Source organism: Notolabrus celidotus, chromosome 10 (assembly GCF_009762535.1).
Source record: "Notolabrus celidotus isolate fNotCel1 chromosome 10, fNotCel1.pri, whole genome shotgun sequence".
NCBI classification, from domain to species: domain Eukaryota; kingdom Metazoa; phylum Chordata; class Actinopteri; order Labriformes; family Labridae; genus Notolabrus; species Notolabrus celidotus.
In genome coordinates, this window is record NC_048281.1 from 11233260 (window position 1) to 11302478 (window position 69219).

Here is a 69219-nt window from a genome sequence, read left to right on the forward strand (position 1 = left end):
CGAACCAGAATGGAGCCAGAACCGAACCAGAACCGGATCAGAACCAGACCAGAAACGAACCAGAACTGAACTCAAGGAAACAGATCCAGAACCAAACTCAATGAAAAAGAACCAGAACCAGAACCAAACTCAAGGAAACAGAACCAGAACCAACTCACACAAACAGAACCAGAACCAAAGTCAAGCAAACACATCCAGAACCAAACTCAAACAAAAAGAACCAGAACCAAGTCATGCAAACAGAACCAGAACCAAATTCAAGCAAACAGAACCAGAACCAAACTCAAGCAAACCGAACCAAAACCGAACCAGACCCAAACCAGAACCGAACAAGAACAGAACCAGACCCAAACCAGAACCGAACAAGAACCGTACCCGAACTGAACCAGAACCGAGCCAGAACCGCACCAGAACCGAACCAGAACCGAACTCAGGCAACCAGAACCAGAACCAGATCCTAACTCAAGCAAACAGAACCAGAACCAAACTTGAGCAAACAGAACCAGAACCAGAACCAGAACCAACCCAATTTTGTGCATTTATTTTGTTACAAAACCATTCTCACTATAACTCTAGGGTTAGGGTTAGGGTTAGGGTTATGATTACAGTTAGGATTAGGGTTAGGGTTATGATTAGGGTTAGGGTTAGGATTAGGATTAGGGTTATGATTAGGGTTGTGATTAGGGTTAGGGTTGTGATTAGGGTTAGGGTAAGGATTAGGATTAGGGTTAGGATGAGGGTTAGGATTAGTATTAGGGTTGGGGTTAGGGTTATGATTAGGGTTAGGGTTATGATTAGGGTTAGGGTTATGTTTAGGGTTAGGGTTATGATTAGGGTTAGGGTTATGTTTAGGGTTATGATTAGGGTTAGGGTTATGATTAGGGTTAGGGTTATGTTTAGGGTTAGGGTTATGATTAGGGTTAGGGTTATGTTTAGGGTTATGATTAGGGTTAGGGTTATGATTAGGGTTGGGGTTATGATCAGGGTTAGGATTGGGGTAAGGGTTATGATTAGGGTTTTGATTAGGGTTATGATTAGGGTTATGATTAGGGTTAGGGTGATGATTAGGGTTAGGGTTATGAGTAGGGTTCGGGTTATGATAAGGGTAAGGATTAGGGTTAGGATTGGGATTAGGATTAGGATTATTAGACTATTTAGGAACTAAATTAGGAACTAAATTTAGACTGTCAGACCAGCCTGATCATCACTGAAAATGTCCTGGAAAATGATTTCTGGAAAAGAGTGGGAACCGTGTTTAAGATTCAAATAACCTGAAGCTGTAACAAGTTTAGTTCTTCTTTTAAAATAAGAATATATTATAGACAGCAGTGTCTGCTATTTTTAAGCCCTGTTATAATGAACTACTTGTAATTAATGTACTCTATTTTAGCCTTATAGAAAGTTTAAACAGACATATTTAAATCAGAACATTACTAGATTACTATAATCTCTGAAACATGGCTGCCACAGATAATAATAAATACAAATAAATTACATTATAGGATGAAATAATCCAGCCATGTCAGATTTAAAATGAAAAATCTACATGTTTTTTTTTCAATGTTTGAACAAGAAATCAGATATACAAACACATACATGTACATCCCTAACATTCCCAGAACCACCAGACACCTGGAAAGGTCGTAAAACAATACAATCCAACAATCCACTCCTAGATTGAGTTTAAACTCTAGAGTCTCTAAACTGACCAAAGGGATCCCCACAGAGAGACTGAGACTCAGGGTAAGAGGTTAAAGAGGACAAAAGTAGAGGACAGCGCCCATGGTTTGAACCCCTGGCCCGCGGACCATTGGAGTGGGTTACCAGTGAGCGGTGTGTCATGATGTGACCACCGAGCTAAACCTCCACCGAGGACTCTGGACTCAAAGGTTCCTTATAAACCTGATCATCATGAGGAAGTGTGTTATTGTGCAACACTGAGAGCACTCAACAGCTGTTTCATTGTTATTTACATTTATTAATGACAACAGGTAGATAATAAACTTTAAGATTCAAATAACCTGAAGCTGTGAAAAGTTTAGTTCTTCTTTTAAAATAAGAATATATTATAGACAGCAGTGTCTGCTATTTTTAAGCCCTGTTATAATGAACTACTTGTAATTAATGTACTATATTTTAGCCTTATAGAAAGTTTAAACAGACATATTTAAATCAGAACATTACTAGATTACTATAATCTCTGAAACATGGCTGCCACAGATAATAATAAATGCAAATAAATTACATTATAGGATGAAATAATCCAGCAAAATCAGATTTATAATGAAAAATCTACATGTTAAAGAGGACAAAAGTAGAGGACAGCGCCCGTGGTTCAAACCCCTGGCCCGCGGACCGTTGGAGTGAGTAACCAGTGAGCGGTGTGTCATGATGTAACCACCGAGCTAAACCTTCACCGAGGACTCCAGATTCACAGGTTCCTTATAAATCTGATCATCATGTGAAGTGTGTTATTGTGCAACACTCTGAGAGCACTCAGCAGCTGTTTCACTGTTGTATATAATAATGATGAAGATGGATGCTTAACTTTAAGATTTAAAGGGCCTGAAGCTCTAATAAGTTCACACAAAATTACTATAATCTTGGAAACAGGACAGCCATAGATTTCAATAAATGCAAATAAATTATATGATATACTAAAATAATCCAGCAAAGTCAGATTTAAAATGAAAAATATACCCCTTTTTTTTAAACCTTTTTTTTTATTTTTTTCCCAACGTTTGAACAAGAAAGTACATTTAAAAACACATACTGTACATGTACACTCCCAACATCCCCCATACCACCCAACTCCTTTAAAGGTTGTTAAACAATACAGGAAAGTGACAGATAAGGTAAAAAAAAATAATTAAAAGCCTAATAATAATAATAATAATAATAATAATAATAATAATAATAATAATATTAATAATGATAATAATAAATATATGAGAAATTTGTAAATACAAATAAATAAATAAAATAAAATAAGTAAATAACAGGACTGTAATTACATGGTGAGCATTATCTGTAATAACAAGCAAGTCTATATGAAGACAGAAGGATAAAATCTACATGTTTGGATCATTTTATTCATTTGTTGACAGATTATTAAATTAAGACACATCTATCCAGACAATAAAAAACAAATTAGATTTTAAACAATTTATGTCGAGGATAATCTTTTTTAGGTACAATTATTTTATTTCTAGATTGTTTGAGGATTAAGGCCACAGGAACATGTTTGGAGAGCAGCAAGCAAATAACATGTATAATCTTTTTTAGATAAAAGAGATTAAATTCAGAATCCTAATTTAATTGAAGTCGGAGTTCGGAGATTAAATTCAATAATCTGACTTTAATATCAGATTAATCATTTTTGTCTCGAAATTCTGAGATTAAAGTCAGAATAAAAAACAAACTACAGTTACAAAAAAATTCTTGCCTGCATTACATTTATAGAGGCCTTTATCGTCCCAATTCTTTTTCTCGTACTTTTCTTTCTTATGATCAATTTTTAATTATTTTTTTTAACATCAGATAATATCGTCATCCAACATAAACTATTTTCATATCACCAAGGTTGGTTACAAAATTAAATTAAATGAGGGGTGACAGGGCCACGCATTCATATATTTGAAATATAATAAATAAATAAATAAATACATGAGTAAATAAATAAAAGGGGGGGGGGGGGATTGATAGGATAGTTCATGCGTGTAGGTTTCACATTCTGCATATATAATATTTGTATATGTATTTGTATTTATATATATATTGCATATACATATAAAATTTAAATAAAAAACACCATAGTTTTTCAAGATTTTCCTATACTTTTCGTATCTTTTCTAAATATGTTGCATCTATTCGTGTAATTTTGTTGCTAAGTTAAATTTTATTTGAAGTCATTGTGCTTTTTTAATTTATATTTTGCATTAAATCCATAGGTTAAAGCTGAGTGAAGATAGGAAAAAAACCTATTACTGTTGTAGGAACGTTGCGTTTGTTTCTGTTTCCGGACGGAGCATAATACCGGTCACACGAAATGGCGACCTCCCTGCTGCGGTTAGGGCGACTGGGTTCCCTCAAGGTAATATCGATTATAAATCCTCCTGAGTGTGTTTCTGTCTTATAATTTGAAAGACTTTACCTTCATAAAGATCATCAAACTGTTTGTTCAGAGACTAAGCGCGAGAATCAGATTAACGTTAGTTTAGAAGCTGACATTCCTGACCCTGAACGCACCACCGAAAAGGACACATTCAGTGGATGTCTCACCTTATCTTCACCTGACATACTTCAGAGCGTCCACATTCAATCTTATATGATTGTTTAACATTTTAAAGAATATTATTAAACCTTTTATTAACGTGTTGTGAGATTTATCGAGTTAAGAATTCATATTAGCGAAAGTTCGTGAACGCCTCTTCAAATAGGAACGACGTATGATGAATAAAAAAGATTATTTTGTTTTGTCATCAAAATTATCAAAGTTTGTCAAATGTAGCAGTCCTAACAGGGATATTTGACTTTGTTAAACTTTCCTTAGGCAGTGTTTATGATTTCATATTCAATTTTTAAAAAGATTAATTTGTAATCACACAGAAATAACACCTTTCATCAGCTTCTGCATAAACTGACTCGTAATAAATGCACACAATCGTCCCACCAGAGTCAGAAAGAGAGAGACGTTCAGATGAAAGCATCCTAATTGAAGAAATTAAAAGCAGATCTATAACCTGAAGTCCTGGTCCTGATAGTGAGATGTGTCTTCCTCTCTTGCAGTGTCTCCGGTTGGAGAGCTTGGGCATCCTGAGGAGTCGCTCTGCGGCGCCATTCTGCTCTCAGGCTGAAGAGCCCCCGATACCAGCCGCCAAAAAGACCAAGACAGCGGCTAAGAGTGAGGACTGTTTGGCTCTGTTTCTCTCTGAAGTTTCCCTTTAAGGGTTGAACGTTTTGAGTAATCATTGTTATGTAAACTTAACTTTCACCTGTTTTTGTCCTTATCGATACGTCCTGTAGATGTGAACGTGATCTCTTTTTAAAGGTTAACATGACGCTTTTTCTTCACAGCGCAGAAAACATGCCACAGATCTGAAACACTCCTTTTTTTCCTGCCATCCTTTCATATAATAATAATAATAATAATAATAATAATAATAATAATAGAGTGTTGAAGTTATGTTTAAGTTTTGTTGACTGAAACTAAATGTGAAGGGAAAAGCGAGGCCAGATCTCATAATGTTTTTTGCTCCTCCTCTGATTTTCATCAGGAGATCTCCTGAAGCTTCGAGAAGACGACCCTCCTTCAGTTAGAGCGCTTAGACTGTTTAGAAGGTTAACAGTAATATGACTGATGATGAGTGCCTTAAGGTTCTAATTGTTTAAAGGTGAATCCTCTGATGTTTTCAGGAGAGGAAAGATGGGTTCAGGATGATTTCCTTTTGTGGCTCATGCTTCTAGACCTGATGATTTAACCCCTTGTGTCCCGTTTACCGTCTTCCTCCTCAGCAGCAGACACTCCAGATGAGAGAGCAGCCTTACTAGCCTACAAGACCGCAGTTGCCTTCCCCGTTAGACTTTCAGATCCTGGAGCTTTCTCAACACAGCCTGAACCCGTTTCCAGCCCTGCAGCAGCTGCAGGAACCATCGCAGCTGCAGCAGCCGCAGCACCTGAAGCAGCTTCACCTGAGGCTGCTGCAGAACCTGAAGCTGCTGCTGAAACTGCAGCACCTGAAATTGCCACAGCACCTGAGGTTGCTGCAGAACCTGAAGCTGTCGCCAGTGAACCACCTGCTGCTGAGCCTGTAGCCACAGCAGAGGCTCCTGCTCCTGAACCAGAAGTCACTGAAGTTGTAGTCGACACAGCTCCACCTGCTGCGGCTGCAGCACCAACTGCAGCCGCAGCAGAGGCTCCAGTTGCGGAGCCAGATGTTGCTGAGGTTATAGTCGACACAGCGCCATCTGTAGTTGAGACAGCTGCACCCGTAGTGGAGCCTGCAGCTGTAGCAGAGGCTCAAGCTCCTGAAGCAGAGGTTGCTGAGGTCGTAGTCGATGCAGCTCCACCTGTAGTCGATACAGCTGCACCTGTAATCGACGCAGCCCCCACAATTTCTGAGCCACTTGTTGCTGCGAGCGCTGAAACCACAGCACCAGAAGACACTCCAGCTGTTGCCTCCACCTCTCAGGATGAAGTCCCAGCCGCCTCAGCCTCCTCTGAGCCCGGTGATGCTGCAGCCGATACTTCATCGTCCTCCTCATCGTCCAGCGACTCGGACTCTGACTCAGACTCAGATTCTGACTCCGAAGATGAGAAGTCAGAAGCAAAGACGGCGCCCACAGTCACGTCAGAATCCCCCGTGAAAGGAGAAGCAGAAGTCCAGGAGGTCACAGCAGTGACGGAAGAAGCTGAAGTTGTTCTCGCCTCTGCTGCTGAGGCCGTACAAGAAGCTGCTCCAGCTGCAGAGGAAGCTCAAGCCTCTGTGGAAGCCCCCAGCGCTGCCCCAGAGGAGTTGGTGGACTCTGCTCCTGAGATCTGCACCGCTGCTGAAGACACACTAGAGAGCAGCCCAGAAGCTGCAGTGGAACCAGAAGTTAAAGAAGAAGTTGTTGTCGTTGAAGCTGCAGCTCCTGAAACCACAGAACCTGCATCTGCTGAAGCCGCAGCTGAGCCTGCAGAGGCTGAAGCTGCCCCCTTAGAAGCTGCAGAAGAGCCCGCCTCTCCCGAGGTCGCTGCAGAAGCTGAAGCTGCTCCCGCTGAAATGACCGCTGAGGCTGCGGCTGAAGTTTCTCCTCCTGCAGAGAGTTCAGAGGATTTGGTGGATCCTGCTCCTGTCATAGCTGAAGCTGCTGCAGAGCCACTAGAAGTTGCTGAAGCTGCACCGGTAGAAGCTGCACCTGTAGAAGCTGAAGTTTCACCGCTAGAAGCTGAAGTTACACCAGTAGAAGCCAAAGCTGCACCTGAAGCTGCACCAATAGAAGCTGCAGCAGAGCCTGTGGAGGCCGAAGCTGTGCCTGTGGAAGCCGAAGCAGCACCTGAAGCTGAAGCTGCCCCCGTAGAAGCCGCAGCTGAGGCTGTAGCTGAAGTCTGTGCCCCAGTGGAGAGCGCAGAGGAGCTGGTGGACCCGGCTCCAGTTGTAGCTGAAGCTGCAGGAGAGGAGCTGCAGGCGGAGGCCCCAGTTGAAGCGTCTGAGGGTACACACTACACCACCCAGTTCCCTAACTCTCTCCCTCTCTCTCTCCTCTCTGTGGATCTTTTGGCCCTCCCAGACAGCTCCACTTCTATCTCTCTCATTCATCACAGCTCATTTGTAGCGTTCAGATGTTAACCTGTCATCACATCGTACCCTAACGTACCTCATACTGCTTCCACGTTGCTCTCCTGCTCCATCACTGTCATGTCTAACCCCTCACTGCCTTGATTTAAGTTTCAGCTGTGTTGCATGAGGTGGATGTAGTGCATGTGTGTTTATTTAATGCTTGCAGGACTTTTTGGTGCACTGGTTTCTTTTGGAGTTTTCATGCCTCTGCTTGCTGTAAACTGAACGTTCCTCCACACATAAGATCTGATCCTGCTTGTCCACCCCTCTGTCGCTAATCCTGCTCATGTCTCTGCCTTCACTCCTTACTCTCTGCCTCAGGATCCTCCTCTGTATCGCCTCCTTTAGCCTCCACGCTGTTTGCAAAGCCATCCTCACTCTCTGAGTGTTTGTGCATTATTTGACTTTGATTTGCTTGATTTTGCTCATCCTTTGTGTTCAAATGTTTCTGTTTGTATGAAATAAGGTTGACGAGGTAATGTTAATGTTACAGGTAATGTCTCTTTGTGCCAGATAATGCTATTGCTAACAGTAATGTTAGAGCGCACATGGTCTTCATGTTGTTACAGCGAAGACGTGTCCCTGCCGGCAGCCGGACGAGCAGTAACCGGGAGAGATCGGAGTCAGAGGGAGTGTTTCAGGAAGCAGGATTATCCAGTCATGATGATGTTAAACTGAATCATTATGTTACTGAAACAGCTGATTTTTAAACTCTCAGGCTCTTTTTTAGTTTAGGGTTTGAACGACTTAAAGGTACAAAAACTTCAGGCAGTGTTTCAGCAGAACGTTCCGGCCTGCAGCCAGAAAACAGGCGGTAAAGATACGGATGAGTCCTCATTTCACTGACTCCGAGTTCAGCTTGGAGCCTTGTGCACACTGGCAATAAAAATAAAATAAATTACAATAAAATCAGATCAATTTAAAAATAGAATAAAATAAAATAAAATAAAATAAAAGGCTTCATGGCTAATCACGAGTTAACAATTGTGGAATTAATTGCGAGTTAATCGATGGACATTAGTGCGATTAATCTCAAGTTAACTACGAACAATCTTGTTATTATTGGTGAGTTAACCATGGATGTAACTATGAACAATTGTGTGATTAATCGGGAGTTAACTTGAGACGGTTGTGCAATTAATCCCAATTTTAGTACAGATGATCGTGCGGTTAATCAAGATTTGAAAAAAGAATAATTTGACAACACTCATATTTATCTTAAAAACACAACCCTGATGATTGTAGAACTCTTTAACTTCAAATTCAGTCTACTTACTTCAGCAGTGTTAAGTCAAGATCTGCATTCAGATCTGACACTCTCTGATAATATATGGACATGATTAGAAAAGTTTAATTAATTTAATTAATAGAATTAAGTCTACAAATGTTGATTTCAGCCCCAAAACAAGCAACAACAAGAAGAGGGAGCCTTCATGCATCTTAGTTAAATGTGATGCACACAGTCTGTGATGCAGGGAGTGCATATCTGTGTGTAGCAGGACACCTCAACAAGTGTATATATAAAATAATGTCCCTCTGCTGGAGAACTTAAAAGATCGCAGAGAATATTACAACTGAAGGATGGAGCTTTATGTCTGAAACTTTGAGCCTCACCTCGTCATGTTTGGGTGAGGTCTGCAGAAAGAGAGTTTAGTCCCGGCAGTTTAGTGTGCCGGGAAAAACTTGGTTTAGCCGTCTCAACACATTTATCTCACAATTCAGTTTTACTGCTACCGCCACTTGTTACTTTTTTTATATTATTGTTTGTGTTGCATCCAGGGCGACCTTTAAAAAACAACTTAAGGCACAAATATCAATATCAAAATCAGAATCAGAAATACTTTATTTATTCCGGGGAGGGAAATTTGGTCATTACAGAGCTCATATAAACAGCATGTAAGAAAGTTAGATATTAATAAAAGAAGGAATGAAATATAATATAAATACCAATAAAATAAAATAAGATCAAATGAAATAAAGATCAAATAAGAATAGAATAAGATTTAAAAAAGCGCAAATAAAAAGTGAAAAATCTAAAATAAAGGCCAAATAAAAAATAAATAAATATCAAATAAAAAAATAAATAATATAAAAATAGTAAAAATAATACATTTTATTTATAACACTTCATTTAAAGAAGTCTCAAAGTGCTACAAGCACACAGTAAAAAGGAAGGGAAAAAAAGTATATACATGAGTGCTAGGAATGAAGGAGATATAATGATGTTAAATATCACAAACAAATGACAGATTGAGGCGGGGGAACACCAGCAAGATATAACACACTGTTTTTTTTTTTCAGTGGTGTTTGGTGGCTTTGAAGAGCCTGTTGTAAAAAGGTCCACCTCCTCCTCAAGGGGATCCTTTCTTCAGTGAAATCTGAGCCAGTTTAGAAAAATAAGGAACTTTTATTGATGTTTTTATCAGGCTGCAGGATTTTCAAATCTTATGCGATCGTGTTTTTGGCGTTCCTACGACCAAAAGATGATTGATGGCAGTTGTTGACATTTAAATGTTGCCTCCGCTCTCAGAAAAATCAGCGTGGTCGTTGATTGTAAATAATAGTTCAACAAACACATTAACCTTTTTATCTCACATATGCTCACTTTGTTTATTCTCCACCTGATATTAATGTTTTCTCAACAAGCTTCTTTAACAGTCCTCCTCCTCTCCAGCCTGCACCTCGTGCACCGTGGCTCCTCCTGCCCCGCCTCTCTGGTCTTAATGTGTCTGCTCTGCTGACTGTGATCATCAGGAGTTCATTTTTTAAAGTCATGCATTTAATGCACTTGCGATGCCATCATGACATCAGGTGATACGAGTGTTAAGAAGGCTTGTTTTAAAGATGAAGCAAAAACTGAGAGTGCAGGAAAACCTCTGCAGCAGACTCAGAGCAGGAGAGGATCAGGTGTGTGTTAGTAAAGAAGAAGGACAGAGAGAGCAGGAGAGGATCAGGTGTGTGTTAGTAAAGCAGAAGGACAGAGAGAGCAGGGAGAGGAGCTGCAGCACTAATGAGCAACCTTTACATAGATCCTAGAAAGTAAAGTTTTGAAGCTGTGTTCCACAAAATGTTAGGGCAGAGTTTTTGTTCAATCATGATCTCGATAAGTTAGGCTGTGATCCTGCAGCTTTACGTTCATGCACATCGAGCTACAGTCTATAAATCTGTGTCCCCTCTGAGTCCATCAAACCCTAAATCCTGAGCCGGTTTGAAATCACTGCTGTTCCCTTTAAAGCGTCATCTCTCAGATCAAACATCCTCATGTCTGCAGCTCTCTGTGAGGCTCCTCAGACCGACTGAGTAACCCTGCTTCCTGAAACAACCCTCCCCCCCACAGTCTGACCGGTTGTTAATTTCACCACTTGTTCATTTTTTCTCCTCTTTTTTTAACTCTGTAAATCTTCTCTTCACACGAAAACCTTTTGGGATAAGCACGGGATTGATTCATGAAAAGAATGTGTCTGTAATGTTTCTGTGATTTTCCTCATGAGTTGTGTGTAACCTCTGGAGCATGTCGACAGGATCCCACACAGATTTAAAAACAGTTTGCACCTGAACATCCACGGAGTTATCGTCTCCGAGCACGCAAAGATTCTGATTTATTCCTTTTTAAAATCCATTTCATGCGGATATAAATCCTGGCCTGTCTTTATTTTGAAGCATGTTTGCCTCCACATGCTCTCCCCTAACAAACACGACCTGTGAGGCTTTTCACACCAGTGTGTCTCCACACTCTGTTGGGGGTAAAGCGGCCTGCCACCGTAGGAAATGTCCCGCCGTAAACCACCTTTGTCAGCACGTGTGAAAATGTAAATGTGCTGTTTTAAAATCTTCTAAAATTTAAAGAGGAGGCCAGATTTTTGATCTTACTCATCAGAAAAGCACAAATCCAGATTAACCTGCAGCCACATTGACACACAGACAGGATTGAAGCTGCATTTATTGTACTTTTGATGCGTTGAACTCCAGGATGAGGTGTTTGCTCTCTCTCATGCTGTCTTTGTGTCCCCTCCTCCTCCTGCAGAGGCTGCAGCAGCAGCGCCTCCAGAGCCCGAGGAGCCGTTTGACAACAGCACTTACAGAAACCTCCAGCACCACACCTACACCCCCTACACATTCGCAGACCTGGACGTGGAAATGGCCAAGTTTCGTCTGCCTCAGCCGTCCGCCGGCAGGCAGTAGAGGAGCTCTCTGCAAACATTTATAAAGCTTAAATATGACGAAGATGATGATGATGTTGTCCCTGTATGATCACCCCCTACCTGTCAGATCAGCGTGATATCTGCTGTTATATTATTAAAACACACAAAGAGAACAAGCCTGCTGTGAGTCTGTTTCCTCTCATATGAAAAAGAAAGGCGTATAAACGGATAGGAGAGATCAAAAGCTTCTTTTATGCTGTTTTCTGCCTTAGGGGGTCATTTGAATAGAGCTGAGTGTGCAAGTGGTTTATCTGTGTTTCTATTTTAATGAGTACAGTTTTCACTCCCTTTGCCTGCCTGCTCGCTCATAACGCCCCAATTATCTGAGCTATATGCTTCCTTTAAGGGGGAAACAATCAGCATCTGTTTTTATGTTTGTGTGTACGACGAGAGAGACGCATAGAAAGGGAGAGACATGCAGGAAATCCAGGCGGTGGGAAATTAGGACAGCGAATAACCAGCAAAAACAGGGTGAAAGAGTCTATTACTATATTCAATATGCTACCAATAAACCTTTCATTTCCAAATAAGATGTAAACAACCATGAATACTTTTTATTTTACCATCACATTCGAATGTTTTGCAATATTTAAGTCAGCGTCTTACAGAAATGATCTAAATGTGTCTCAAACTGTCTTTTCTCAGGGAGTTTTAATCCACGTAACCACCTGCTAACTATACACTAACTTGCTGATCACCTGGCTACCAACTAAAGATACAAACAAGCTGAAAATGTTAGATTAAAGATGATTTATTGATTTAAAAATGATTCGTTTATGCAGCTAAATGTAGGCACTGCAACACCCTACTTCCTGGTTGAATTAACATCAAAGTTAACATTGTCTGTCACAGAAAAGTCTTCACTTGTACTGCTTTATTGTTAGAAATCTCATTAAAGTGACTATCAGCGTTTTTCTGTTATTTTTGTCCATGACAACTATGTTAAGGACACGAATGTTGGCTGCAAATTAGATTTATTTATGATTTAAAAAAGAAAAGAACGGCAGAAATAACTTCAAATATGAAGTCTGCAAGTGAGTAAAGTCAGACGGTAAATGTGAAGGTGATCAGCAAGAAGACAGGTGAGCCAGGACTTCAAGGTTGTTGTTGTTGTGTCTGTTTTCTTCAATTTGTTAGACGACTTTTTCACTCAGCTCCGTATTTCGTGTTTCAACATCCCTTGTTAGCTTCTGCATGAGTTTCCTCCTCTTGTCATCTTCTCTCTGCAGGTGAGAGGTCTGACATTAAAAGTTTGGCCGGTAGCCTGCAGTTTTGGGTGCGCCCCATGTACAGAGGCAATAGTCTTTGCAGCAGGCGGAGGTTCGGCTCCTATTGATTAAAGGCAAAAATATAACATAAAATAAATAAATGAAATATGTATACAAGTTGTGTGCTCTCCAAACAAATCGAGAGTCAATCAAAACTTAAAATATCCTCCATATTGTTTACAGATTATATTGGAAAGTGGTGATTTTGCCACAGTGTCAATAGGAAGAGGTGAAAACTGAAACTATACTTTCTGCAGAGAGATTTTATCTGACTTTATCTCTAATTTATCATCATTGTTGTAGGTTTTTTGACCAATCAGAATCAAGCATTTAACACACAGTCAGGTGATCAGTACAACAGCCAGATAATACACACATTGTCATACAATAAGCTAGCTAAAATGCAAGATTAGCAGAGTAGGGGGACACAGGTATGTTAGAGTCTTTTTTTTCAAGGTTAGTTAGTCGTCCCAGTATCTGATATGTGCTGGTAATCTATTTAAGGAATATACAGACACTATTCAACTATATTTAGCCCTAAGTCTTGGTACATATAGTTTCCTGCTCTGGTGTTAGTAGCTTTATAAGTAGCTATTAAATGATTAAATACAGTTTCTGTGTTTGGAGCAAGATTTATAATCAACCTAAAAGCCTGACCACAAGTTCTTCTTCCAGTTTTAATTAGTTTTCAAACTATAATCATAAAATTCAAAAGCTTTAAAACTGAAATTATGATTTGAATCCTTAAAGGATATTTTTAACAACATATTTTGATGCCGAATGACACGTTTTTCAAAATAAAAGCCTGATTTAACACCTGAGGGAGTAGTATCCAGCACTATTCTCTTGGGAGTAAAGGAGTGTCACACCCTGAAATCAATTACCCTGGAGTAAACAGATCACTGTATTGTTGAATAAACACTGAATGTGCTTTAATCAACGCGTTAGTTTATAATAATGATTAATGTTGGAAGCATATATCCTGGTTATTTCAAACCCCAGCAGGGTGCAGAGGGACTCTTCAGGCAGCAGGACGTCATGACTCCGCCCACCTAATGAATATTTATGAGCCGAGCGCCCCTGCGTGCCCTTACGCGATGACGCAACGCGACAACTGCGGGTCCCGATTGCTGCAGCCGCTTGTCAGTGTGACGAAGATTGGCACTCAGGTAAGCTGTCACTCAAAATCCCTCTTTTTCCGTTCCCTATCAATCAAACAATCCGGGCCGCACGCAGGAATGCCCCGGGGCGAGCAGCGCGGACCTAGGCAGGGCGGCGGAGGGTGTTTTCGGAGGGGAAGCAGAAGCGGCAGAGCTCCGGGAAGAATTAAAAAAAGCAGTGTACAGGGGAGGGGGGTAAAAAGAATATGTCGGCGTTTTGGGGGCAGAGGAGGATAGAAGGAACAGCAAAGGGCGAGAAACGAGGCCCGACAGTTGTTAGCGCGGAGGGGAGGGGAGGCAGAGGGCAGCTGTCCCCGTCTGATTGATTGACTGATGTGGGGGAGATTTGACGACCTGCCGGGCTAGCCTTGTGCGCCGCTCATGCTTCTTTAAAATATCGCAATACAATGAGTTTACCCAGCGTACAGAAATGCATATTCATTCAAATGTTAATTCAAATGCGCTACAGCGGCCGGAGCGTTGTTTGGCTTTCGCTTCGTATCACTCCGCGGGGTCTTTTTTTATACCTGGCTAGCTGCGTTAGCTCGTGTTTTTGGCACTGATTCCCCCCCCCGTGCTAAATATGGCGCTTTGCATGTAGTCTGCTCCGGACCAGCATGAGAAACACTTTTAACTTAGCCACACAATGCTAACATTAGCTGCGGCTCTTTTTACAGTTCATACTGGCGATGAGCCGATATGTAGCATTAACGAGCTAGCTTAATAATGTGGGTAAACAAGGCGGGCCGCTTTGTCTGTAAATAGATCCATGGTTAGATCAGAAAGGAGACATTTAGCTCATATTAACCCAAAGACTCTTAAAGTTTACTCCTCTGTGCCGCCACACACAGCTAACCCCGGGCTAGCTGCTCAGTGGGTCGTGGTGGGTGTGTTAACAACATTACACACTGTTTATAATCAGAGCTTAAAACAACACACTGTCTGTGGATGATACTTGTTTTGTTCCAGGACTCTTTAATATCGTTACGTTTTAATGGGAATAAATGAACCCATTACGATCTTATTCTTCTGAGGCAGTTTAAGACGACGCTGAAGTTAGCATCTTATTCGCATCTTCAGATTCAAACAAGATCCTGATCCACTTTGTACAAACACACACAAAACACAGAGTTCACTAATCAGAAAAAGAGTTTAAAATAGTCTGTACCAGATCTGAGCTGCATAGGTAGTTTGTTCTGGATCAGGACCTGGTCGGACTGCAAAAATAAACAGTGAAATTAACCTTTTTTGCATTTTCACAACGAAATAAAAGTTTCAAAAATCTAAAAATTAGGTTTGAAGAAGCCTGTAAACACTCAAATTATTTTGTCAAAATCTGAGAAGTGTAGGTATTGTGGTTCTGGCTCAGGACCTAGTCATATGTGGCCCAGACTGAAGAAAAACAGTGAAATTACCCTTTCTTTTTTCTTTGTTTTTTGCATTTTCACAAATAAAATTAAAGTTCCACAAATCTGAAACTATGTTTTAAGAAGACTATAGCCCCTCTCAAATAACTCAGTCCAGATCTGACTTATGCAGTTATTGTGGTTCTGGATCAGGACCTGGTTTAATGTGGCCTATTTGGGGGGAAATGTGAAATTGCCCCTTTATTGAATTTTCACTAATAGAATAAAGTTGTTTTTTGTTTTTTAAAAAAAAACTCTCTTTGAAAGAGTCTGCAGCTCCTCTGGAAAAATTTAGTCCGGATCTGAGTAGCTAGGGTATTGCGGTTCTGGAGCAGGGCCTGGTCTAATGTGGTCTAGATTGTTTTTTAAAAAAAGGGGAAATTACCCTTTTCTTTTAATTATTTTGAATTGCCTTTCCACAAATAGAATTAAAGTTCCACAAATCTGAAACTGTGTTTCAAGAAGCCTAAAGTCCCTCTCTAATAATCTAGTCCAGGGGGGGGAGTTAACAGCTTATTTGCTTCTTCAGATTCAGCTGTTACAGGGAAACAAGATCCTAATCCACTTGGTACAAATACACACAAAACACAGAGTTCACAAATCAGAAACAGAGTTTAAAAGAGTCTGTAGCCTCTCTGAATAAATTAGACCAGATCTGAATTGCATACGTATTCGTGTTCTGGATCAGAACCTGGTCTAATGTGGTCTAGACTGAAAAAGAAATGATGAAATTGCTCTTTTTTGCATTTTCACAAATGAAACACAATATTAGATAGTTGAAAATTTTGTTCTAAGAAGTCTGTAAAAGCTCTAGAATTATTTAGTCCAGATCTGGCATGTAAAGGTATTGTGGTTCTGCATCAGGACCTAGTCTAATGTGGTCTAAACTTCAAAAGAATCAGTGAAATTGCTCTTTTTTTGCATCTTCACAAATAGAATAAATGTTTTAAAAATCCTCAACTCTCTTTGAAAGAGTCTGCAGCTTCTCTGTTCTGAAGCAGGGCCTGGTCTAATGTGGTCTAGATTGGGTTTTTTAAAAACAGGGAAATTATCCTTTTCTTTTAATTTCTTTTTAATGCATTTCAACAAATATAATTAAAGTTTCACAAATCTGAAACTCTGTTTTAAGAAGTCTGTAAACGCTTTAAAATAATTAAATTCTGATATGAGAAGTAAAGGTATTGTGGTTCTGGATCAGGACCTGGTCTAATGTGGCTTAGACTGGGGAAAAAGACTGAAATTGCCCCTTTTTTTTTGCATTTTCACAAACGGATCAAAGGTTTTAAAACATCTGATACTGTGCTTCAAAGAGTCTGTAGCCTCTCTGAAATAATCTAGTCCAGATCTGACAAGACTAGGTGTGGTGGTTTTGGATCCAGGCCTTGTTTCCATTACTTGCTTCGAACCAGCCGAATTAGAAGCTCCAAAAAGAAGTTCAGCGTCACCAGTATAAGTACATTTATCCTGCATTCTCCAAGACTTTTATTTTTATTGACAAAGATTAAAGTTTCAGTCCTTAAATGCTTAACTCACATTATGCAACAGGAACCAGAATTAAAGTTTAATATTTGTGGAATAAAACAAGAGAGAATAAAACTGATTCTACCCTCAACACATCAAAGTTTTAAAAGCATCACCGATTCGTACGTCAGTGCATGGTAAATGTTGTTGCAGAGGTTACACTCACCTTTAAGAATGATAATAAAGGACAGAATCAGTAATTGAACACCTAAAAGCACGCCATAAATGTTCTAGTGCACGATCAGGGGAGACATTTTCAGAAGTTTGAAATCAGAATAAAATATAAATATTCAAAAAAGTCGAGGTTTTATGGTACAACGGTTTCCAAACTGCCTCCTTCGTGGTTAAAGTGTAAATCTCAAACACCCAGCTAACAAAGCGTCTGATTCGGTTTCAGTCTGACATCATGCGGGTGCATTATTAAACACTTCTGTGCATGCTACACCTCCGGCATCACTTCCAGGGAGTCTAACTGAAACTGTGTGTGTTGTGCAGGTTGGCCACCTGTCCCTCCCGCTCTCTATGATGCTCCAGTGTTTGCAGCATCTGCAGTGAACGTGATGGCAGCCAAGCCGGTCTCCATAGACAAGTACCCAAAGGGAGAGCAGCAGCAGCAGCAGGTGGGTGAGAGGGACCTGCGGGGCCCACACAAAACCTGCTCAGACTGCACCTTCATATAAAACACAACAACAGAGACGGAGAGGACAGCTCGTGTTTGAGGCGACCACTTCAAGAATTCTGCATCCGGTTATTTTTAGTGGTGCTAAGTCTGCGTGGAGAGCTGAACAAAGGGGAGCACTTTCTGCATGTAACACTGGAACGCAGCATTACATCAATTCTAGTAATCTGCTGGCAGAGCGCTCGTCTGTCTTATGCACGCCACAAATAAATCACTGTATGAGACACTCTGATGCAGCAGGACTCTGCTTATGTAAATTGCTTACCAAACATTTTTTATTCTTGTGCCAAATTCGGGGGTGTCCGGAGCACAAACGGATCTATGACTAATGAGAAATGTTCCGCCCCGAGCCATGATTATTTTTAGCTTGTTTGCGCTCAATCTAAGTCATTGTTGGGCTCAGTCACATGGTCGAGGATGGGATTTCTGCTCTGCGTTTGCTGGTAGGCAGACGCCGTGGGAAAGAAATGTGTGAAAAAGAGCAGAAAGTTTGCTCTCCATCAGGGACGGTGATGATCCTCTGTAGGAGTCACCAACGTTTTAATGCCCCCCATCGTTTGCATCAGGTGACGGATGCGTCTCATTTGCAAATTGGATGTAACAGCAGCCGGGTAGTGTTTAGGTTTGTGACTGTAACAAGACACTGTCTGGATTCAGCTCAGCTTTAATGTGCTAACAAAGTAACGTCTGGAGACAGGAGGGGGCGAGACGCAGCATCTGTCCACTGCAGACACATTCAGAGAAGTGATTGTTCCGCAGAGTCCCAAAACAACATCTTTCATAACACTTTGGACTCAGATCTGTGTGTTTTTAATTTCATCTAAATATTCTGTTTATGCAAAGCTGAAAGTGTTGGTCTGATCACGCTCATCCAGATACAGCTCCTGTTAACTTATGACTCCACATACATCTTGTATTCTGTCTTTTAGATCTCAGTATGACAGAAGCAAACTTCTCAAAGTCCCTGCAGAGTGTTTGCACATCATGACTTTGCAGAGCGTTGAAGCAACGCTCTGTTCAGCTTCCCCCTGCAGCGACTCTTCACATGATGCCTCCACGTCTCTCACTCTTTGCCTTCTTTCACCTCTCTCTGTCCTCCTTACTGATGTCTTTGTTCTCTCTCTCTCTCTGCAGATGCAAGTAGTGAAGATAGACAGCGATACGGAGCAGCAGTTCATCGAGGGGACGTTGGCGGAGGCGCCCAGTCCAACACCCACAGAGCCACAGACACCCATGGACGCCGACAAAGCCTCCATATATAGGTAGAGCATAAAAAAAGGAGCAAATTTTCAGTCTTTGCTCTCCTCTCTGACTTTCTCGGAAACTAAACCTTTGTCATAATTCAATCAATCTTTATTTATATAATCACAACAAATGTTCTCCTCAGACTCTTTTCAAACAGAGCAGGTCTAGACTGTACTCTATGTTCTATTATTGACAGAGACCCAACATCAAGACAGGATAAGATCCAGTCCCATCTTACAGACAGGACTCAGTCTGACCTCATCTTAATCCACCATGAGCAGAGCACTTTGCATCATTTAGCAAGTTACAGTGGCAAGGACAAACTTCCTTTAACAGGCAGAAACCTCCAGCAGGACCAGACTCATGTTAGACACACATCACACACATTGGAGAGAGGGATAGAGGGAGATGAAGAGAGAGAGAGAGAGAGATGATAGTGGTGAGAGAGATGATAGTGGTGAGAAGGATAGTAGTAGTTGTAGAAGCTTGAGTGTGGCACGTCCACAGCAGCAGAGATCCAGAGGAACCTACGGGACAAGGGAGCTCAGGGACTCCAGAAAGGTCTGTGGTTAGTAACTTTAATGAGACAGGAAGAGTTAAAGTAAGACACAAAGAGACAGGCAGACAGAGGAGAGAGAGGGAAAGACAGGATCCCAGTGTATCAGTCTAAGCTTATAGCAGCATAACTAAGAGCTGGTCCAAGCCTGAGCCTTCATCCCTAACGTGTCTGTAACACTCGGATATAAAGTAGATATCAGCCTTTAATGAAGCATTAGTCCTCCTTTGTTTCATGTTTTGAATCTCTGAGCAGCAGGAGGGTCTAACACCTTTTGTTTTTCCAGCTCTTCTCTGTGAAGAATATATAATCCGTCCTTTCTGAGCATCTTGTCCTGTGTTGTGTTTTTGTTTGTTGTGTTCGTGTGTGTGGGCACACCTTCCACAGGCATCCCCTGTTCCCTCTGCTGGCCCTGCTGTTTGAGAAGTGTGAACAGTCCACGCTGAGCTCGGACTGCATCACCTCGGCCAGCTTCGATGTCGACATCGAGAACTTTGTCCGCTGTCAGGAGAAGGAGGGGAAACCGTTTTTTAGTGAGGACCCTGAACTCGACAACCTGGTGAGAGATCTGACAGACCTGTTAGGGCGTCAATCAGAGCTCCTGACGCTCCGCTCCAGTTTACGTTTTGCTTTTGGGGGGTTGGTAACAAAAGTAAAATAGTTCTCATCCTGGGGTATTTCACAAAACTAAATCAGGCACATGAGGTATTTCTCAGGAAAGGTGTGGAAAATGTGCGCACACACTAACTAGGCAGTGACCTCTGACCTCAGCAGGAAGGTGGGATACAATCCTGTTAGCTGGTGTTGCTGACAACCTCAGAGAGAAGTCTCTTTTTAAAGTATTTCATGCCACAGTCAGCAGCATGAAGCCGGTGAATCTAGAGTCCTGTTCCAGTTTTAGTATGAGATCCTGATGGTCTGATGCATCTTTTATACGCTGCTGTTTGCAGAGAGGGTCCCAGGATTTTCAAAATAAGAGCATCTCTGACGGACACGTTTAGACAGACTCTCTGCAGGAAAAGGAGACCAACCCGTACACTTACAAGAAGTTAGTCAGATCATAGGTGTTCAGTAGCTTCGTAGAATATTAAATCAGTGCACTTAGTTTTATTTGCATGGTAGCAAGCAATATCTGGACATAAGGAACGTTATTTATTATAACTGTTACGATTTCAAGATGAAGGATATGTTTGAATATGCAAAGTTAGTTTAAAGTTATTTATTTTAATTATTATTTTTTATCAATAATTATTTTATTTATGTATTTATTTTTAATTTATCTTATTTTTAATCATATTTTATTATGTTTTTGTTTTTATCTTTTATTTTTTATATTTAGTTTATGTATTTATTTATTTTTATCTTATTTTTTATTCATGTATGTATTTATCTTTTATTTATTTATTTTATTTCATTTATGTATTTATTTTTTATTCTTTATTTTTATTGATTAATGATTGATTTTCATTTTTTATATCTAAGGGTTTGTGCTCATATTTCTGTGATGGTGAGACTTTGTAAGGGCGCTGACATCATACTCTAAAAGTTGGAGAGACCTTTTCTCAAACTCCTTAATAATCTGTCTCCCTCAGATGGTCAAAGCCATCCAGGTTCTGCGGATCCACCTGCTGGAGCTGGAGAAGGTGAGCGATCTGTGTAAGGACTTTTGCAGCCGCTACATCGCCTGCCTCAAGACCAAGATGAACAGCGAGACTCTGCTGAGTGGAGATCCAGGAAGCCCGTACTCCCCCGTGGGCCAGGCTCCCAGCTTCTCCCCCACCAAGATTCAGGTACGTCACCTCCTCCTCATCATCATTATCATCCTCATCATCATCATCCTCATCATGAATCTAACCTGCTCCAACAGTCACTAATCTCTGCTCTGTGTGCTGCAGACCCCCACCCTTTCGGGGACCATCAGTCCTCAGGGTCAGATTGTGGTCCCGGCGTCCGCTCTGCAGCAAGGGAACGTAACCGTGACAGCCGTTAACCCCACCCAGGTGGTCGCAGGCATGTCACCATGGCATACGTCTCCTGCTTCAGGTACTGATGAGACTGCAGCCAACCCTCGGTCTTCTTCCTGTGGGACATGTTTCTGCAAACTGCACCCTGCAGAGTATATCGAGCTGAACATGTGTGTGTTTGTGTGTGTGTTTGTGTGTTTGTGTGTTGCATCCAGGTGGCACGGTGTACCAGCCTGTTACAGTCGTCACTCCGCAGGGCCAGGTGGTAACACAGGCGCTCTCCCCGGGGACAATACGAGTCCAAAACAATCAGGTAGAACACCTCTCTGCGTGATCGCTCTGCACGTGTCTGTGATCAAAACGTCTGCAGCGTAAATATAAGATGTGTTTTTAAACTTTAAAGGTTGAAAATGAATGCAAAGGATGTTTAATTTATCACTTTATAAAACACATCATAGATAATTCATAGTAAAGGCTTCTTTTACAACATTTTGTTCTCAGTTTTGAGGAGTTTTCTTTATTCCAAGTCAGATTTTTCAACCATTTTTAGTCGATTAATCCCAGATTTAAATCTTAAACTGAAGCATTGTGCTGTAGGGTTTGAGTCTGACCTCTGTAACATGCTGTTTGTGACATAAACAAATAAAAAAAAGTGTCTAAACCCCCGTCTCCCCGCTCAGCTCCAGTTGCAGTTTCACCAGGACCTGAACCTCTTCAATCACGACGAAAACTCATCCAAGAACAAACGTGGAGTTTTACCCAAACAAGCCACCAACGTCATGCGCTCGTGGCTCTTCCAGCACATCGGGGTGAGTCAGATCTCTGACGTCTGATTCTTTAATCCTCTAAATATGTTGAAGAAAAAGCATTCATCTCCTGTTCTCTTCTGCAGCATCCGTATCCAACAGAGGACGAGAAGAAACAGATCGCCACTCAGACAAATCTGACGCTCCTGCAGGTCAACAACTGGTGAGTCTGGGTGGCTTTTTCTAACCTCCTCTGGTCTCCTGTTCCTAAAAACTACTCCATCATGGAAGTAGAAGAGCATCCTCCTTAACTTCAACTCTTTATTCACTTTAAGTACAAATAAAAATGAAACATGTTTCATTGTGAGGTATTTAAATCAAATCTGAAGCTCTTTAAAGGATTTCGCTGCAGCTGTAAAGTTCTGCAGCACCTGAAAACTTGTGCTCCTCGTTTCTCGTGTCACCAGGTTTATAAACGCACGGAGGCGGATCCTGCAGCCCATGTTGGACGCCAGCTCATCTGAGACGCCGAAAGCCAAGAAGAAGACGCCTCAGAACCGACCTCTGCAGCGCTTCTGGCCCGACTCCATCGCTGGAGGAGGAACTCACCAGCAAGTTACCATGCCTGATGGTATGATGTAGTTTTTATATGTACCGATTGTCATATATCAAACGTTTATATCTGAAGAGTGCAAAACAATCAGGCTGGACATTATAAATGCTCCGTTAGAAGTTGTTCCTTCTCTCTGATGATTTTCTGACGCAACAACTCCCTAAAATCTTTCTAACCTCAACTTAAAGGTTATTAAGTCACTAAACATATTAAAAAAAGAAAGATTTTAATGCTCGTAACCTCCAGAAAAGGGGGTAGGTGTCAGACAAGGCAATTTACAGTCTGGTGAAGAAAACTTCCCTTAATACTTTCTGCACAACAAATATTCATGAAGAACTGTTTAAAAAAAGCAAGAGGTGATTTCATTTTGTTGGATAAAATACTTTCACATTCAGGACAGGATTGAGAAAGATACAAGAGATATCTTTTTATCGATAGCGGGCACAAATAACACAAACACAGTTTCTCACAGGAGCTTTAATTAAGAAAAGAAAATGTGCATCTTATTTTCTTTCATTTTTATTTATTTAAATGTTATTTAATACAATTTTTGTTTTGTGTTTATATTTATTTTCATTTATTTAATTTATTATATTTATTTAATTTAATTTATTCATTATTATTTTAACAAAAAATTTGATATTCATATTTTTGACTAAAACTTAAAAGATATTGATCTAAAACAATTCTCGAGATAAATGCAACATAATTTAATGCTTATAATTATTAAAGGTATGAAGATAATCACATTTTTATGATTTTTCTCTTCTATAGGAATACAATGACTGCCACAAAGTGATAATTTGGATTAAACCTCTTATAGCATCCTTGAATGTAGATAATTTGTGCTCTGTCAATATTCTTCATTAAATCCTCGAGAAGTTTCTCAGAACGTCTCAGGAAGTTTGGAAAATTCTTCCTTCTCCGTCTGTCATGTTTGCAACTTCAAAACTGCAGACTTCTTTTGTTTTTTAATTCCAAAAGTTTTATTTCTCCTTACAGAAATGTTCCAAATGTCATGGTTGTCATTACACTACGTAAAGAACAGAATAGTTAATCAGGTCAAAAACTGCTCGCCTGCATCCCGGCAACATAAATTCTACAACTTTCTACTTAAAGTCAATCTAGAACATTTTAATTCTAAACTTTTTAGTGTCTTTAGACAACAGTAGAGGGCGCCATTTATCTGTAAAGTGAGTGTACCTTTCATAACTGGGGCTAGCTTGTGGCTCACAACCTCAGCAGCAGAGGGATGAAAGATGGAGAGACATGGTGATTGTCCAGAACTAAGTGTCCCAAAAGTGGGCGGGGCTATTCACCAAAAATTGGCGGAGTTAAGATGCTGATTTTTAGATATTGTTTATCAAAGCAGCAGAGATGTTAAACAGCTGACACTGAACTGAAATATGGAGTCACAAGATGTTTAGTCCAGAGACATTGTCTTATATTCTGATCATTACGGTAACGTGTCCTCTCCTGTGTCTCTCAGGTACGATGGTGACGATGAACATGGAGGGTCTGCAGAGCCTGACGTCAGACGGCGCCACACTGGCGGTGCAGCAGGTGATGCTGGGGGGCCACAGCGAGGACGAGTCGGGGGACAGCGTGGACGAAGACGACGACGACATGGCTGGGCTGGGCCTGGACAACAGCGACTCATTGCAGTAGAGGACACACTCCCTCACACTCTGATCCACACACACACACACACACACACACACACACACACACACACACACACACACAGGAGGCGTGCGTAAACAGGTCTACAGAGAAAAACACACACACACACACACACACACACACATTAGGTTTACACTGAGCACAAACCTTCAGGACGTCTCGGCGGCGCTCCTGCACTCTTCCAACCCTCCACCCTGCTGAACGGCGGTTTATGCTGCGTGTGTGTACATCACGAGTTTCATTTCAGAAACCGTTTTTTAATTATTTAGTCGATGTATGCGAGTGCACTTTTTTTGTATATTTAAGCTCAAAAAGATTAAATCAAACAAACGGAAGAAAAAAAAAAGAAGTGTTAAAAAACACAGAAGCAGCGTTTGTATGCTCCGTTATTAATGTTGACTGATTTCTGATTGGTTCCCGCTCCCCTGTTGAATTCTCATTTTGGATGCCAACACTTTAAAGTTGTATCTGTAAGGGTTTGTCTCACTTTTTGCATGCTTGTGTTTTGAGTAGATGTGCGCACTCTTACGACTGACTCCACGTGGAGAGATTCGGGGGAGGAAAAAAAAATGAGAGAAGCTTATTTTTATATACAAACATATGTAATTAGTGTTTTTTTTGTTCCATTTTTTGTGTTCTCCTGTTTTGTAAGGAATATTTATGTACAGATTCATAATTAAGGATAGCGACCCTGTTTTCCGGGGTTCTTTGAAGTTTTCTAAAAAACAGAAAAAAGGAATTGAAGCTGATAAATTGCTATTTAAATTGGTTTTAAACTTACGATACTAACAAGGCCTTACGTGTGTTCTTTTCTAAACGATTCTTGCCAAGAAGCACAAAAAGAAAGCCCGACCCTCGCCTGGTGAAATAGTCAAAACGACACTAAAGTGCAGAGCGTGTGTGCGGCTCTGCGAAGCATCGTTGGTGTTTTTCTTTGCGATGTTTTGAAACGCAGCTCCAGTTTTAGCGTCATTGTGTATATCATGCGGTGCGTCCTTTTTAATCATGTTACAGTAGTCTTGCAGGCGTCACTTCTCAAAAATGCACAATCCAGAACACTATGCTGATCACACAATCACGAGGGTCCGATGTGGAAACCCGTCATCAACAAGAAGCAGTGGACTTTTTGCACGCATTAAACTTTTATTTATGTACATGCTCCTGCGCTCACACACAGAGCAGGCCGGAGAAGTTGGACTCTTCGTGGTTCGTGGAGGACTGAAGTCTGAAGCGCTGCAGCCTCCGTCGCTCCCCCTCCACTACACGCTCGTAGTGAACCACCGGGAATCTCTTTATCAACCTGTTGATATTTCTGCACAAGCTGGGGTGCCTCTGTTTGAATATCTGTCATATTGTACTGTAAACCAGTCGTCTGTCATAGTTTGAGTAATCTGGTTTATCTCCCTCCTGTAAAGTGGAGACTTGAAGCAGCCGGAGGAGGTGTGGTGAGTCCTGGTGGGCCCTCGCTGAGCTCTCCGTTCTTTACTTGCGTCTGTCTTGCTTTTTATGAAGCGTTCTTCACTTTTCTCTCGTCTGTTTTGCCTTAGAGCTTTCTATTTTGGAATAAACGATGCCTAACTCTCCACCGTGCTCCGTCTCTTTTCTCATCTGTGTTTTCAGTTCTTGTGTCAGGAGAGGAAATGTCCCAACAGAGTCCAGAGAGAGGAGGAGACGGATCAGTTATCTGAGCTCTGAGTGGAAGAAGTGCGAGATTCTTCTCTCTGAAAGAACAAAAACACAAGACATAAGTTAACTCACTCAGTCAGGGAAACATTTAGAGGTGATGATCTACGAGTTCATGCACATCTTTAAGTCTCAAACTGGATCTTTAAAAAGTCTTTCAAAGGTCTTAAATGTTAGCTGACACTTTAACTGACACATATCTGCAGATTTAATCAAACCCAGTCTGTCTGGAGGAAATGTGGCAACGATTATGAGGCAACCTGCAAGATCTGCAAAAAAGCCTAAACTTAGGATGTCTAGTATTGTCGATTTTTGTTTTGCAAAAAATTTTCTCCCTGAACTTAAATTAAAAACGTTTATTTTGAGAAGCAACATGCACACTTAATTAAATAACAAGCATCTTTAAACTTCTCACATGTCAGAGGGATGGATTTATCTGACACAGGGTGCTCACTTTCTATGTTTAAGAACACTGTTGTCCTCCCCGTGTTTTCTGTCACTCTGTAAAAAAAATAAAACTAATAATATAATAATTTTATTTATACAGAACTATTAAATACAGGTTACAAAGTGTTTTCCATGGGCAGCAATTACAACAATATATAACTTTATTTTGTATTTTATATTTCTGATTTTTAATTGTTTTAGAACTTAAATTTTGTTGTTTTATTCTTCTAACAGTTTTATTGTATTTTTTTTCCTTCTTATTTTTAAAGTACTTTGTAACCCTGTTTTGAAAAGCGCTATATAAATAAAGATTGTTCTTTCTATTGAACAAAACAAATGGGTCATAAAGTCAAACAAGGTGAGTCAAAAAATATTTAAAAATCCTTTAAAGAACTCTAAAGGAATAAAATTCAAAATAAGATTTCAAAATAAAAGCATGAAATATCCCCCAAAATATCTTTCAAAAAAATAATCACAAACTGTTTAATAATCAGGGCTGCTGAAAGGTCAAAAGTCCAGACAAAAACACTGGATTCACTTATTTTTTGACACTTGAAGTAGACACATGATGTGTCAGGTGATGTGATAATGTGCATTGTATCTCTGGAACAAGAAGTTAAGAGCATAGATTGGGGGGAAAAGGTTATAGAAGAGACTTTGACAAACTTTAGGGACATTGTTTGGAGGATTAAGGACTATCACGGTAAATGTTTAAAAAAATTTGCAGACATGAGTTCAGTAGATTTAACCTTTAACACTTGTTTATTTTCACTCCCTCTGTCTTCAGTTTGTCTATGTGCCGTCATGCAGACATTATAACTCTGGAAAAAGCCTTGATTCTATCAAACAACCTGAATGTCAGGAGGAAGTCGACGTCTCGTGCAGCAGTTCAAAGCGGTTTCCACATAAAGACAGCCGGAGGCAGAGAAATAAGACTTTCCTGCTTCCAGCTGCTGGACTCAGATTCCATTAATGAGGAGAGCCAGCTGTCAGTCCAACATCACACAACAGTCACCGACAGCTGGGACTCCAAGCACTCATCAATTAGTCAGGGTTCAACAGAAAACAGAGGGTGGTTTGTTCAAACGCACGTTCCTTTAAATCCTCCTTCAAAATAAAGTTTCTGACTTCAGTGGAAATGAGAAACAGGTACGAAGGTTTGAGGCTGCTCCTGCAGCCGACAGCTGCAAACAGGCTGCAACGTGATCCATAGAGTAAAACCAGATCACTAAAAGTTCTTATTTAGTCCCTGACTCAGGCTCAGGAGTTACTCAAACAACGTTTCAGAAAGGATCCTACAGAGAGAGAGAGAGCTGCATGAGGAAGAGGAGGATGATTTATAAAACCAGAAACAGCTGTTACATCGCTCTACACACACTCCGTACTCTATGTTCTATTATTAACAAAGACCCAACATCAAGACTGGATAAGATCCAGTCCCATCTTACAGACAGGACTCAGTCTGATCTCATCTTAATCCACCATGAGCAGAGCACTTTGCAGCATTCAGCAAGTTACAGTGGCAAGGACAAACTTCCTTTAATAGGCAGAAACCTCCAGCAGGACCAGACTCATGTTAGACACGCACCAGCTGAGATCGTGTTGGATAGAGGGATAGAGGGAGATGAAGAGAGAGAGAGATGATAGTGGTGAGACGAATAGTAGTAGCAGTAGCAGCTGGAGTCTGGCACGTCCACATGCTGCTTGTATATTTAAGGACTATGTTCCCCAGCTTTGATTTCCTCTTTACCGTGCACTCTGCAGAGGCCAAACCTTGTCTTGATTTGAAGTGTTTTTGTTGTGCATGTGCCGGGCGTTTTTGGATTTGCATCAGTCTTGTATCTGCAGTGTGTTTGCTGTTAATAAAGTTGTTTTGGATTTTTTTTGTTTCTGAATTTGCAGCACATTTTTTCAAGTGACAACTGCTCAGGCCGTTGCAGAAACCTTAATCGTCCACCACAGTTTTACATTCAGACTCTTGTAGATCCAATCAGGTGCTGAAACAGGACTCTGCTCTTCAAAAACTGACCTCCATCTGCTGTCTGATCCAGCTGAGCGAGCGAGTGATACGAGTGTAAACTCCTGGTTTGTTTCTCATCGCGCAGCCGATTCCCCAACTGGTGGCTCCGACGAGCTTCATCACAGACGAGTCCTCGCAGGCCAGTGGACCACCGCTGTCCCCCTGAGGAGAGAGACACACAGAGACGAATACTGAAAAGCTGCTGACAATATTGTTTTTTCTAGGTGCTTCAGTTGGAGTTAAGACTTTGTATTTTTCAGGTTTAATAGCTGACGGAAAAGAGGATGATCTGATCTTTCTTTAAAGCTCCTGTGATGCTCTCCCTATTTATATCAGCTTTGGTGCCCCCTGCAGACAGAGCACTGCATCTTATTTTTGGATTCACATACAGCACATGTCCAGGTAGTGTAAGCTTTAAATGGTCAGACACCTTCGTATCTTAAAGAGCTCATAGTGCCCTATTACCCCTCTAGAACACTACGCTCCCAACATGCAGGCCTGCTCATCGTACCTAAAGTCTCTCAAAGTAGTATGGGAGGTAAAACCTTTAGTTATCAGGCCCCTCTCCTTTGGAATCATCTATCAGTCAGGGTCCAGGAGGCAGACACCCTCTCTGCTTCTAAGAGTAGGCTTCAAACTTTACTTTTTGATAAAGCTTATAGTTTGAGCTGGCTCAGGCTTGGACCAGCTTAGTTATGCGGCTATAGGCTCAGACTGGCAGGGGAATTGACACACTGGGATCCTATCTCACCCCCTTCCCCCCCAAGCCCCCCATTCACTTCCTTTAACTCCTCCTGTCCCATTAAAGGTACTAACCATAGACCTTTCTGGAGTCACTGAGCTCATTATCTCGTAGGTTCCTCCTGTTGTGGACGTTCCAGACTGCAGCTGATACGGACGTGCTGGACTCCAGCGGCAACAGCTACTACTATTTGTCTCATCACTATCACCCCTCCCTCTATCTCTTAATCTCCTCTATCCCTCTTTCCAGACCCAACTCGGTCAAGGCATGATGGCTGTCTAACATGAGTCTGGTTCTGCTCGAGGTTTCTGCCTGTTAAAGGCAGTTTTTCCTTGCGCTGTAACTAGCTAAATACTGCAAGGTGCAGTGCTCATGGTGGATTAAGGTGGGGTAAGATTGAGTCTTAGTCTTAACATGTCTTAGTGTTGGGTGTCTATTCATAATTTGCCATAGAGTGGCCGAGACCTGCTCTGTTTGTAAAAGAGTCTTGAGATAACCTTTTTTTTGTGATTTGGCGCGAAACAAATGAAGATTGATTGATTGATTGATTGATTGATTGATTGATTGATTGATTGATTGATTGATTGATTGATTGATTGATTGATTGATTGATAGTGTTTCTGACTCTCCCTTTGTCTCTTAACAGTAAAATGTCACTTGTTGGAGGCATCAGTCTGTTTTATCACCAACCCAAAAGTTCCCTACTGTGGCTTTAATGTTTCTGTGGCGTGCAGCTTTGCGAAGAATGTGTGGATGCAGTAAGACAAATATTGATGTAACATTTCCAATCATATCACCAAATTGCAGAGCTGAAACCCTCTGTACAGTATTTAGAGAAACACAGGGTTTTTTTTCCCAAGTCTGTACGTTTTATAAGAGGACACCAACAAGGGTAACTCAGCTTTCAGTGCATTGTATTAATGACCACCAAAGAAGGAATGTCTGACTTCAAACAAGCTGAAAATGTACAAACACGTTCGCAGGAGCTCAGCTTCCAGTGAAACACTGTTTTCATATGAACCTGCTTTGTTTTGGTTTGTCTCAAGTGTTGTTTCTCGGTCTGTTTAGGAGACAGAACCCAGGAGAATCTAGTTCACAAAAACACTGAAGGGGATTTAAAGAGTCTGTTTCTCATCCTGTCCTGCCGTCGCTCCAAGAACAAGGATAGAGTCAATTTGAGATCCCTGATATGCATGATAGTTCAGATATGATAGGAAACCTTTCTCCATACCTGGCAGGAGTCTGTCCCTCCCTCCAGGTATCCTGCACAGATCATCCAGGCGGAGATGAAGCCCTGGTAGACCTCGGGCTGGTTGCAGGTCTTCGTTGAGAGGAGTGGCACCATGGCTGAGCGCAGAACAACGCTGGTTTCTCCTGGAGATGACACTCAGAATCAGAACCACAGGATGCCGCAGAGGAACAGAATCATATCACACCTGATCTACAGGGACTCACCTTCATCCTCAGTCGCCCCCCATCCTGAGATCCAGCACATGGTCCCCTCCGCAAACTCCTCCCCGTGGTTGGGCAGGCAGATGGGTTCTACGAGGCCTACAGAGGAAGATGTGACTTAACTACAAGCTCGAAATGAACTACATTTCCCAGAGAATCAGGTCAGTGTCAGACACTTCAGACAACTGATACACATAATGACAGTCATCTATCAGAGCAGAGGGAACCTGAGACCATGAGGGAGGTCTGACCTAGTAAGACTGCCCCAGAGCTTCACTTCGCCGTCCAGTTCTTTGGCTGGTTTCTCATTAAAGGGTCGATCTGACCTAACGTCTCCAAAAACAGTATGGGAGGTAGAGCCTTCAGTTATCAGGCCCCTCTCCTTTGGAATCATCTACCAGTCAGGGTCCAGGAGACAGACACCCTCACTACTTTTAAGAGTAGGCTTCAAACTTTACTTTTTGATAAAGCTTATAGTTTGAGCTGGCTCAGGCTTGGACCAGCTCTTAGTTATGCTGCTATAGGCTTAGACTGACACACTGGGATCCTGTCTTTCCCTCTCTCTCCTCTGTCTGCCTGTCCCTTACTTTAACTCTTCCTGTCCCATTAAAGTTACTAACCATAGACCTTTCTGGAGTCCCTGAGCTCCCTTGTCCCATAGGTTCCTCTGGATCTCTGCTGCTGTGGACGTGCCAGACTCCAGCTGCTACTGCTACTACTATTCGTCTCACCACTATCATCTCTCTCTCTCTTCATCTCCCTCTATCCCTCTATCCAACACAGTCTCAGCTGATGCATGTCTAACATGAGTCTGGTCCTGCTGGAGGTTTCTGCCTATTAAAGGAAGTTTGTCCTTGCCACTGTAACTTGCTGAATGCTGCAAAGTGCTCTGCTCATGGTGGATTAAGATGAGATCAGACTGAGTCCTGTCTGTAAGATGGGACTGGATTTTATCCTGTCTTAATGTTGGGTTTTTGTTAATAATAGAACATAGAGTACTGCCTAGACCTGCTCTGTTTGGAAAGAGTATTCCACATCTGTTGTGATTTGTTGCTATATAAATGAAGATTGATTGCAACAACCTAAATTCAGACAGGATTACCGTTAAAGACCAGCGGCGTGGACAGTTTCATGAGCGCAATGTCGTAGTCCAGTCCTTTGGGTCTGTAGCGAGCGTGATAGACGATGTGCTCCACAGACAGAGACTGAGCTCCATGCACTGGCTGCTCTGTCAGACCCACGTGCACCGCCCACATGGAGGGGTCTGCAAACCTGAAAACAGACAGCAGAGGAGAGGATGTATCAGGGAGACGGATCTTAGGTCCTTTGGTGTGGGTTTCTCTCTTGGCACCTAACGTCACAACATTCAGACGCAGGTTCACCAAACAAGCTGCTTGTTTATTGGACCAAGTGGATGACTGTTATGCTGTCAGATTAACAAGGAGAAATCTGATCCAGTGAGTCTTGGCTTTGCTGTGGTCATGTCTGACTGCAAGAGGGAACAGAAGCTACATCCTAAACCTTAAACAGTCTGAGCCGAGTCTAAATGAACATGAAAATGATCATTCAGTGCACAAATTAATCCTATATTTGGCTTTAACATGCATCAAAACTCACCGTATGTACAAACACATCCGAGTTATGAGAAATTTAAACGCTGTAGAAGTCTTGTACACAGGTGCTGTAAACTTGCTCTACAGCGCCCCCATTAAATATTAAAAAACTAAGCCCCTGAGGTGGGTTTCACCTACAGGCAGGAAATTTGGCAGGCACATGCATCATGTCCAGACCTATAAAAATGTCTCTTGTCGTCATAATGAAACTCAACAGAAAATCTGACATTGTGATTTGACTTTCAAATAAAGACGTATTTTTGGCAATTTTGGGCTGCACATTTCAACAAACTACTCCTCTGGGTTTTATTGGATCAACTTCAGGTAGTTGATTAAAAGTTATTAAAAGGTTATGTTTTGGTTGAAAAAAATGAAAATTCAATCTTCTCCAAACGTGACATGTATGATAAAAGTTAGACACAACACAATGACATGCCTAAGATTACCTGAAGTTACAGCACCCTCTAATGCTAACAGGAAATTACATGTTTACATTTTGATTTAGTTCCCTTACTGTTTCAAACACATCCGTTTTGACTCACCCAAACACACAGTGAGCTGCCGTGAGGATCCAGCGTGAGGTGATGATGGAGCCTCCACACAGGTGTTCACTGCTGAAGTGGAGACTCACCTGCCAGGGGAACTGACCCAGCCGGGAGATGTTTCCCCCGACGATACGAGTGTTGTATCGAGGCCTCGAGCCGCACTCTGAGGACAGAGCTCCACGTCATCGTTCATTATGATTGCATTAACACCAGGGGACTGAGGGTGTTTACGACTTCATTCAGAAACAGGGATCAGTTCCTCGCTTCCTCAGAAGATCACTTCTCCAGACTTACTCAAGACACAAAGACATGCCTCTCCAGAAAACTGTCTTTAGATTATCTTATTAGAAAAGCTTTGACAAAATGACAAACTCAAGATGTAATACTGACGTCCTCAAACCAGAGGGCGACCTCTCAGTGTCCACATCACGTTTTATTCACAGTGATCCTCTAATCTTCATAATTTCATAAAGAGTTATTATTGATCGGCCTGTCAGGAGGCCCTGAAGAAACCTTCACACATCCATAGTACATGCACAAATACAACACAGGCCACACTAACACACTGATGCACACACAGATGATTCATATCAGTCATATAATAATTTAAACTTCAGACTTTATCAGTTAAAATAAGCGAGATAAGACTGATTCAACAACACACCTGCAGACAGAGAACACAATGAGACGTGCACATAAGCTCTTCATGAATCCATCTTTAACTTTAAAGAGAAATAAGAGTCCACATCACTCAGTTTGTTTTCTCACCAAGACATTTCAGAGTGGTCACCATCCCTGAGCTGCACTGAGACTTACTGTGAGGAAGAGGAGGAGGAGGAAGAGATGAACTGAGACAAAATGTAGGACTATAAACTGTCTGACCTCGGCTTGCATTCACAGAACAGCAGCTCACACAGTACGTCCATGCTCTGGATGATTTACAACGTGTGTAGTTTGCATGCATTTTCACTCATTCAAATAAGCTTTGTACCTTGATGCTGTGGCGTTCTGCAGCTTAGTGATCTCTGATTGGCTCAGGTTGATGGACACAAGGTGTAACTGGAGGTCCTGCTCGATGGAGGTCTGAAAGATGAAGAAGGACTCCACGTACCTGCAGAGACCAGCACGAGACTGAAGGAAGCTTCTGATAATAATGTACCAAACCCCATGCAGTGTTTTGTTTTATGTCCTTGCACATAAACTCATGTTGAAGGAGTGTGTTGTACTCACTTGAGAGAAAGGTTTGTCCTCTGGGAATCATGACTTTATCTTGTCATCATAAAATAAAGGAATAAGCAAAAGTAAAACCAACCTGGAGTATCCGAGCTGTCTGCAGGCAGAGGCCCCGAGCACATTGTTCCAGCCCTCTGAGCAGACCGTCCTCCAGACCCCTCCTCTCTGAACCTGCAGGACCGAGTCCCCCCCGCTCAGACGCACTGATGCAGACAGGAGACAAACAGTTATCGAGGAAGAAGGGAACAGAAAGCAGACTTGTATATTTTTGCTTGTCTCACCACAGCCGAGCTCGTCGTCTCCGTTGTCACAGTGAACCTCTCCGTCACACTGAGCCGAGGCGCTGATGCACTGAGACGAAGAGCCACAACGAAACTTCCCGGCACAGCTCAGACCAACTGCACACACACAAATACACCACACACAATCACACCCAGATTGAGTCTTAAATTACTAATTGTGTAACTCTGTTACAGATAAACAAAGGATTAATGTCATCAGATGGCGTTACATTCACCTGTTGGCATTGAGTTGAAGTGGGGCTCTGTGTTTGTCAGATAAACATCTGATCTCTAACCGTGAGAGATCAGATGTGACATAATCAGACACCAGCTGAGGGTTCCCTTTGGTTATTTCTCTTCACAAGTACAATGGACTTTAACTGTTAAACTGACTTCCACCACAGTCATATCTATTTTTAATGCAGTGACTTCCACTACAGTCGTGTCTGTTTTTTAATGCAATGGTTTCCACTACAGAGTCATGTTTGTTTTTAATGCAGTGATTTCCACTACAGAGTCATGTCTGTTTTTAATGCAGTGATTTCCACTACAGTCATGTCTGTTTTTTAATGCAGTGATTTCCACTACAGTCATGTCTGTTTTTAATGCAGTGATTTCCACTACAGACTCATGTCGGTTTTTTAATGCAGTGATTTCCACTACAGAGTCATGTCTGTTTTTTAATGCAGTGGTTTCCACTACAGTCATGTCTGTTTTTTAATGCAGTGATTTCCACTACAGTCATGTCTGTTTTTAATGCAGTGACTTCCACTACAGAGTCATGTCTGTTTTTAATGCAGTGACTTCCACTACAGAGTCATGTCTGTTTTTAATGCAGTGGTTTCCACTACAGTCGTGTCTGTTTTTTAATGCAATGGTTTCCACTACAGAGTCATGTTTGTTTTTAATGCAGTGATTTCCACTACAGAGTCATGTCTGTTTTTAATGCAGTGATTTCCACTACAGTCATGTCTGTTTTTTAATGCAGTGATTTCCACTACAGTCATGTCTGTTTTTAATGCAGTGACTTCCACTACAGAGTCATGTCTGTTTTTAATGCAGTGACTTCCACTACAGAGTCATGTCTGTTTTTAATGCAGTGGTTTCCACTACAGTCATGTCTGTTTTTTAATGCAGTGATTTCCACTACAGAGTCATGTCTGTTTTTTAATGCAGTGGTTTCCACTACAGTCATGTCTGTTTTTTAATGCAGTGATTTCCACTACAGAGTCATGTCTGTTTTTTAATGCAGTGGTTTCCACTACAGTCATGTCTGTTTTTAATGCAGTGATTTCCACTACAGAGTCATGTCTGTTTTTTAATGCAGTGATTTCCACTACAGTTATGTCTGTTTTTAATGCAGTGATTTCCACTAAAGAGTCATGTCTGTTTTTTAATGCAGTGATTTCCACTACAGAGTCATGTCTGTTTTTAATGCAGTGACTCTCACTTCAGAGTCATGTCTGTTTTTAATGCAGTGACTCTCACTACAGAGTCCTTGTCCTTTTTTTGTCACTCAGAGCACTGTCTGAGTGACAACTGACACCAACATCTCCACAACCTGTATTTTCAGAGTTTTCTATCAATTTTAAAAGCAAATTGGAAAGAAATTCAAAATGGCTGCAAATAATCTATAAATAAAGCTGTAGGAGTTTCCTCTGATAAACTTTCCCTCCTCTATAACTGTGATACAGTGTAAGAAAGCAGTTTATACTCTGTTAAAGTGGTACAACAGACCGTCAAATTAAAGTTGTATATTAGGGACAATGTGTCAGTGACCTCAGGTGTTCCTCGTGTGGGTCGAACTTAAATTATATAACAGGTAAGAGCCGCATCAAATATTTATGAAGCAAAGGCATGCCATGCTACAGCGAATCCATTATTCTCAGATGGTTCACACAGTGGGGAGCTTCTTACCTCCGAGGCCGATTCCAAGAATGAGAATGACAGCCAAGATGACGCAGGAGAAGATGAGCAGCTCTAAACGATGAGCCAGCAGTCTGCTCTTCCAGCTTTTCTCCAAGTCATCCTCTGTTGACACGAAACGGTTCAGGGAGATTAAGTGTTGTACTAAATCAGATGCAGACATGAAGGTATGAAGTCTGAGTAGTATCAACCAATCAGGTGTCAGCAGGAAAAACAGCCTGTATGAAGAGCAACAACAGGTGTTCTAGAATTCTTTATCAAAGACAGAATTCCAGAATTCTGTCTATGATGTCAGAATTCTGAGAACAAATGGAACATTCTGTGAAGAAGGTCAGAGCTAAAAAAAAACCCATCAGTGTCTCTAATCCTCTTTCATAGACCTCCATTCAACAAACAAACATTGTAAAAGTAGTTTTCTTCTCTTCTTGAGGACAGACCTGACAAAGCTTGACTTTTGACTAATCTGTATCATGATGTTGTTATTTCACCAAACTTAAGACCCGTTAATTACAAGAACATCACATTAATCAGTTTCTGTTTCAGGTTCATACCACTGAAGGAAGCCACAGTAAAGCCTCTGTAGAACGCACAGTTTACAGTGAAACTGGGATCTACCACTAACAGATTAATAGTCTCTACTTTAAGGATGTAAAGAACCAAGACACGATGAGTTTATTTTGCAAAAACATTTCCAGAGGGGTTAATTTTGCTTCTCATTTGAGCTTGAGTGAGTTGGTTTGGGCATGGGATTATTTCCATCAGGAGGTTTTCCAGTCAAATCCAACTTGGGACCTTGGAGTAGACCCAGAATTTGATGTTGAGATTAAAAATCTCATCTGAGGACGCAGCCTTAGCCTAATGGTTAAGTTGCGCGCCCATGAAGCGATCGGCCCAGGCTCAAATTCAGCCTGTAGCCTCCTTCCCCCATTTCATTCCCCCCACTCTCTCCCTGTTTCCTATACTATCCACTGTCCTCTCCTCTATAATAAAGGTGTAAAAGCCCCCAAAAATATAACTTTAACAAAAAAAAATGAAAAAAAATCTCATCTGGCCTGGAACTGCCCTGTTATTCCATAAACAGTGCTGGGAAAGGGACATGTGGATGCTGTCACTGTAAACCAACTCTATAAAGTGGACACCTATGGATGAATCAACAGTGTCTACGTATACATCAGTGTTAGCATCTTTGTAGTTGATCAAATATTCATCCACCTCTAAAAAGCTGTATAAGAACCAGACAGAAAGGTCTATCCAGGTGAGGAAACTATTCCCTCATGTGAAAGTGACGAGGACAATGGAACAAGGAGCTGAGGGTTACAGCATATAACTAAATCTGGGACAGTTGTAGTGCTATTATCCTCGTAACAAAGTGTGTCAGTCATCTCACATTTCAGTCCGATCTCCCTGTAACTCTACCTCCGTACAGTAACATCCATATGGCGTCTTACCGTTCATGAAGGGCTGCACCTTGGTAATTGGCATGGTTGGGCTGGGTGCAGCCGGAGGTTTGGATTCTTCAGGTTTGGCAGGTTCGTTCTCTGATTGGGGGTCAGCATCAATGCTGCCCAGGGGGCTGACATTCAGCGTGTTGGGGGTCTCAACAATGGGGAGGTCTTCGTCTGTCACCGAGACCACCTCTATCTTGGAGGGGTCCGGTTGCTCTGGTACCTCTGCCTTGGAGTCCTTACAGGAGCAGCCAAGAAAGAGGTGATTACTACAGCTCTAACGTCTGAATCTCCTCATCTGAGGAAAACCGTTAAATTGTACTGCTGAACATTTGTACATGCAGAATTTGTCAAAAATGCAAACTAAAATATAGGTAGATAAATACATTTATTATTTTGATCCCAAACTGTAGAATCTTGGGAAAATGGTTGCAAAATCAGAGCAGACTGAACAATCGAGGCATAAGATCAGACTTAACACACGTGCACTCTGAAACTTGATGACTGTCTTTACACAGAACTTTTTAATGGTTAACGGTTTTAAATGTATGTTTTAATAAAATGGTTTCCCAAAAACTGGTTGGACCAACAGACTTTGCAGACGTAACTGCCAGTATATATTTCACTGTACCGCTCACAGGTACAAAAGGACACTTTACCCTTTGACCTCTTAATGCAGCTCTTTGATGGCGTACTGAATGTTAAATGGTTTTATTCGGGAGGCTACTGTCATAATAATGCAGTCATACAATTGAACAGTGAACATTGAGCTAGCCAAAGCACCAGACTGAGGCAGAATTTTCCAACTTAATTACTCCATAAAGCTAACTACCTCATTCATTTATCCTTAATCAATCAGTCAGTCATCAATCAATCATGTGGCTAGCTAACTTCTTCCACCATAATTAAGTATTAGTCAACTACCTTTTGGATAGCATTTTTAAACCATTTATAAATTACTGAGCTAACTATTTAATTCAACTATCAATTTTAACTACTTTAATTGGCTGATCACTATTTTTAGCAAACACTTTCAACCATTGTATGAGTAAAACAACAGTTTTTTCCATCACATTTAACAATTATTTTACAATTTAACATTTATCGATTACTTTAGTGAATAAGTAAACAACACTGACTCATTCTTTGCTAATTAATCTCATACTCACGTTAATAATTTATATTTTTATTACCATTACTGTATGCTAAGTGTTAGAACTTTTATCTTAAATGTAGCCTAATCATCCAAGCTACTGTTTGCTAACGATTTCAACAATTTATTTAAAAAAAACAAAAAAAGAAGCTAACTCACGCTAACCCATACTGTAAGCTTACCACCATGACAACTCATCTCATAGGTGGGCTAGTTATTTGATTTGATTTGATGTCTTTATTTCGAACATGTAAAAGTAAAATAGAAAAAAAAAACATACAAAGAAATAGTTATACAAAAAAACCCAAAATCAATCAGTTCCATTAGCAAACACTGAAACATTTTACTTTACATGTGCGAAAAGGAGTAGTATCTAATCCTACCCTTTTATTCACTATTACCTGGCTTATACGAGAGCATTCCCACAAAACAAATCTTCATCTCCTATCTTCATACTTACACCTACAATCAAAAGCAAACCCCTCATGATTCTCAACACTTGTCTTCCTCCTTGTACCTGATGAAAATTATTTCTTTATACCTCTTCCTGACCTGGATTATGTTCTGACATTGATGTAGCTCCATGTTGCGTCTGTTCCACAGTTTTACACCTCAGACTGAAATATAAAAGCTTTTCCTTGTGGTCCGAACACTCACCATCTTTAATCTTAACTTCCCTCTCAAATTATAACCCCCCCTCTCTTTCAAAGAACAATCTTTGTATATTTCCTGGCAGAAGATTTTTCCTTGCCTTATACACAATTTGTGCAGTTTTAAAATCCACAAGGTCAAATAATTTCAAACAATTTGAATTTGAAATCTTAGAATGTAAACTTACTATTAGAAGAATTTAAGCTTAAGCTTATCATTTCAACAACTTGTCTTTAAATATTAGCTAACTGTTATTACAATTTTTCTAACACTAAAGATGACCATTTCAAATATTTGTGTCTAATAGCTAAATAATAATAATTATAATTATAATAATAAATTGTATTTATATAGCGCTTTTCAAAAAACTCAGACACTTCACAAATAACACAATAACCTTGCTACATGTATGTTACTGTTAGCTTAAATCATTATTATTTCTCAGGTACAGTTTAGCTAACAATAAGAACAATGAAAGAACAATGAATCTAGTATGTTTACTAATTATCTTAGCTAGCTATTAAAACAATTAAGCTAACACTGAGGCTAATCATTTTTAGCAGCTATAAGCTAGCTGTTAGCATAATTTGACTCGTACTTGCAGTATGTCGTGTTCAGTTTGTCCACTTACGGTTGGGGGATCAGAAGTGTTGGCGTCAGGATCTGAAAAAAAGAGGTGAGAAACAGAAGGATGAGTGGAGGTGATATTAAAATATGAAAGAGAGAGAGGATGTATGAAACGGAAAAAGAAGAACACAACCAGGAGTCCTCATGTAAAGTCTGCAGGAGGAGTTTTATTCCTGGGGAAGATAAATCCAACGTACTGGTCTCCACAAAGCTCTTCGTCATGGTGCCATCGTCCACACTCAGCTATGCATTATCTAAGATCATATCCCCCCCACTCCAAATATCCCACTCCCTTTCTTTCCTTCTCTGTGTCCTCCTTTCTTCCTTTCTTTTCCCTGTGCTCTCTCTGTCCTATAGCTGCCCTCCTGCTGGGCCTTCACTTTGTTACAAACAGACACCTGAGCAGGTGAGCGCTGCCTCTTGGAGTGGGGATCAGGTGAACCTGCACCTCCCACTTTGGGGGTAGGATTACAGACTCTTGTGTCCCCAAAGTGTCCGTCTGTGGAGGAAGAGACTGCTGGTCACTGACTGGCTATCGTCCAGTGGCTTCACCTTGCAGCTGCTTCCTTCCTGCAGACAGAAGCATCCAGAGAGGGTATGGTATGGGTCAGGTGTTTGATAAAGGTCTGCTCACTCAGGGACATTGTTCAGGACACTTCTGCTGCTAACAAAGTACAGAAACTTGAGTGTGCGTGTCAAAGCTGCAGGAATTATGAATACAAAGGCTCCAGCTACATCTGATTCTTACCCGTCTTTCTTACTTATTACCTGGCTGTGTTCAATACTTGATTCTGATTTCTCTAAACCACAAAATAATACAACAAACTCAAAGGTAGGGACAACCTGATCACAAACAAGAGTACATGTAAGTAGTTCCTGCACATTTTACCTCTGCCTGTTGACACTGTGGCAAATTGCTGTGGAACTGTAGTTTCCATTAGTATTCTGAAATGGTTAACAGCATGGAGGGTATTTTTACGAGCACAGTTTAGAGAGTACATAACTTTAGCTTAGTGATTAATGGCTGAAACACTACAAGAGAAAAGAAGAAGAGAGGAAGAGAATAAGCTGAAACAGTGAGGGATGTTGAAAGACACATGGAACTGAATGAAGAAGACAGGCATGAGTTACAGAGCTCGTTGAGTGAAATGTTAGGGGGCTGATAACCCCCTACGATGCATGATATTTCACACATCAGTTCAAAATGTCAACAGAGTGGACCATATATGAAAATATTCAATTTGATTCACAATTAGGGTGGTAAGAATATAGCTTGTCCATGGAAGCGTTTTCAAACATCCCTTACTTAGATTCTAACCAGCTCATATGATGACCTGTTGATTTCATCATACCTGTTGGTGTTTATATTTTACTCACATGCAGATCAACCAAGGGTGGAGCCAAGAGGTGCCACCCCTGAAATCCTACACCATGATTGACTATTTGCCTCATCAGCTCACTTATATTTAAGTCAACTGTTTGGGTTGTGTTTCTTTTGGTTGTGGAGCATTTTCTTTTGTTGGTGACTTTGGATAAAACTTTTCTTTCTGAGTCCTTAAATATTGAAGCTCAGCAGATTTAAATGTTTCCATTCTGTTGAGCTACCTTTAACATTAAAAAAGATGAAGACTATAACAATTTAGGATTATTTTACATTAGAAGTTTAAGAAAATGTGATTAGAGGAGATAACTCTCCCAGGTTTGGAGCATAGACAGTATAGATAATGGACGTAGTATCCGTGACGTCACCCATCTGTTTCTGAAGCGTTGTTTTGAACTTAACATAACTGCTGTCGAGCGAGTGTGACGTAAAGAGTGTTCCTGCCTGTCAATCAAGTCAGCTGTGGAAAACTCGTAATCTTAATATATTCAAAATGCGCAATGAAAAAACTCACCCCTGTACAGTTTGAGCCGATCGAGAAATGAGCTATCCAGACGACACTCGTCTTTTGTACCAGGCTGTAAACATGTTTATTTCTGCTGTAAAGATCGACTTTTTTGAATTGGTGTGTATTTGGTTTCTGGTACTACCGGGGCCAGCCTCAGGTGGACACTTGATGAACTGCAGTTTTTAACACTTTGCAATTCTTGCGGCTGGAGGTTGCCGCTTGCTTTGGGGTAAGGCCATAATGTTTATCACACCTGGCCACCCCTACGAAGGTCAGACAATTAAGCTCCGCCTCTGAGATCAAATATGAAATATGCGACTTAAACACAATACTGTTGTAGAAAAATAGAGTTTTTATTTTACCTTTAAAATAAATACAACTTTAAATACAGAATAAATACAATTATAACAACAGAACAAAAGCACATTGGTCACACTAAACTCTTCACTGGTAGTCTAATCATTTTCTAATATTTGGTTTTAAACATGCTGTTTTTAATAAATTTGTGTTAAAATTTAGAAGAAATTCAACAGAAAATCTGTTTCACACTCTGCTGAATGCAGCCAGTGAGCCATAAAGAGAACGCAGGTTTGAGGCACTTCTGCGTTAAACCAGGAGGTTAGGTCCACTTCATATACAGTCCATCACTGCAACGTCATTATTGCTATTGTTTGTTGATTCATCCTCAGACAGAGTTCAGTTCATTGTCCTCTCTCGTAGAAAAATAAATCCCTCCAGTATTGTGTCCTGGACTTGGTTCCAGTTTCAGGACCATGTTTTCTTCTCCTTGCAGTGTCTGGTCCTTCTTGAGTCCTCGTTTTCTCACAAGCTATAGAAGCAAATTGTTTATCCAGGTTTTCAGGATCCCCTTCACGAGGTCTTCCGAGGTAAGAAGTGGGTGCAGGACTGGTGTCGGCCCACGCTGTTGCCCCTCCTGAGCTGTCCTTTTGAGGACAGAGCCAGATAGATGCCAGGGTGAGACACGGAGGAGTAGGTGGTGTAGTGGTTCTCCTCCAGGTTCTCCTTCAGCAGGCAGTCGTCAGAAAACTTCTCCTGAAACAGACAAAGGAAGACAAACCTAAGATCAGTCCTCCTCCAACATGGTCTGACCCAGGTTTATGTAGTAAGCTGTGCAGTCAGCTACGTACCGCTCCATATGCGAGGCCGTCTGCTTTCATGCAGAGGTACAGGCCACTCTTCACTCCTCTGATTCCCACTACTCCGTGTTTCATCGCAAACACCTTCAGCCAGCCTGTAAGAGGTGAAGAAATCAGGGTGAGCAAACTTACAAACCAGGTAAATGGATGGAAAACTGGACACGTGATCATGATGAAGATTAACTCACAGAACTCGGTTGGTTTGTGGACGCCTCCCACGGAGCCGCTGGGCAGAATCTGCAGATGGTAACCGATCCCGACCCGACAGTAGAGCAGCTGCTGTTTGACTCCTTCTTTGACCGGAGGAGGACTGGAACCTGTTTCAGGAAGAGACGATGGATTGTAAGGAAGAGAGGACAATTTGTCTCATTCCCCCTCTGCCTGTTGACACTGTGGTAAAAACTTTAGTGTGGGCTCAGGCTGGTGTTGAGAGTGGGGAAATAATGACAGTTAGCGGGCACAGATGTTTTGAATACTGGCCTGTAAGAGAGTGGTGTTCTGTGTGAAGATGTTTTGTCATCTTATTTAATCAAACATGAGGCTACAGTGGTCTAAATTTCAACAATACAACTAGTAAAATGTATTCTTTAATTGAAGTTTATATTAAAAACTTGTTTTCTGACCTTTTGCATCGTAAACAGGAGTCAGTAAATCCTTAAAGACCTCTGCCTGTCTTTCTTGGTTCCTTAACTATCTGTATCTGTACTCATACACTTCTTATTCTGAAAATTAATGTTTACTTTATCCTGTTTTATTTAATTCTGTAGTGTCTTTTTTCTTTAGTTCATGATCATACTGTAATATAATAGCTTTAAATATACATTATTTCATTTATTAGGTAACACAGGAGCATTAAATACTGACTGAAGAAGCATACTTTCTTTAAATTGAAAAATATATACACTACCAGTCAAAAGTTTGGAAACCCCTTCTCATTCAAGGGTTTTATTTATTTTAATTATTTTCAACATTGTAGATTAATACCAAAGACATTTAAAGAACATATATGGAATGATTTAATGAACAAAAAAGTGTTAAACAAAGCAGAATATGTTTCATATTTTAGATTCTGTAAAGTAGCCCCCTTTTTCCTTCATGACAGCTTTGCACACTCTTGGTATTCTCTCAGTCTGCTTCATGAAGTGGTCTCCTGGAATGGTTTCTAATGAACATGAGCCTTGTCAAGAGTTTATTTGTAGAATGACTTTCCTTCTTAATGTGTTTGAGACCATCAGTTGTGTTGTTCAGAGGTAGGGTTCGTACACAATGGATAGCCCTGTTTGACTATTGTTGTAATCCATATTATGGCAAAACCAGATTATTTCATAGTTTTAATGTCGTCAGTATTAATCTACAATGTTGAAAATAGTTAAAATAAATAAAAAACATTGAATGAGAAGGTGTGTCCAAACTTTTGACTAGTAGTGTGTATATACTTATTTGGAATTATGCATGCACGCAAGACAGCTGAACATCTAAGTTTGATCATGTTTAACTCCTCTAGAGTAACTTTTTTCATCCTAAACACTGAGCAGAAACTCATAAAAACATAGAAAAAGAACATCAAATATCTTCTCTGTAACCACGTGCTGTCTCACCTTTCGCCTTCAGCAGCGAGTCCCTCATGTGGAGCTTCCAGAGTCCTCGCAGGCGGCTGCCCTGATCCTCAGGTGAAACACCGGCCTCTGGTTTCTTTGATTCCACACTGAGGAGCAGGAGCAGCAGGAGTCCAGGCAGCAGCGTCAGAGAGGACACGATCATAATGAGACACACCAGACACAGAGAGGTGAAGTCCTGTCAACGCTCATATCCTCTGTCACACCTCCTCTTCTTTCTCTCCTTCTTCTGTCCAACCTCTCATCCCCTCTGCTCACACTGCCAGCTTTTATCTCCTCACTCCTCTTTTTACAGTGAAACTCTGACTGACAGGAACATAGAGACGCTCTGCTGTTCTATCTTTATCAGAGACATATCAGCAACAACAGCATCGACACATGATGCTCTCTGCAGAAACAAGCCTGGTTTGTTTTCATTCTCACGTCTCCCTCGCCGAGACAGATCCACTATAAAGTTTCATTATAAAGGAAGTAGAGGAGCTCAAACAGGCAAAATATGAAGCTTCACTGTGGGTCAAACATGAAGATGTTTGTATGTCGTCCAATCAGGCCTGTGACGGTGAGGGACATGCAAACTGTCTGTTCAGTATCACAATCTGTGAGATTGGAGAGAGGAGCTGATAGTGAGAGCAGGAAACTTGTGACACGCTGAGACGCACAAACACAAACTCAGAGATGTGACCTCAATGCACAAATGTTTTGATTCGGTTCTTCCTCATTTTTGAAGTGATTAAAACAAAAGTGGACAAAGGGATAATAACCAACACACTGTAGGGTAGAAGTGGACGAAGCCTCTTGAAAAGCCGTCTTAAACCTGTGTTCTTCCTAATGTCCAGCAGGGGGCGACTCTAACAGAAGTCTGAAAGAAGACAGATCTCCTTCTCAGCTGATTTATTCCCTCAGTAAACACATAGAGTTTATTATCTCAATCTCTAGTTTCAAGTGTTCTTCAACACAGCGTGATGTTCATTTAGAGTAACAGGGAGCAGGAAGAGGGGAGGCGAAAACTGACGAAATGCTACCAACCTGACAATGAGGGACCAACTGTTCAAAAGTTTTCTGGGTTAGTTATGCTGCTATAGGCTTAGACTGACACACTGGGATCCTGTCTTTCCCTCTCTCTGCTCTCCCTGCCTGTCTCTTACTTTAACTCTTCCTGTCCCATTAAAGTTACTAACCATAGACCTTTCTGGAGTCCGTGAGCTCCCTTGTCCCGTAGGTTCCTCTGGATCTCTGCCGTAGACATACCAGACTCCAGCTGCTACAACTACTACTATCCGTCTCACAACTATCATCTCTCTATCTCTTCATCTCCCTCTATCCCTCTCTCCAACACGGTCTCAGCAGATGTGTGTCTAACATGAGTCTGGTCCTGCTGGAGGTTTCTCCCTGTTAAAGGAAGTTTGTCCTTACCACTGTAACTTGCGAAATGCTGCAAAGTGCTCTGCTCATGGTGGATTAAGATGAGATCAGACTGAGTCCTGTCTGTAAGATGGGACTGGATCTTATCCTGTCTTAATGTTGGGTCTTTGTTAATAATAGAACATAGAGTATGGTCTAGACCTGCTCTGTTTGGAAAGAGTCTGAGGTGAACATCGATTTTGAAGCTGCTTTGACTTTGTGAATGTAGGACTGGTCTTTGCGTACCTTGAGATCAGCTCATCTGATCGCTCTCACACCATGAAATGTGCGTCAGCTGCAATTCAGTTCAGGTTTTTAAAAACTCTCCAGGGTTCCCAGGACTGCAGCCTGGGTTATCGTTGGAACAGTTCTCTGCATGTTTCCTTCGTCATGTGACTTCTGATAGTACGCACTCTTCCATCAGCACACGGTGTCAGGCAGAGCACGTGCTATCTACCATGAGTCACAGCAGAGGCTTTAAAGGGTTAATACAAAGATTTATTTAATACTGCTCGTACATGATGGATGAGAGGAGACAGATTTAAGACATGAGGTGATTCAGACATCAGAGGCACAAAGAAAATAGAGAAGCTGACTGACTACTGATCTCCACTCAGCATCTTTTGGCAAACGTACAGAGTTCAGTGCAAATGTGAGTGCTGATTAAAAAGGCGAGAATGATGAAGCACGTGGAGGAATGGATCTGTGATCAGTCTGCTCGTACAGGTTTACAGTGATCAGGTCTTACAGAGGCTAAGAGGCTCCTTTAGCTCTCAGCTTAGACAGCAGCATCTCGTTCTTCCGGCACTCCTGGAAACAAAAGAAGAGTGATTGTTAGATGAGCTTCAGAGGTTTTCTCCACAAAGCATAGACAAGTTAATGCTCACTAAGAAATTATCTCAGGATAAAGGTTTTGCTCTTTGTTGGTTTTAAGTTGGATAAAGAACATTAGAAGATTCTTTATTTGAATCCTTTCTAAATTGCACTTCTCTGTTCTGCAGCTACAGGACAAAAACATTCACTCTTGACTCATAAAGGTCCATCATCCCCTCTGTTCTCCTCCCTCATATTTCATGTTTGGTAAAAAACAACAACCCCAGAAACATTTAGTTTTCCGTTCCTGTGAGGAGTTTTTACCTGGTTATGGATGTCTATAACTGACCTAAAAACCAACGGAGACCATCGGACGTCATTTCTAATAACTGTTACTGCTGCCAGCCGGCACACGTCACACACGGTTATTTATGGCAGGGGTTCCCAAACTTTTAGCTCACAAACCACAATATATACATTTTAAAGACTCGTGATCCCCGCCGTCCTTTGTGGGGATAAAATGTTGCTTCATACTTAATTTAGCTGGTCTGCAGAAAAAGGCCTATATGCACATGTGGCTGTGTTTCCTGCGCTGTTATGAATTAACCTGCTGATGATGATGCTTAAATAACTCTAAACCTTAGGAGTCATCAGGCAACAAAGAAAGGCAGAAAAATAATTCATCTTTTTCTATTTGCAAGGTTTTATTTAAAATTTAACAACTCTTTGTGTTGATATTTTTACAATATTGAGTAAGATATGCAACTTGAAATGACTTAAAATACATGTAGATATATACATATATTCTGGAAGACATCTCCTGTCCCCTCATTAGTGTCTTGTGACCCCCCAGGGGGTACTGACCCACACTTTGGGAACCACTGATTTACAGCACCATGTTGAATTAGAGTTTGTTTTACTGCTAAAAGACTGTAGGAGGATTTTTTTGTAAGACAACACTTTTCATGAATGAAGCGGAGAAAGTTAGTAAAGAGATCCGACTTTGTCAGCAGGCGTCGCCCAAACGGTCACAAAACTAAAGTTCCTTACAGGAGCTTTAAAATCGGCAGTAAAGTCGAAATCCTGGGTAACTTTTTAATGTATTTCTTCTATTACTTTTAAACACCTTAGGCAGGACTCTTTGTTCATATTTTGAAAACATATCACTGCAGATATTCATGTTAGAGTCTTCACAAGGACACCATTAACAAGAATGATTTTATCTGCCGACGGCTGATTTATATGAGTGTTAGTTTATCAGCTACATTAACTGAGACTGATTCAGTTTGACACAGAAGATAGAATAATACAATAATAATACAATATTAAATTTTTGAGTGAATCCTCTTTTATTCTGTAGGTTGTCCTGCTCTGTTCATTGTAATAAGTGATATATAACCAAACCTAGTTGCAATCTATTTAATGGATTATTTTTTATATTATTAAATTATTACTACATTCTCATCTTGTAACTATCATCATTAAAATAATCATTTTAATTTTACTATTTGAAGTTTTGCAGGTGTTGTATCATCTGTTTTCTGTAGTCTGTGGTAAACTGCTCAAATATTTACGTCCATAAATGAACCAATCAGAGCGTGAGATCAAGAGGAGGGGTTAAAGTTCCCGCTCCATGCTCTGATACAAGTTAATTTAAAGTTAACCCACAGGTCCGTTAACGAGGTTCAAATCAGTAGTGGATCTGTGGCTCTCTCACCTCTTTGAAGTCTTTGACGGTTTTGAAGTAGAGTCTTTGTTTGTCGAGGAGCTCCAGGTACTCGTCGTTCAGCTGGTCTCTCCTCATTTTGTTCTCCTGCTTCTTCTTCTCCATCTGAGGGAACACACAAGCAGGAATTTAGATTCCAAACACTCACCTGGCAGTCTGATACCTACACACAGGAGGAGCCTACCTTGATGCGGCTCTGTTTGATCCCCTCCACGATCTGCTCCATCTGTCTGAGGAACTGCTCCTTCGCTGCTGTCGACGACATTGCCCTAAAAAAACGAGACAGAAAGTTAAAACTTCTCCACAGACAGATCGTACTTTGCATCATCTCCTGTTTAGATATGATGTTTTCAGACTTACTGCTGGAAGTTGTCATGGATGGAGTTGAGCAGATTCACCTGCAGAGGCAAAGAAAAGTGATTATTAAAAGTGATCTTCTGTCAGTAAACCTTTAGAGCTAAAGAGGGAACGTGAGTCTGACCTCCTTCTCCAGGTAAACCTTCTTGTCATCTAACGTGTTGTAGAGCGTAAAGAACTGCTTGGTCTCTTTGTGCGTTGCAGAAACTGAAACATCAGAAGAGTGAGCGCAGATTTAAAGACTGTTTAAGATTTGTTTACATATTTAACCCGGGTAAGTCCGGGTGTGGAGGAGGAGGAGGGGAGGAGGAAGAGGAGGAAGAGGAGCTCACCCTGGCTGTAAAGTTCGATGAATCTCTTCTGGTACTGAGTCAGCTCTGCCCGGCTTGGCACCTCGTCGATCTTCCTCTGCATGATGGCGATCTCACGGTTCCTGCGAGCCTGAGCAGAGAGAAGAGGATGCTTTAATGTTTCCCTGCAGCACACATGCTCACAGACGCGTTTGTTTGTTGTTTTATTCTCTAGTTTCGTCTCCCTCTTATCTGCGGCCTGTTATCAGCAGCTGTGACCTACTTCTCTGCTGCTCCATCTAATCTCTTGTCATGTAATGTGCAGTAGTTACCATGACCAGGCGGATCTTCTGCAGTTTCTCTCTGTCTGTGTCGTACTGTTTGTCTATCAGCTGGTTCCTCTCCTGAGAACACAAAAAAGAGGAGAGGATGAAACACAGACTTCTCAGGACAGAGCGTATATAAATCCGTCTGATGGAGGTTACAGGTTCATACCTTCTCCTCCTCGGTGTCCTGTCCAGACGCCGTCTTCAACTCCTCGATGTTCTCCTGCAGACGGACCATCTCCTCCTGAACGACACATCCACATAAAAATTAATAAATGTCTTACTTTCATGCTGAAACATCTAAAACTCTAAAACCAGACTCTACTGAGGATGTTTACTAAGTAGAATAAAAATGAAAACAAAGGAGATGACAGGAGATTTTAAAGTCCCTCCAGGTGTTACGTGCAGTAGAATTGGGAGATGCTGTCTTTCCCTCTCTCTTCTCTCTCTGCCTGTCTCTTACTTTAACTCTTCCTGTCCCATTAAAGTTACTAACCATAGAACTCTCTGGAGTCCCTGAGCTCCCTTGTCCCATAGGTTCCTCTGGATCTCTGCTGCTGCGGACATGCCAGACTCCAGCTACTACTACTACTATCCGTCTCACCACTATCATCTCTCTCTCTCTTCATCTCCCTCAATCTATCTCTCCAACACGGTCTCAGCAGATGTGTGTCTAACATGAGTCTGGTCCTGCTGGAGGTTTCTGCCTGTCAAAGAAAGTTGGTCCTTGCCACTGTAACTTGCTAAATGCTGCAAAGTGCTCTGCTCATGGTGGATTAAGATGAGATCAGACTGAGTCCTGTCTGTAAGATGGGACTGGATCTTATCCTATCCCGGTCTAGACCTGTTCTGTTTGGAAAGAGTCTGAGGATAACATTTGTTGGGATGAATGCATGAACTCACTCTGCAGTGTGTGCGGAACTCCTGCTCCTGCTGCTTCAGGTTCTCGTTCATCGCCACCAGAGCTCTCAGCTTCTCTAGGAGGCTGTGCAGCACAATGTAATGTTATCAGACACGTGAAGAGTATGTCTCTTTAAAGGTTGAACTCCTGAGGTCTCAGAGTCCTACTCTACTCTGCTCACCTGCTGTCAGCCTGCTCCTCCATCTCCTCCAATGACTTCAGCTCCTTCTGCAGATTCTCAGACTGCTCTGTAGCCTGCAAAGATGCAAAAATACCCCGTTAGACAGTTTCTCATGAATCCTTCACCACGAATATCAGGCTGCATGTATCTGAGGTCAATCTTACCTCCAATAGAGTCCTCTTAGCCTCGTCCGAGCTGGCCTTCACCTCAGCGTGCTTTGTTTGTAGCTGTCAGAAAATAAAAGAGAAGATGCTGAGTGAATAAAGAACACAAGAACATCATCTCTCTTCTGTGTGTGAATCCTGCAGAAATCTGCTGTTAGCTTCATAAAGACGCAGTGTGAGTGAAACCCGGCTCACCTCCTCCAGCTGTTTGGTCTTCTGCTCGATCTGCTTGCTGAGAGAAGCCACAGCTCGGCGGTGCTGCTGCAGCGGGCCGTAACGCTCCAATCGCTCCTCTGAGGAGAGCTCCGACTGCTGCAGGGATACACGGGAGAGGTTATTACAACTTGACAACACTTTAATGACATAAAGAGAAACAAAACGTGGTGTTTGAACGTGCATGCTGTGTTTGTAACTCTTAAAACTTGAGCGAAATGTGTTTCTCTGATTTGGTGCAGCGTCTCTACACCTCAAGGATCATGAGGCTGCAGATTTAAGGCTCCAGAACCATCCTCTTTATACCTTTTTAAATCTTAAAACTTTATTCATGAAGTTAGAATCCCTCAGGACGATTCTCATGGAGGATCAGGAGTTCAAAAAGACAAAAACAGTGACTGAGGCGTCTTCAGTGAACTCGTACTGAGAGCTTGTGTGAGTCCGTGCTCACCTTCTCGGCGTACTCTGAAGCGATCTGTTTGATTTCTTCAGACTGCAGTCCAACGATCTGACCCACCGCGCTTGCCGTCAGCTTCCCCTGCAGAGAGAAACAATCCAGATCAGACCGGATGTTATAAAAGACTCACAAAGAGACAGAGTGACTCAGCTGATACTGACCTCTTCACTCGCCATGGCCGCCATGCTGGTCATCAGAGTCTTTATCCTCAGCTTAAAGAAAAAGAAACATGGTCTCATCTTTCACTTTTTGATTCAGGTCTAAGATTTAATGAAGGAGCTTCACGGAGGGATGAAGAGTCACAACAGACACGAGAGCTGAAACAACTGAAAAAGAACTAACAGCTATTAAATAAATGGAGAATTCTGAGAGATATTTTTTATGTAAAGAAGAGAGAAATGCAGTTTTTAACACCCAAATTTTTAATTTGTTTAATTTTATAAGAAAGTTTAGACAACTGTCTTATACCTGTTGTATGTATCTCTTTACTTTCTGAAAAATGCTTTATGACTTTGACTAGCTGCAAAATTAAATAAAAAAAAAAAAAAAAATTAAACACATTCAGAGTTTTTATCCCCAAGATTTGAGACTTGACTTCAAATGTCTACTGACATTTTTCTACTTTTTTCTTTCTCACATATTTAACTTGTCTGTCTTCCTAAGAGGTGTTTTTATTGGCTAACAGGCTCTCACCTCCTCGGCTGCCTGCAGGTCGGCTTCCTCCGAGACCTCAGCCATCCCTGGAGGAGCCGACTGAGAGCCGCCGGCCAGCAGAGCCTTCCTCTCATCCACCTGGAGGGAGAGAGAGAGAGATAAACTTCATTGTCCGTCAGTTTTTAATGCTTAAGCTGCTCCTGGTGGGTGATGAAGTCTCCATCCTGTTGTCTGCAGGAGAGTTGAGTATCTGGCTACATTGTCTGCTAACTCTTTATCCACAGACTGTTTTCATTTTTAAGCTTAAGCATCATCAAACATGAACTCGAGCTCAACTAGCTCTGGAGAAGACTGAAGCTTCAGGGTGCATCCAATCAGAACGTTTATCTGTAGGCTGTGTGTGTTTTAAATTCCTCTGCATGTCTCGTGTTTGTTTTTATTCATCAACATTTTAAAGAGGAAGATTCAAACATGGAGAGGAGATCGAACCCTCAGAATAAATGAGTCTGGCTGCAGGAAATTAACTCAAGTGCAAGGAAACAGGTTGCAGAATAACATGGACTGGTGCAAGAGCTGTGATTGGATTATAATCAGAGGTCCCACCCCTTCTTGATTCTGATTGGTCGGTGAGGAAGAAGCGCGCTTGCTTTTTGGGCAGGAACTATAAACAGCTGATGATGACAAGCTTTCTTGGGTTTGAGGTGGACACAGGCCTTAAAGCTTTGAAGACAAACTTCACAGAGGAGGTCAGAAGTTCATCTGTGAGTTAGTTTTTTAATATCAACTACAGAGAAAAGTTAGACACCTGTTCCCATATCACTGAAGCACCTACCTGGTCTTGTTTGGCCTGTTTGCTGAACCCGTAGCGCCTGATGAGAGAGACAGAAGCTGTGAGATGCTTACATGTTCAAACAGAAGCCCCGCCCCCTCGCCAAACAAGAGAAATAAAAATGATACGATCATGCCGCTCCGCAGATTCAGTCCATCATATGGCATAATGAGTATAAACAGCCCCACACACTCAGGGAAACCACATATAGGTGCATCACAGCGACTCCACAGTCTGCATCCATCATGCCTGAACTCATGTTTTCATCATTCAGAGACTTTAAAACACGAAACAGGAAGCTGCACACGCTCAGTCAGTACTTACAGCAGGAAATCTGACACTCTAGCAAAGAGGTGGAGACGGGAGGATGGATGAATGAGAGAACAACATGTCAGACAGGTAAAGACACTTTACAGGGAGAAGAGGACTAAAGAGGACATGGGTGGAGGTCAGGTACAGATTGCTTCAGTCCTAACATTCACTAAAATGAACTGCCAACAAGTTTGAGATCCGAAAGATGAAAAAAGGAACACTTCTTGGATTCAAGAGAGTGTAGGTCTAAGGGATACGTGCACTCTTTGAACCCCTTTATCTTCATGTCATGGTCATGCAGATCATTGCTTGAGCAATAGTTTTATTTGAGTGATGCAAACTGAACATTTTTGTCTACCCGAGTTGAAAAAATGGTCAGAATCAGCTGATTTCTCGGGTTGATGATCAGGATTGATGGAAATAAAATGCTGACATCTTTGATCCACTTTGAAATGGACACACTGAGTAACCGTACCTGCCGTACTCCAGCAGCGTGGAGTGAACTCTGGACTCCTCGTCCAGCAGCTCTCCTGCGTCTCTCTGCCTCCTGTACCTCCTCTGAGGTTTGTAAACCTCCTGAAGAAGAAGAAGAAGAAGAAGAAGAAGAAGAAGAAGAGACGTGTTCAACATGCAGAGACAACACACACACACACACAAATGACATTAACTCTGAGGACAATCACAAACTCACCAACACATCGAGGACGGCCTTCACAGCCTTGTCTTTCCTCTGGTTGAACTCTTCATCCTGCAGCAGAGTTTCACAGCACATGATGAGAAATCACTGAACAGACACAGGGACACAGACTCACAGTTTGCTCCTGGTCCTGGTTCTGTTACCTCAGGGAGACTGTGTGTCTTGTTGAACTGAGAAACAGAGTACGCTCTCACGTAGTCGCCCATCTCCTCCCTCGTCTCGATGGCTCTCTTCACCAGCCACTGACGGGAGACACGACAAACAGCTGATCCATAAACCAGAGACACAGACGTCCACATCCGCTGAACGATGCTCCAAATAGGTGAGTCGTTCAATAAATGTATCCTCTTAGGATTAATCTTAAACTTGCAGGACAGACTAAATAATGTGACTACATCAGCTGTGTTCGTGCTGAATATGAATCCCGGATGAGTCTTTGTCTCAGTTTTTAAAAGATGACTCTCTCACCTGTATCACTGGGAAAATGTGGATGAAATCCAGCCCTTGGATCTGATGGGGTTCCAGCCGATGAGGACACTTCATCTTGGGTAACACAGACACTATTTTCTCGGTCAGAGCTCTGCAGAGAGAGAGGAACACACATCACGGACCGATCCATCTTCTCTCTATAGACACTTCAGGACACTGTTTTCAAAACCAGGTAGAGGATTGATGACCAGCATCAATCATCAATCTGAGCCGCTCCTAAAGTATGACTTGTGATTTAAGATTAGATGGATTGCATAAAGTCGTGCCAGGATACAAACTGTGCTCAATGTGGCACAGCTAGAAGAACAACAGATCCTGCAGAGCGAGCTGACCACAGGTGTTTTTATGAGATATGCAAAACTTAGATAGAGGATCAGAACGTCAGTGACATTTCCTCTTCTTTATGGTCACCAGTCGAGGAAAAAAAATCCAGCAACAGCAGCATTTTACATTAAAGCATGAAACACTCACATCTTCTGACCAATAGTCGAGTTTTCTTGGAACAGCAGATCCACGTCGATGTCGAAGTTACAGGTGGTGATGCACCAGGTCATCCCGCCGACCACCTGAGGAAGAGCAGGAAGGCACACAGTGGTGATGTTAAGGTAAGTTTGTAAATATGCAGTATGATGATTGGCTGTCTGGAGACACCATCCTTGATGGGACCAGTACAGACCAGTACAAACTGGTTCTGGTCCTGTGTACCTTGTCGAAGGGGGACAGTCCTTTAATCCGGGCTCTGAAATATCCAGCAGCCAGCAGGAGCTCCAGGATCTCAGCCAGCTTGATGCTCTGCTCTTCATCCTCCCTGGTTTCCACCTGAGGGACACACAACAACATCATCATCGTCGTCGCCGCCATCATCATCATCATCATCATCACCATCATCACCATCATCATCATCATCATCATCATCAGGTGAACACCTACAGAGACACTGTGCAGAGAACAACTATCTAAAGGAAGAGTATTCATGTTTTAACTCGCCGGTTTTCTCTTTAATGTTCATGAATTCACCACAGAGACGTTAAAAGCTAATATTTTCAGCCATTAGCTGACGTTAACGTCCCTGAAACTCGTAGACAGTTCCATTAAAATACATTTTTAAAACACAAGCCTCTTCTTCCGGGTTCAAGATTTAATTTAGCCTCTTTCTAACGTGTTTACCTGGATGAGGTTCCCGTCCTGGTCGTACTGGGCTCCTATTTTGGACCCAGTTCTCACTCTGTGGAACACAGACGAAGCCGCCGCCATGTTGAACTACTGTTGACTAGTATGACAGGTCACATGACGAACGTACCGTATCCATGTGACGGAGTGACGCTGGGCGGATGACGTCACAGCATTCGGTCACACCCCCTAACATTTTTTTGGACAATTGAAATACTTTTTATAAGTTACAAAAATATAACAAAAAAGGTATTTCAAGAAGTGTGAAAACTTTTAAATAAACTAAATATTTTACAAAATTAAAGAAAACTTATATTATATATATATATATATTTTACAACTCTAAAAAATACACAAAAATACAACAAAAAATGCAATATCATTTCAACAAATGCACAAACTATAACATGCAAAAAGTAAAATAAAAAACTGAGTAAAAAAGTAAAAATATTCCATTCAAACACAAAACATATTTCAGTAATACAAAAATATTAGTGTAAAAATATCTAAATAAATACAATTATATTTCAATAAATAAAGAAATAATTATTTGATTCACAAATAAATACACAAATAAATATTAATTAAATACGAAACATTTACTGTGAAAATATTTAAATGAATACAAAATAATTCAATAAATATAAAAGATGTTTTACACCAAATACAAAAACATTTACTGTACTTTTTTTTACTTAATACAAAAAGTTAACACATCATGCAAAAGCATTTCACATGTGCATAAACTCTGTAAAATGCAAAAAAAAAGGAAAATTAAAAAAATAAATACATGTCTTGCAAAGTTAAAATATTTTAAGGAACACGAAAAAAATCTCCCTAAACACCAAAATACATTCAAATTTAATGAAACACAATGTAAATATTTTAGTTTTTGCTTAATGTGTTTCGGAGTTGCCTTCCAGAGCCACCGTAGTTCTGTTTGAATGTATCATATTCATTATTTCTCCTCAGAATTATCATAACAAAATTTTAGTAAACATCCGACACACCAGGGGGCAGTAAAGCTGCTTTACAGCCCTACACGGAGCTTTGCGACAGCAGCTCAGTTTACGGCACACGTGTGTATAGTCCGGTTTCTCTACGGTGGTGTTTGACTCCTGCAGCATGGCGAAAACGACTTTAAAGAAGAAAATCAGCAAAAAGAAAGTGAAGAAAGTGAAGAAGAGCTCCGAGGTAATGGAGGACAGCACAGAGGTGAGCACTGAGGTGGTTTACGATGAAGAAGAGGATGAAGATGTGAATAAAGCAGATGAAAACATCAGCAGTGGGGAAGAGGAGGACGGAGAGGATGATCGCAGACACCAGAAGCTGCTGGAGGCCATCAACTCTCTGGGGGCCAAGAGGAAGAGGACTCTGGGGGAGAGGTCCGAGGCCGCCGTGCAGATGTCTGAGTACGGGGTAAACGCTGAGGGGGAGGGGGACAAGGTGGACCTGTCAGACCTGATCGGGACCCTGGAAAAGACCCCTGCTGTGTCAGCCAAGACCAAGAAGCAGCTGAAGGGTCTGCAAAAGAGTCAGAGGACCATAGAGTGCCCGCTCAGTAAGCAGGAGAGCGACAGGATCCACAGAGACGTAAGCTTCCAGAAGGCGGCCTCAGAGGTGACCCGCTGGAAGGGCATCATCCAGCAGAACCAGAGAGCCGAGCAGCTGGTCTTCCCCCTGAACCAGGAGCCATCCGGACCCAAACCCATGGAGCGGGTAGTGCTGGGCTGGAAGGCGAGGACCCCCCTGGAGGAGGAGATCTTTGCACTCCTGCACGCCAACAAGCAGCCTATCCACGATCCGGTCCTGACCCCAGCGGAGGAGGCGTCGATGAGGGCCATGAGTCTGGAGGAGGCCAAGATCCGGCGTGCGGAGCTGCAGAAGTCCCGAGCACTGCAGTCCTACTACGAGTCCCGGGCGCGCAGAGAGAGGAAGATCAAGAGCAAGAAGTACCACAAGGTCCAGAACAAAGCCAAGCGCAAGGACTTCCTGAAGCAGTTTGATGAGATGGTGAAGTCCGACCCGGCAGCTGCGCTGGAGGAGCTGAACCGAATGGAGCTGGCCCGCATGCAGGAGAGGATGAGCCTGAAGCACCAGAACAGCGGCAAGTGGGCCAAGTCCAAGGCCATCATGGCCAAGTACGACGAGGGTGCCCGCAAGGCCATGCAGCAGCAGCTGGAGGTGAACAAGGACCTCACGCAGAAACTGCAGACCACGCTGGACAAAGAGGAAGAGGAGGAGGAGGAGGAGGAAGAGCAGGAGGTGCTGCCAGACTTTGTGAACGATGCAGAGAGAGGAGGGGTGGACTCTTCGAACCCCTGGATGAGAGGGACGCTGACAGAGGAGCCGATGGAGAAGGAGGAGGAGGAACTGACAGCAGCAAAGGAGGAGGAGCCTGCAGCTGAGGAAGAGGAGGAGGAGGTGAAGGAGACGGAGGAGGAAACCCTGCTCAGAGAGTTTGACAGGAAGAGGAAGCAGCGTCAAGCCGAGGAGACGGAGACGATAACTGTGATGGATGATGAGGAAGAGGAGGAGGAGAAAGTTGCAGTAGAGGAGAAAGAGGAGGAGGAGAAAGCTGCAGCAGAGGAGGAAAAGGTGGAGGAGGAGAAAGAAGAGGAAAAGGAGGAGGTGAAAGCTGCAGCAGAGGAGGAGGAGGGGGAAGAGGAAGAGGAGGAGCAGCTCTCAGAGTTCACAAACCTTTACAGAGAGATATCAGAAAAGAGAAGGGAGGCGGAGAGGCCAGACACCACTGAAGAAAACCCCTCCGCTCACCTGGACGAGGGTCTGACGAGGATTAGGACTCTGGAGGACGCAGATGAGTTGCTCACCCAGGAGGAGTCTGCCACACCTGAGCAGACGCCGGCTGCAGAGAGCACGCTGCCCGCTGCACAGAGCACGCCGCCTGCGAGACAGAAAGCAGGGAAACTGAAGAAGAGGAAGCGAGGGATCGAGCTGAAAGAAGTCCTCACTAAAGACACCAAAGTGGTCCAGGTCCCGCTGGCTCGAACCATCGAGGACGCTGAGGACATGGACGAGGAGCTGGATCAGAGAGGACTCATCAAAGAGGCCTTCGCCGGGGACGACGTGGTCTCAGACTTCCTGAAGGACAAGAGGAAGCAGGAGAACGCCGGGAAGCCGAAGGTAGTGGACCTGACGCTGCCCGGCTGGGGGGAGTGGGGCGGGACCGGCCTGTTTCCATCACGCAAGAAACGTAGGAGATTCAGGATCAAGCAGGCCCCGCCTCCTCCTCGCAGAGACCAGAGCCTTCCCAGCGTCATCATCTCGGAGCGGAGGAACAGCTCCATCACGCTGCACCAGGTCAACACGCTGCCCTTCCCCTTCCAGACCCACGCTCAGTTCGAGAGCACCATCCGGACTCCGCTGGGCCGCACCTGGAACACGGAGCAGACCGTGAGGAAGATCAGCAAGCCAAAGGTGGTGACTCAGCTGGGCGCCATCATCGAGCCGATGGGGAAGGAGGAGCTGATGAAGGACAAGAAGGAGACGAGTGCTGCGAGTAAGAATGTGGAGGAGACAGAGAGGAGGAGACAGAAGAGAGGACGCAGAGAGCGCAACGAGTAAAGACGATAAGACTGTCCGATGACTTTCTGATGTTTGATGTTAAATCTGTTTCATGGACACTCAGATTATTTGTAATAAATTCACACTAAGAGTTAAATCTATCAACATGTAAGAGCAGTTTAAAGAAGCAGTGAGTTTCAGAGACTTTGGTCAGCGTTGCATCAACAAAGTGTGTGTGGTTACCTTTCTGTGAAGATTATTCTAGTTGTTGTTTCTGTGTTGAATCACTCTGCAGATTAAAAACGTGTTTCTCTACGAGCTGAATATCAGAACGCCTGCAGATCTTTAACAAGTTTTAAATTTGGTCATTAGAGATCTTACATTTTGGAGGACACTTTGAGATGTGTTTGAAATCTTTATCTAATCTAAACTCTCGAGTTTGAGTCATGAGATGTTTAAATTTTTCTGGATTTACAGAAATGTATGACATGTGCATTCAAAAATTGAAATAAAAGGGAAATTCAAGTTGAAAAAAATTTAGATCTAAGATCAGAAATACAAGGAATAGTCGTTAGGAACAAACACTTAAAAATTTGCAGAAAAACTTTTTGAAGGTTTAGCAAAAATTTGCAAAACCTGTCGGATAAGGTTCTCTGATTTGTGAAAAAAAAAAGTAAGAATGTTTCTTTATTATTATTATTATTTTTTAAAAAAAGCCTTGAATTAGATTTAAAAAATGTGCAGCAACCCTGTTAAATAAAAAAAAATACAGTAAATAAACATGATTAATAAATAATTATTATGATGTAGTCCAGAGCTAAAAAGTAACCCTCTCCAAATCAAAAGCCTAATTATAAAGGTTGGTAGTAATAAATTTAACCTCCCACATGTTTATAAAATAATTAATGAAATTTAATCATTTTCTAAAGCTTCACAGTAACTTTGAGGTTTGCATGTTGCAGGTTGAGAGGGAATAAACATACTGTATTTGTGTATTTTCAAAATACAATCCATTAACAAGCAAACATGTTGACAAAATAACTCCATTATGATCATTCTGTGATTGGACTACTGCACATAAACACAGAGCAAATCTCTATTATACTGTGATTTAAATAGATTTTACAGGAAAATACAAAACCTTTTTCTTTTTATGTTTTGCAATAAAAAAATGTTTTGCTCTGTTTTCTCCACTTTGATTAAACACTCTTGATTTTGATCCACAAATATTAAGTAAACAAAGATTTTTTCCTTTTATTATATGGGCTTAAGATGTGTGTTTACATTTTTAAATACACAGGAAATGGTAAATTAAAAAAAAGATTTCATCTACTTGAATCTTAATCACATATTTCATCACAGTCTGACGCTGCTTTTGTATTGGAAAATAGTATTTTAAAAATGTGTATCACATTATAACTTGGTTTCAGGAGGTGTTTTGGTATCGTTTATGTGGGCTGATCTTTTTATCTTGTGTTGACACATTTTTCTACTTGATTTATTTCAATAAATGCTGTTATTTACCAGTAATGTGACTCTTATTGTCCAAATGAACACTACTGTACAAGTGTCATTCTGTGCAACATGAGCGCCCTCTGCTGGACAGAGTTGAGAGGTGCCTGCCCAATGTTGTATGCGCAAACACAAGGACCAAACTTAACAATATTACAATAAACGAGTTTAATATTATTTTATATTCATTTAAAAAAAAGGCTAGAAGCAGATAAAAAAAACGACTTTATTTACTGAATACTTGGTAAAATGTGCACTTTTATAAGATTAAAAACGTTATTTTTTTCTGGAAAGTATTCCATTACTCTTATTTTGGAAATAACTGAGTGAGATTGTAACAAAAACCTTAAATTTTTATGCTTTTTCTTCATCTTTTTGCTGTAAAAGTGGCCGTGAGACTTAACATGCTTCTGTTTTTGATTAGAGGAGAGTATTTATGATGAGTTTATGCACATGATGAGAAACACAACCACTTCAAAAACATGTGCACACAGGTTAAAAATGATCAGACCGGCAGGATTTAAGAGCCCTGTACAATCCTGCTTTCCTAAAACACCTATAACAGAGGGAAACTGCTGCTACATGTGATATAATTAAACAGGACATGAAGAAATAATATTCCCAGGTCCTCCCTTTCTTCACCTCACACTGTTTTTAGTGTTTACATAATAACTGTAAAATATTCTCAAGCATTTTAACCTCTGTGGGGATATGAATGCAGCTAAAAAAACAGTAAGCATATTGATGAAATGACACATTAGAGTATAGTGGAGTATATTCAGGCTCCTGTTTTCATCGTGTGTAGAATAAACGTCTCAGAATGAGCTCTAACATCCTGCTATCTCAGCCGCTTTTACAACCTTTCATTGAGTCCTATCTGAATGATGAAATGCTGCACGGCTCACTGAGCAGCCGGTGTGTATGCATTCATGCTGCAGCAGCATCACACTCCATTCAGCAGACCTGTGTGTGTGTGTGTGTGTGTGTGTGTGTGTGTGTGTGTGTGTGTGTGTGTGTGTGTGTGTGTGTGTTTCTGCAGCTTTGAGGGCTGCAGTTAGGAGTCGAACACCGTCTAACATCAGCCCGTTTGTTCCCCTCTCTGCTCTCCTTCCTCGGCTGACTCTGAACATCTGTGAGGCCAAGCTGCAGCGTCGGAGAGAGAAAAGCCATTGGAGTTGGGTTAAACCTTCACACATGGGTGAGAGTGCATTCTTTGGCACCTGACGTCTCTGTATTTCACGTGACAGACACTCTATTAAAGGTGGGGGGATCCTGTAATGGACTATGCATCAGTTCAGGTAATGGCTGTCAGGCTGAGAGGCAGCGGAGGATTCCATTAGAAACCTCAGAGTTACTAAATCACTCACTCTCCTTCGTCCTCTCTATCCCGGAGCAATTACTACAGCTTCATACAGCGTGCAGCCATGAACACAGACCCGGTCCTTGGACCTGTGTCTGCTGGACTGAGACCGGATCAGACAGGGATGCTCTCTCAGATATACAGCATGAAGCTGCAGGGCTGTGAATCAGGGACTACAGAAGACCGCTGATGGAGCATGTTTACATCCAGGATGCTGTACTCATAAGATCTGCTTCAATGCTTGTTCTGGGATGAAGATGGATGATTTTAATTTATCTTTATTTCTCATTTATTTAAGCAGGAAATGTTAAAAATCTCTGACTGAGACAGGCTGCAGACAAAACAAAACAAAGCAGCAGACATTAGACTCAGAGGCAGATCTCATGAACAAATGCATAAAAGACATTTTTTGAAAACTCCTTGCCCATAGTAAAAATAAAAGTAAAAAGAAAGAAAGAAAGAAAGAAAATGTAAAAAAAAAAAAATTGTAATACATACATTTTTTTAAAAGAAACTAAAAAAGGCAAATTAATAAGTCAAAGCGATTGTATAAATAATAATATGAATAAATACTGTAAACTTTAAAGTTACTTTTAAATAAAATCAAAATAAAATAATAAAGAAGTATATCGCAAATTAGTCCATCAAAAAGTCAACCAAAAAGCAAAGACAGACGCCCACCTCATCTAGGAAAGATCAGTTTTTAACTGTAATCTCAAAGTGATTATAAATCAGTTTAATAATCCCAATAAGACTAATTTAACTGATGCAAACAATCAATAAAAGCTGCTTTAACTTACTTATTAACAGCCTACAGACTCTGACACAGCAGGCGGAAGAAGAAGGAGTGCAGCAGCAACAAGCTGACGAGAGAGTAAGGCTGCCTTCACCACTGTGGATGTTTTCACTGTTTCAAAGGAGAACAAGATTGCTACATGCAAGACATACTGCAGATTTGCAGTTAGGAGGAAAAAAGTAAAATCAAAGCTTATCTTTGAAATCGTTATTGCAACAAAGATGTAATGAAGGAACACAAAGCAGCAGAAGCCGCAGCTAGCATTAGCACCAAAAAAGAGGCGAGTGCTACTGTGCCAGTTTGAGACGTGTAGAAAGTTTAACAAAGCTGAAGCAGTTCAGTGAGTTTAAAGCTCTTGATGACTTTATTTCTGCAAGTCAGAATAAAAAAGTGAACATATGTGAAATAAAAGTAAAAAACAACGACATTTTTATCATTTAAAGGTACCGTAAGCAAAGAGCGTAAAGTTTCCAGCGTTCCCACAGAAGAAAGAAAACACCCTTTTTAAATTTGAACCCTTAATTTCTAAGTACGGTATGAAAAGTTAGAACAATACTAGCCTCTGTCACTGACTCTATAAAAGAAAGGCTGTTTCCGCATTTTGCTTTGATTTACTTCACCTGACACCTTCCTCCCGACCACAGTGAGTGAATTCAGACGTGAAAAACAACAACTAATAAATAATCTGTTTTCTTGATGTTGTGGTTTCCTTTAGCAGTTCCAATACAGACATCAGCATTGATTCCAGTCAGTCCTATAACTAGTGAAAAATTCCTTACCGTATCTTTAATTTTTATTTGATTGAGAAAATCCACGTCAGGTTTTGTTGTCTGTTTTTTTTTCTTTCTTTGAAGTTTTATTAAAACTGTACAAGTTGGATTTTTTTGTGCTATTAAGCTGAGGGCTTTCTGCATTATTTGAAAGCAATATATAAAAATTCAAGCTCAATAAAATCTAAAACAGATTATTGAATTTACATTTATTTCTTGTATTTTAATTTGTGCAATGTCAGAGGATCTGCAGTCAGAAGATGATGTGAAATTTAGTTTGTAGACGTGTACAATAAATAGGAAGAAGCATGTATGCATGTTCACGTTCCTCTGCAGAGCTTCAGAGAAGCACCTCGAGTTTCTGCAGAGGACAAGGTTATCTTTAACTCCTCTAACAGCGACTTTCTCCTGGTGTTTCACGCCGCTCCTCCTCACTCCAATCCCCTTTCTCTCTGAGGTCTGAGCACCAAACAATCTGATAAAAGACTCTTTCTCATTTCCCCTCCAATCCAAAGGCCCAACTCCATTCCCTCCCTGACAGGTGTAAGATTAACTTAGTTAGGTGCAGAGCCGCTCATGCACACCAAATTAAATTAATGGAACAAATTTCCCTCCTAATTAAGATGAAAATACGTGTCAGTTGTAACCTTGCTGAGCACTAATTATGTACAAATGATTTATCATCTGTTTCGTCCTGAATAGCAATGGGCTCACCTCTCCGATAGCCCCGGCTGCCTGTTAAGAGATGGCTGCTGATTAACTGTGACAGGTTGTGCTGCGGAGAAGCTGCACGTCGGCCTGCAGCCAATCAGAGCCCGCCGCAGCTCAGACTCTCCTCCCTTCCATTAACCTACATCGAGTGTGCAGCTGAGCATCACCGAGCCTCAGAGCTCCTTCTTCTCTCTCTCCCTGGAATGAAAATAAAGGAGAGGAGAGGAGAGGAGAGGAGAGGAGAGGAGGCAAGAAAACAGAGTAGATGAGAGAAGAGGAGAGAGGAGACAGGAGAGGAAAGGAGACAAGAGGAGAGAAGAGGAGAGGAGAGGAGAGGAGAGGAGAGGAGAGGAGAGGAGAGGAGGCAAGAAAAGAGGAGAGGAGAGGAGAGGAGACAAGAGAAGACAAGAGGAGAGGAGAGAAGAGACAGGAGGAGAGGAGAGGAGAGGAGAGGAGAGGAGAGGAGAGGAGAGGAGAGGAGAGGAGATGCTTTATGCTTTATTGTCAGGACACACCTTAGGAATGTACATGGATGGATCAGAAGGAGATATGTTGTACAGCTTTTGTCCAGAGGGGGGCAGCAAAGTAAACACAAAGTAAAAGTTCCTGACTGGAGCTTTAAATCACAGAGAAATATCTATAAATGTTAGTTTTCACGTCTAAAGACATGCAAAATGATGCAATTTATATATACCTTTAATATTAGAAAACAAGTTGTATTTAGTATTTAATACATAAGATGAATAGTAGATTTTTTTCTTTTGGGGATGGAGAGCATGAATTTGAGTTTGGAAGTTTTTCTCGTTCAGGAAAGAGATACGCCGAGGAGATCAAACCAGCTCTTTAGTTTAATCCTGGAAGATTCAAAGACATTCCTGAGCTGCTTGGCATGTCTGACTTTCTGTTGGCCATCGTGATTTTGAGACATTTGTGATGCACGTACAACAGCTGACCAGAGGGTAGCAGTGTGAGGAGTTACTTACTAACATGCACTGAATTAGCTCACGTGAAAAACATCCTTAAAACGTATGCAAATAAAGAGAACAGCAACGTAAGGACTAAGATTAGGGCTGTCAGTGTTAACGCGTTAATCACGATTCGAAAAAGGTCTGAAATTATCACTTTAATTATTTTTTATACTGCATGCTATTTGCACACCATGTTCCTGCTGCAGTTGCGATGAAAATAATGACTCCACCGTGCACATACAGGCCCTTTAGGAAAAAGAGAAAGCAACCAAAGTGGAACTCCTGAAGAGTGCAAATACTCATACATTAACCAGGAATTACTGGACATCAGTGAGTAATCAGAAGAACTGCACATACGCACACATGTGCTCCTGCAGATTTCTGAATGTGTAACAGTGTTAGCAGTTTGTAAGTGTTGGATACAGGAGTAATATGTGCTCAGACTTTACTGATACAGAATAATCAGTTCATATTTGAACACTGCAGACCTTACAGAGGAGAACAGCCTCAGATCATGTAGTCAGTGTGCAGGTAGCAGCCTGAGGCCAGCAGGTGGAGCACTAGCTTCAGCCTCCTGCAGCCTCCTCCTCCTGCATTCCTCCAGGCTGAAATATCAAAAATAAACAGGGCTTCATTCCACAATTACAGCCTAACTGGGATATTCCATCTTATTTCCTGCTGCCTTGTGAGTACAGATATATTTCAGCGGGCAGCCGCTCTGATTAGCATTAGAATCAGAGTCCCTCGTGATGCTGAGGGCCACACCGGCCAATCTGTAATCATTGTTCCGCAGGCGTGCTCACAGGGGATCCAGCGCGCTTTGTCATTATCATTCAATATGCCACACACATGCTGGCAGAGCTGCCTCACTGCCGGGCATTTGCATTTCCTGCTCTCAGTCCTGAGTGTTTGCAGAGACAATGATGCTCCACAAATGAGTCTCTGTGTTTCCTGCAGACGATTCCTCTCCTCTCTGCACATCCTCTTTCTCCCTCCTCGCTCGCCTGACTCTCCTTCTTCTGCAATTGTCTGCCCTCAGATGCAATTATGTACAGGTGTCAGCTCCAGCCATTAGGGATGATTTGACTTTCTATTGTGCTTTGGGGTTATTTAGCAGACAGGCTAACGCCGCCACAATTAGCTCTGCAGGATCTTTCATTGTTGTGCTGAATGTCAGCACGGCTGCTCACAGGAGAGACTCGTGTTCTGCAGATCCCCTTTCTGCTTTAAACCGGGCCTGCACACACACACACACACACACACACACACACACACACACACACACACACACACACACACACACACACACACACACACACACACACACACACAAGCAGAGAGAGAGAGTGAGAGGGGGTGTCACACTCGTTGTCAGAGGTCCTGAGGGTGCAGGTTAACATGCAGGATTATAATAAGATGATCTGCAGACACTGAAACATTTACGTTTCTGTGTTTCTGACTCTGACCTGAGAGAGAATAAACACAATATAAAACATTAAGTGGATTAAAGGATGTTTATTTGACATTGATTTAAATGCTGCTACAGATAAAATCCTGATTTTAAGGAGTCAGATGAGTTTTTAAAGTCCTCCCTCTCGTCTGTTTCACAGAAAAATCTGAGTATCATCTTTGTTTGAGAAAATACACATTTTCAAGGAGACATATTTTTCTGTTAATCTGGCTCAAATGTAATAAAAAATATACATCTTAAAATGATTGTTAAGGTATTTTGAAAAACATTTTTAAATTTTACACAAGCTATTTTTTTTTTCACTTAAAAACTAAAGACATATTTTGTGATTATTTCTGACTCTGTTTCTGATCTGATTGAATAAAAGTCTTTATTTTAAGGACACAAAAATATTATTAAAATACCCTGATTTAAATATTTGATGGAGATAAAATCATGATTCTAAAGATTTAAATGAAATTTCTTCATGTTTAAGTCCTGCCCCTTGTTTGCTTTGATGATGCATTTTGATTTAGTTCATATTTATTTCTCCTACTCGTCTCATTGTTTGAGATAAATCTACATTTTTAAGGCTGCAGATGCAAAGTTGTATACTTATCAAGCCTGAACCTACAAAAACTCAAAGACGATTGTAAAGGTTTAACATTCAAGATGCTTTTTTTGTCATACTTTTGACCCTAACTCAAATCAATAGGAGATAAATGTACTATTTAATGGATAAATACACAACTTTATGATCATTTATTGCGCTGATTCTGATCTGTCTCAGAGATAGATTCCCAGTTTAAAAGATAAAGCTTAATTAATGACCATGATTCAATTATCTTTTCCTTTTTTTTAATTTTTATTATTTTTTAAAATTAATTTCAGGACCAAATATAAGAAACAAACAGAATGAAACAATACATAACACACCTCTTAAAGAGACAAAATCATAATTTTAAGGCTTAACATTACTTTTTAAATATTTAGTTCTTTGCTCTGAAGCAGCTTCAAGGATAAAAACACAATCTTGAGGAAACAGATTATTTTTTGTTCGTATTATATTACATCAGACTCTTATCTCTGTTTGACTTATCTACCATTTTAATGATTGATGTGAGATTTTTCAAACCTTGAATACAACCTGAGATACATTTCTAATTTTAAGTCTTACATTTTTTTTGTCGTATATTTTACCCGAACTCCAATCTGTAGGAGATAAATGATCATTTAAAGAGTTATGACGCATTTCTTTAGTATTTCTGAATCTGAATTTTGTTGTTCTCGGATTGAAATCTTGATTTTAGTTGAAGATTTGTGAGTTGTTTTTTACTGATAAAGAGGATTTATTAATATAGATTTATTTTTTATACATTAGATACATTAAATCTAACCTGACACAAGGATCATTTTATCACTCACAGATAAATAGTCTTTTTTAGTATCAATGAATCTGATAAAAACACATCTCTGTGAGATTAACTCTGGATTATTCAGGGATTAAGACAAGCTTTCTTAGTAACTGAACCCTGAATCTGGTCTGTAGATAACATATTAAGAACTTAAAACATTTATTGTGAGTTTTTATGACCCAAACTCTGGTCTGTCTTCAATATAAATCCACAATTTTATGTATCGAATGGATTAATGATCTTAGATAAAACATATTTCAGAGATAGATTAATTTTCATAAAGGTAGAGTATGTTTTTATGATCAGGTACTCTGATCTAACCTGTCACAAATATTAAGAAAGGTTTTAAGAATAAAGAAATATTATTTTAAGGTGGTTTTTATGATTCAATCTGCTGAGGTCAAACCAGCTTGTTCTCAGGATGAGATGACCAGCAGCCATCTTCTTTTGTTTCCTCCTCCTTCCTTCAGACCCGAGCCTCAGAGCGCCCGGCTCTGCAAACAGCCTCCCTCACAGGCTGCCTGTCTGGGGATTGGCGGACGCGTCGGGGAGGGCGGGGGTTAGGGGTTAATTATAGACAACAGAGAGGTCACGGGGCCTATTATTTTGGAGCCGAGACCCGCAACGGTCCAATGGGGATGACATTTACGATGAGGGCCCAGCCCCACCCCTCCATCAGCGGCCCACCCTGTGCACGCCATCACTCACGTTTATCCTGAAGGGGCCGACAGTGGGACTCAGCGCTCTGATAATGAAAAGGCCCTTAGCGCTCGGAGGAGGCAGGATGATGAATTGAATCCCTGGATGTTCTCTGGCTGCGTCAGGGGGCCTCTGTGGAGCCCTTGACAACTAATTGAAAGCCCCCGTACCCTCCTCTTACCTCGCAG

The 69219-nt window shown here is 41.3% G+C and overlaps 6 protein-coding genes and 1 long non-coding RNA gene across 12 annotated transcripts in view; 4 read left to right on the plus strand and 3 right to left on the minus strand.

Annotated features, from left to right (window-relative positions):
• The first annotated feature begins 3974 nt into the window (after nucleotides 1-3974).
• On the plus strand, nucleotides 3975-11640 carry ndufv3 (NADH:ubiquinone oxidoreductase subunit V3). 3 transcript variants are annotated; one of them, XM_034693826.1, is made up of 5 exons: nucleotides 3975-4093; nucleotides 4789-4903; nucleotides 5515-5866; nucleotides 5906-7197; nucleotides 11347-11640. In XM_034693826.1, the coding sequence occupies exons 1-5, from the start codon at nucleotides 4049-4051 to the stop codon at nucleotides 11502-11504; spliced, it is 1962 nt and encodes a 653-aa protein (XP_034549717.1). In that variant the 5' UTR covers nucleotides 3975-4048; the 3' UTR covers nucleotides 11505-11640. The 3 variants fall into 3 exon arrangements, with proteins under 3 accessions (XP_034549717.1, XP_034549714.1, XP_034549716.1); XM_034693823.1 differs by having other exon boundaries at nucleotides 5515-7197; XM_034693825.1 differs by having other exon boundaries at nucleotides 5518-7197.
• A 2211-nt stretch (nucleotides 11641-13851) lies between these two features.
• Nucleotides 13852-25948, plus strand: pknox1.1 (pbx/knotted 1 homeobox 1.1). Of its 3 annotated transcripts, none has more exons than XM_034694122.1 (11): nucleotides 13852-13961; nucleotides 17375-17499; nucleotides 18693-18820; nucleotides 19747-19918; nucleotides 20952-21149; nucleotides 21255-21402; nucleotides 21539-21636; nucleotides 22004-22132; nucleotides 22216-22292; nucleotides 22537-22700; nucleotides 24172-25948. In XM_034694122.1, exons 2-11 carry the CDS (start codon nucleotides 17440-17442, stop codon nucleotides 24348-24350), a joined length of 1353 nt encoding a protein of 450 aa, XP_034550013.1. In that variant the 5' UTR covers nucleotides 13852-13961; nucleotides 17375-17439; the 3' UTR covers nucleotides 24351-25948. The 3 variants fall into 3 exon arrangements, 2 of the variants coding, with proteins under 2 accessions (XP_034550013.1, XP_034550012.1); XR_004632733.1 differs by lacking the exon at nucleotides 17375-17499 and having other exon boundaries at nucleotides 13881-13961; nucleotides 24172-24427; nucleotides 24461-25948; XM_034694121.1 differs by lacking the exon at nucleotides 17375-17499 and having other exon boundaries at nucleotides 13881-13961.
• On the minus strand, nucleotides 24467-40551 carry tmprss3a (transmembrane serine protease 3a). Its single transcript, XM_034694119.1, has 14 exons — nucleotides 40381-40551; nucleotides 40188-40219; nucleotides 37756-37990; nucleotides 36299-36412; nucleotides 34382-34498; nucleotides 34180-34303; nucleotides 33859-33978; nucleotides 33636-33682; nucleotides 32865-33030; nucleotides 31812-31981; nucleotides 30713-30808; nucleotides 30489-30631; nucleotides 28525-28677; nucleotides 24467-26086 (listed from the first exon to the last, which is right to left on the minus strand). The coding sequence occupies exons 1-14, from the start codon at nucleotides 40403-40405 to the stop codon at nucleotides 26042-26044; spliced, it is 1587 nt and encodes a 528-aa protein (XP_034550010.1). The 5' UTR covers nucleotides 40406-40551; the 3' UTR covers nucleotides 24467-26041.
• A 1936-nt stretch (nucleotides 40552-42487) lies between these two features.
• fgf9 (fibroblast growth factor 9) lies at nucleotides 42488-46069 on the minus strand. Of its 2 annotated transcripts, XM_034694230.1 has the most exons (6): nucleotides 46024-46069; nucleotides 45615-45704; nucleotides 44828-45441; nucleotides 43418-43546; nucleotides 43221-43324; nucleotides 42488-43125 (listed from the first exon to the last, which is right to left on the minus strand). In XM_034694230.1, exons 3-6 carry the CDS (start codon nucleotides 44988-44990, stop codon nucleotides 42943-42945), a joined length of 579 nt encoding a protein of 192 aa, XP_034550121.1. In that variant the 5' UTR covers nucleotides 44991-45441; nucleotides 45615-45704; nucleotides 46024-46069; the 3' UTR covers nucleotides 42488-42942. The 2 variants fall into 2 exon arrangements, with proteins under 2 accessions (XP_034550121.1, XP_034550120.1); XM_034694229.1 differs by lacking the exon at nucleotides 46024-46069 and having other exon boundaries at nucleotides 44828-45974.
• A 653-nt stretch (nucleotides 46070-46722) lies between these two features.
• ccdc93 (coiled-coil domain containing 93) lies at nucleotides 46723-55958 on the minus strand. Its single transcript, XM_034694227.1, has 23 exons — nucleotides 55823-55958; nucleotides 55361-55474; nucleotides 55127-55221; nucleotides 54635-54746; nucleotides 54310-54408; nucleotides 54161-54217; nucleotides 53945-54045; nucleotides 53161-53197; nucleotides 52368-52466; nucleotides 51836-51886; nucleotides 51669-51755; nucleotides 51200-51316; nucleotides 51005-51067; nucleotides 50841-50914; nucleotides 50662-50743; nucleotides 49928-50002; nucleotides 49765-49836; nucleotides 49475-49583; nucleotides 49267-49349; nucleotides 49146-49183; nucleotides 48970-49054; nucleotides 48777-48890; nucleotides 46723-47056 (listed from the first exon to the last, which is right to left on the minus strand). Exons 1-23 carry the CDS (start codon nucleotides 55907-55909, stop codon nucleotides 47000-47002), a joined length of 1908 nt encoding a protein of 635 aa, XP_034550118.1. The 5' UTR covers nucleotides 55910-55958; the 3' UTR covers nucleotides 46723-46999.
• Nucleotides 55959-56844: 886 nt separating this feature from the next.
• Nucleotides 56845-59676, plus strand: si:dkey-251i10.3 (uncharacterized protein LOC553498 homolog). The gene has a single exon (XM_034694226.1). It carries the CDS (start codon nucleotides 56951-56953, stop codon nucleotides 59408-59410), a length of 2460 nt encoding a protein of 819 aa, XP_034550117.1. The 5' UTR covers nucleotides 56845-56950; the 3' UTR covers nucleotides 59411-59676.
• Nucleotides 59677-66062: 6386 nt separating this feature from the next.
• Nucleotides 66063-69219, plus strand: part of LOC117820456 — a 5237-nt gene continuing 2080 nt past the window's right edge. The window contains exon 1 of the long non-coding RNA XR_004632746.1: nucleotides 66063-66152. This is a non-coding gene — a long non-coding RNA (uncharacterized LOC117820456). The remainder of the gene's footprint in view (nucleotides 66153-69219) is intronic.

Bases quoted from the DNA above. Each gene is read 5' to 3' on its own strand.
- ccdc93 (XM_034694227.1), bottom strand. From the start codon at position 55,909: ATGGCGGCGGCTTCGTCTGTGTTCCACAGAGTGAGAACTGGGTCCAAA. The intron at 54,046-54,160 runs GTGAGTTTGTGA...CTTCTTCTTCAG, and splicing joins AGGCCGTCCTCGATGTGTTG to GAGGTTTACAAACCTCAGAG. The intron at 51,756-51,835 runs GTCAGTATCAGC...TTCTCTCTGCAG, and splicing joins CGGCCATGGCGAGTGAAGAG to GGGAAGCTGACGGCAAGCGC.
- ndufv3 (XM_034693823.1), top strand. From the start codon at position 4,049: ATGGCGACCTCCCTGCTGCGGTTAGGGCGACTGGGTTCCCTCAAG. The intron at 4,094-4,788 runs GTAATATCGATT...CCTCTCTTGCAG, and splicing joins GGCGACTGGGTTCCCTCAAG to TGTCTCCGGTTGGAGAGCTT. The intron at 4,904-5,514 runs GTGAGGACTGTT...CTTCCTCCTCAG, and splicing joins GACCAAGACAGCGGCTAAGA to CAGCAGACACTCCAGATGAG.
- fgf9 (XM_034694230.1), bottom strand. From the start codon at position 44,990: ATGATCGTGTCCTCTCTGACGCTGCTGCCTGGACTCCTGCTGCTCCTG. The intron at 43,547-44,827 runs GTGAGACAGCAC...TTCCTGAAACAG, and splicing joins CTCGCTGCTGAAGGCGAAAG to GTTCCAGTCCTCCTCCGGTC. The intron at 43,325-43,417 runs GTGAGTTAATCT...CACCTCTTACAG, and splicing joins CCACAAACCAACCGAGTTCT to GCTGGCTGAAGGTGTTTGCG.
- pknox1.1 (XM_034694121.1), top strand. From the start codon at position 13,890: ATGACGCAACGCGACAACTGCGGGTCCCGATTGCTGCAGCCGCTTGTC. The intron at 18,821-19,746 runs GTAGAGCATAAA...CACCTTCCACAG, and splicing joins GACAAAGCCTCCATATATAG to GCATCCCCTGTTCCCTCTGC. The intron at 21,637-22,003 runs GTAGAACACCTC...CTCCCCGCTCAG, and splicing joins TACGAGTCCAAAACAATCAG to CTCCAGTTGCAGTTTCACCA.
- tmprss3a (XM_034694119.1), bottom strand. From the start codon at position 40,405: ATGACGAAGAGCTTTGTGGAGACCA. The intron at 34,304-34,381 runs GTGAGACAAGCA...TGTCTGCATCAG, and splicing joins AGACGACGAGCTCGGCTGTG to TGCGTCTGAGCGGGGGGGAC. The intron at 30,809-31,811 runs GTAATCCTGTCT...CTTCCTCTGTAG, and splicing joins CACGCCGCTGGTCTTTAACG to GCCTCGTAGAACCCATCTGC.
- si:dkey-251i10.3 (XM_034694226.1), top strand. From the start codon at position 56,951: ATGGCGAAAACGACTTTAAAGAAGAAAATCAGCAAAAAGAAAGTGAAG.